This window comes from Nicotiana tabacum, chromosome 6 (assembly GCF_000715075.1).
Source record: "Nicotiana tabacum cultivar K326 chromosome 6, ASM71507v2, whole genome shotgun sequence".
Taxonomy (NCBI): Eukaryota; Viridiplantae; Streptophyta; class Magnoliopsida; order Solanales; family Solanaceae; genus Nicotiana; species Nicotiana tabacum.
The window spans coordinates 202,269,735-202,341,823 of record NC_134085.1 but is presented as its reverse complement, the minus strand read 5'-3'; the positions used below and the strand labels follow the sequence as shown (position 1 = coordinate 202,341,823).

The window sequence follows — 72,089 nt, the reverse complement described above, 5'->3', positions numbered from 1 at the left end:
GTTTTGTTAGTTGTGTCTGCAACTTCTGGTTGTGTTGCAAATTGTCAACTTCATTATTAGGATCAGGTGCTTGCTTCCTTTTATGTGATGATTTTTGATTTCCAACGGCCTTAACTTCAGATCCAATATGAGAAATTTATTGTAATTCCTCGACATTGTTGTGATATTTATAGTAATACTCCTGCTTTAGTAGTCTCTTTCAACAGAGTAATGTTAAAGTATCTGGAGTTAGAATTCTTGAAGTTACCACATTATTCGAATTTTTTTCATTCTAGGTAATTCAGAAGCAAAAAAGATTTGTAGGCCTACTTTACTAAAAGATATTTGGAAACTTTCACCGGGGAAGACAGTTGATGTGCCATTTAATAATCGTAACCAAGCTATTGGGAAAGAGGGTTGAAAGCTGGCTAGCTTTCTAGGAATTATTTCCAGAACTCCAAAGCTAACACCTCTACATGTAGATGATGGAGAAATTTTGACAACGAGGAAAAGAAGAAAATTAGTGGATTTTGTGAGGGTATGTAATTATTATTATTATTATTATTATTATTATTATTATTATTATTATTATTATTATTATTATTATTATTATTATTATTTTGTGAACATGTTATTGATACATGATGTTATCTTCTAAATGTTGGCTTTTATTTTTTCAGAAGAAGTTCTCTTTCCCAAAACGTGGAGAAGCGTGGGTCTTAAAGTTACTAGGAAAGAAATGGAAAGATTACAAGTGCGATTTTGAAGGGTGAGTATACGCCAAAATATAAGACTAAAGACGCATTACTAAAAAATAGAGCAAGTCGCATACTGAGGGATTAATGGAGTGGTCTTGTTTCTTATTGGCTTTCTGATAAATCTAAGGTATGAACCTTGAAAATTCTCCTAGTCTGCTCATTTTCATAGCATTTTTATTTTAGTTGTGCTCAATTTTTATTTATGATTTATAAGATATAGTTTTATTATTTCAATGACAGAGACGTACCCAAGCAAATAAAAACAATAGGGCCAAGAAAACGATGCTTCACACAGGAGGATCTAAAAGTATTGCTACTTTGATGAATAAGCAGGTAAACTTGTGAAAATTACAAACTATAATATTTTAAACCTTTTTTGTCACGCATATCTGATACCATTTTTATTGTATTAGGCTGTAAATGGGATTGAGCCTACACGAGCAGAAATTTTCTTATTAACTCATAAAAAACGTAAGGATGGTAAGCCACTCGATGATGATTCTGTCAAGACAATCGTAAGATTTATTCTTTATTTTATTTTGTTGGTTTGATGACTCCGTCAAACAATGTGCATTTTTCCTGCTCATAAATTCCAAAATTGATTTATTGTGTATTATATGGTGAGGAAATGATAAATGAAAGGATGAGCAATAGTGAGAGATCTACTAAACAACCTCCTCGTAGTGTTGCTTGGGAAGGCGATGTGTATTCTCAGGTGTTGGAAAATGAAAAAAGTGGGTATGTTTGTGGTTTAGGACTTGGTCCAAATCCTTCTGTTCTATAGGGTAGTAGGTCTTCCTTAGGAAATATCATTGCAGATGATTCTTCTAATGAGGTTATACAAAGGTTAGAACAGAAGATAATCGAGTTAAAGGAGAAACAAAATAAAGAAATGAATATGATGAAACAAAATCAGGAGATGATGCAATCAGAATTACTCAAAATGAGACAACTCATGCGCAAATATGCTCCTGATGCATCTATACCTCAAAGTAGCAATGGCACCTCAGATGAACAGGTAACTTCATTTCATAAGCTTTAGACATTTTTAATGAAATTCTAATCATATAAAAGTATTGTTATCTAATATGTTAATATTTATTAGATCTCTGATGCCAATAGTGGACATGAACGAGTACCACAAACATCAAGGATGCCTAGTGTTGCTGAAAATGCTCAACCTTCTCATGGTACAACTCATCTTTCTCCTTTCGTCTCTATTATTTGAATTTTCCTCCTTCGATTTTTATTAATTTGTTGTTGGATTTAGGCTTACCTTGGATGCTTCTTGCTTTTTATATTTCCCTCACTGTTGTTGATGTCGCAAAGGTTGTGAGAAACTACCATTTTCCCAACTATACCTTCTGGTCTACTTAATCGTTTTTCACGTATTTTTCTTGCCAACTTGACTTACTACTTAATTTCTTCCTACTTGAACTATAGAGTATTATTTTGCGAATTTGTTTTGGTTATGATTTGATTTACATGTTTGATTTCAATAAATTAGATAATATTTTCGTAGGACAACTCCCAAGACAATTATTTTGAAGCTCTTTACAATACTTTGATTTTTTCAATATGTGATGACGTGACAGTAAATCGGCTTATATAACATGTGTTCTGGTTCCGCTAGTTTGAACTAGATTGCCTTATGGAAATAATTACTACAATTATCAATTATAATATCTGGAATTAGAAAATCTTATTAGTACATTACTGGAATTAGGAATTTGCCCAACACCTTCAACACTTGATGTAATAACTACAACAACATCTAAATGAGCTGCTTGCACAGCTGATTCAAATACCTTGGTGTCAAATACCTAGTAGCAACCCCTTTATTCACTTTGCCAATAGGTTTAATTATGGAACCTTGAAATTGGGAATTTGAAATATTGTTCTTACCTGATAATTCCAGCACTTGTGCATTCATCTTTGATTCATCTAAGTATGCAATTTTATGCGGTGTTGGACTATCCAAAGCATCCAAAAGTTCCCTATCATGGTCTGAAATCATAGCCTTGCTTGAAGGCACAAAATCAGGCGCCAACGAGCTCAACTTCTTCTTAGGAGAAGTTGAAACATTGTTGTTGTTTAGATCCTTTGGTGAGATACTTGAAGGTAGGTTGTCTCCTTCATCCTCATGCTCTTCACTATCTTCTACATAATCGTCCTCATCTTTCTTTACTTGTCCAGTCCATGTTTTGGTTCTTAACAACACAACACGAACTAGATCATGGTCATGTTGTCCACGACCATCACTGTCCTCCATCATTGAAGCTTGACTTCTCATGACATAATTGTCATTCCCTATGGACAGTAGTAGCTGCCCAGATTCACCTCCATTATCACCAAATGACTCCACCGATTGAGACGGGATCTCATGCGTCGATGTGTTCAAGGTGACCAATGTGTGCTTGACCATATGATTGGCATTCAATATCATTTCAATCCGACATTTATTGATGATTTTCTCTACTTGTAGACTGGAAAATTGTTGCCTAGGAGTGTTGGAAATAGGTACATAATCACCCTTTAACACCTCTGCCAAGATGATTATTGATGCAACTTGTCGAACACCCAAATTTTTACTCGAAGCATCACTGTGTTGGGCATGCTCCTCAATGCTAGGATGAGGCAGAATAGCTACTGTATGTTATCATCTCCAAAGGTTGGTAAGTTAATTCCAACATCATCCTCATGTGTAAGCGCATAAAAACATTTTGAGTTATGATAGCTTTTGCGACATTCTGTCGCACAACTGGAAAAGTTAACTGTTGTTGCGTATTTTCCACAACTAGAGAGTTACCTTGACTACTTGAAGATTGCACCACTTCTTTCCAGTCATCCCTAGTTGTGTTCTTTTTTTCCGAGCATCAGCAGTAATAGCATCACCAACAACAATTGTTTCTGCACCAACTTCAACAGTAACAATAGTTATTTTTGCACCCTTGGTCGCCTGGTTCTTGTTATTAGAGAATTGCTCAGCAGTAGTAGTACCAACCTCTATCAACCTCACTGCACCATCAAGTGAGCAAATACTAGGAGACTTAGTCTGCTCAAGTACAATTTTTTGAGAGTTTTTAGCTTCTGTAAATGTTGCCTTAAAACCTGCAATCTGCTTCTCAGTCACACGATCAGCTCCATTAGAATTATATGAAACTTCAACAGCGTTAATTAGAACGGTAGCATGCGTAGAAACAGTTGTTGTATTTTGTGGCTTAATGACTTCCAAGCCTTTTCCAAAAGCACGATCTGCAACTGCTCGATCCATCACAGAAACATTTGCATCCTTCAGCTCTTGAGAAACCTGAATAAGAGTTGCTTATTGACCTATATTCTGATCTTGCTTCCTTAATTTGATGAGAGACTACATAGTGGATAAAATCTGATAAATGACCTTGCTGACAGTTGCTTTAAGTTTACTTTATTTTTCCTTTTTCCCTGTCTGTTCTAATCAATTTGATTAAAATGCTCGTATTTTAGTTTAGTTGTTTTTGCTTATAGATGTTAGGTGAGGGAGTTGGTGTAATGACCTGACCGGTCGTTTTGAGCTCTAGCACGTCGTTCAATAGTTTGAGGCCATGAGCAGCTTGACTTCAGGTATTATTACTTGTGCGCACAGTCGGAATTGAATTTTGGGAAGTTCGGAGTTGTTTGGAAAGAGAATTCTTATTTCGGAAGCTTTAAGTTGAAAGAATTGACTAAGTTAGGATTTTTGAGTAAACGAACTCGAATCAGGATTCGAATGTTCCAGCAGGTTCGTATGATGATTTCAGACTTGGGCATATGTCCGGATCGGGTTTTGGAAGACCCGGGAATATTTCGGCGCATATTGTGGAAGTTAGCATTTTGGAAAAAATTTCATAAGTTTAGGTTGAAGTGCATTTCAGTGCTATCGATGTTCGTTTGGGATTCCGAGTTTGGTAATAGCTCTATATGGTGATTCTGGTACTGGGAGTGCGATCGGAAGTAAATTCGGAGGTCCATAAGTTATTTTGGAGTCATTTGGCTAAAGATAGAAATTTGAAGGTTTTTGCGAAGTTTGACTGAGAGTTGACTTTTTGATATCAGGGTGAAATTTCGATTCTGAAAATTGGAGTAGGTCCGTAATGGCAAATATGACTTGTGTGCAAAATTTGAGGTCAATCGGACGTGATTTGATATGTTTAAACACCGAAAGTAGAAGTTTGAAGTTCTAAAGTTCGTAAAGCTTGGATTGGAGGTCGATTCGTGATTTTAGCATTGTTTGATATGATTTGAGGCCTCAAGCAAGTTTTTAATGTATTTTGGGACTAGTTGGTATGATTGGTTGGGGTCATGGGGGCCTTTGGTGGATTCTGGGTGGTTAACATATCGAAAATAGAATTTTAGAGAAGGCTGAAGTTGTTGGTTGTTGGTGTAACCGCACCTGCGAGGCTAGGGCTGTAGATGTGGAGTCGCAGGAGAGGTCATCGTGCTGCAGAAGCGGTTAGAAGTGAAGGGCTCAAAGGCCGCAGGTGCAAAGGAAATCCCGCACCTGCGAGATCGCAGATGCGGCCGGTACGGTGCGGAAAGGGCTAGAGGCAGTGAGTGTTTTAAAAATCGGGATTTGGCCATTTTCTCTCATATTTTCTTGGCTTGGGCGATTCTTGGAGGGTTTCAAGAGGGAATTTTCATCATCAACGATAAGGTAAGCTATCCCCACCTATCTTGAGTTAAATACATTGATTATGTATGGATTTGAGCATGAAATTGGTAGAAACTTGGGGTTTGAGGGAAAACATAGAAAATTGATATTCTTAGATTTTGGCAACAATTTTGGGTATGAAATTTAGAGAAAATCATATATTTGAGTTCGTGAGTTCATGGGTAAACTTTATCTTCGAAAAATTTCGGAATCCGGGCACGTGGGTCGAGGGCAATTTTGTCAACTTTTCGATTGGGGTTAGGAATTTTTATAAATTGGATTGTAATGAGTAATTGAAAATATATTAATGGATATGCATAATTATTGGTTAGTTTTGGAGCATTGTGCATCGATTTGAGTCCTCGGAAGAGCGTGGAATGCCGGTTATGGATCTTCGGAGCGAAGTGAATCTCCTTTCTAACCTTGTAAGAGGGAATTGTCCCCATAGGTGAAATAATTGGTTATGTGCTCCTATTTGTTGGGGATATGTACGCACGAGGTGACGAGAGTCCGTGCGTAGCTACTATTATGTGTAAGTCCGGGTAGTCTAAGACCCAAAAGCATGCTATACCTGGAATATTTGTAATCTTGTTGGTAGTTGAATTGCTTAAATCTTATCGAATTGGTAAATGAATTTCTAAAAGGGATTAAACTTCATTTCCTTAAATCGCTAAAGGAGAATTGGCTTTTATTTGGATGGACGTTCCCCGATAAATTCTTAATTTGCTGTTTGAGCATGTATTTCTATGTGTACCTGCGTCGCATGTATGATTCACGAGCAGGGTGTTTGTTTATTTATGTTGACCGCGTCGCATGTATGATTCACGAGCGGGGTAATAGATGCATCTATGGTTCACGTCGTTCGACCCTCGGCAGTGCACATTTTATATTTATGTTGGATCGGGCCGTACGACCTCGGCATGATATGCGCATGCTTGTATTGCTTGCTTGAGAATTTTAAATGTTGATAATTGCCCCTTCCTGGCCAGAGATAAATTGATAAAGATAATGAAAAGTAAATCTTTGAAAATCCTTTATTATTTGAGAAGTTGTTTACCTACTTTCCGGCGTTATGAATTAAATTTTGGCTTTATGAAATCCATGAATTTCTCACACTTTTACTATATCATCATTGGACCATCAGTAAGTGTCGAAGTCGACCTCTCGTCTCTACTTCTTCCAGATTAGACGAGATACTCATTGGGTACACATTGTCTTCGTACTCATACTACACTTGTTGTGCATTTTTGTTGCACAGGTTCATATGTGGCTAGTGACTTAGTGGCATAGCGGCATGATTGATATAGAGACTTAGGTGAGTCGCATTTATCGAGATGACCCGCAGCCATCAGAGTCCCCTTTAGAGTATTTTACTATGATTTTCATTTCTGTCCACTTTGTATTCCAGACAGTTACTGTATCTTATTTCATTCCCTAGTAAATGCTCATGCACTTGTGACATCGGGTTCTGGGATGATTATGGGGTATCTTGTATTTACTTCTTAAAATTCATATTTGATTCGAAACGATTATCTTTTCCTGGTAAAAATGAAGGAAAATCATAGTTTTCAAAATTATTAAAACGAGAATTTAATTGAGTATTTTGGTTGGATTGCCTGACAGTAGTGTCCGGCGTCATCACAGCCCTTAGTGGATTTTGGGTCGTGACAACATGGTATCAAGGCACTAGGTTCCCTTAGGTCTCACGAGTCATGAGCGAGTCTAGTAGAGTCTTGAGGATCGGTACGGAGACGTCTGTACTTATCTTCGAGAGGCTACAGGGCTGATAGGAGCACTTCCCTTCTTGATTCCTCATCGTGCAGTTTGATTCCTTGAGGCTTATGCCCTTGTTTCCTTCCTACTTAATCTTACGCGACGCAACGCTTGTTATAAATCTAGAAGTGAAGAATTGTATTGGCACTACAGATGTGGTGCGGAATGTTTCTTCTGGTATTGTTGATTGGGCTATTGTTGTTGTCTTACGGGAAGATATCTTGTCATTTCAGCTCAGTAATAGTATTCTTGAGAGTTTTGAGACTATGCACAGATCACTATGATTGCTCATGATTGGTTATCGCACAGTATTGACTTGATGGTAGGATACTAGCCTACGTGTTGGGACGATGAATAATTTGAAAGTAAGTCTACTCAGTGCACATTTCAGAGATATAATATTTCATTTCCGGTGGAGGAAAAGCAATTGGCCTATGAATGTCCAGATTTGGGGTGATGGAGTAACGAGACTTGATATTTTTTAGCGTGGTGGAATTTTCATCTACGATGTAGTGTCGTTGTCATCGATTGTATGTGTTAAGTTCAACGATGTTATAGTCTTCTGCAATTCGCCTTTGGGGTAAGATATTATGAAATAATATTGGAGAAACGACCGTTAGATATTGCGGGGTGCGGTGGTTCAGGATTGAATCGGTGTTTCTAATGTTGACGGATCGAGAAAAATGATCTTCGGAAAGGTTTAAGGTTAGTAGCGATTTGTGGGTTCAAGTTCTACGAAGACAGATTTTATTAAGGCAACAACTGAGCAGCAAAGGATGAGGAAGGACATGTGGGGATTGTCAGGCGGTGTTTAGAGTTTCTAGAAGGCCAGGTATAAGAAGAAAAGGTCGAGTAGTCGATAAAGGGGGAGTTCCGCCAAAGTGGGAGAGTGGCGGAGTTGCATATGGGCTTTGTGGTAGGATGACTACGCTCTTTTAGGAGAGTTTGGAATGATTTGAGAATTTTAGGGATTACTGGTTGGGGTCTACGGATTTAATTTGAAGTTGGGCTATTACGTGGCAGGAGATTTGATATTACGGAAAAGGAGCTGCTTGAAATGAAGAAGAATACAACCTAACTTTGAATTGGAAAGATGTTGTCGCACATTTAATTGATGTCCACGAGGGGTGAATGGACTTGTGCAGCTAGAGAGTGAGCTCGGACTCAGGATGGGTTGTTATATCGTAGTGATTGTACCTTGTGCAGCAGTGTTGGAAGATGTCGGTACGTAAATTCCATAGGTGGGTTATCTCCAGTGAGCAGATCGGCGGTTGTGTGGTTGGCGAGGCTTCTGCGAAGAATTCTATTGGTTGTACACCAAAGAGATCGGTCGTGCGAATGTGGTTGATGATTCAGAGTATAAAAGGGGTTTTACAGGAAGATTCCGAGAATTTTGGCGGTTGATTGCACAAGGTTATGTCAATAAGTGATAAAGAATACTAGTGAATTCTAGAGTTGAGTAATAGTGGCTTCGAGCTAAGTGGGAGAGTCCCACCGCCTATGATTGGGTTGCATGGTTAACTACTTGCGAGTTTTCTGGTTATTAGCATATTGATGGGTTATTTCAGCTACGGGAAAAGAACATAAGTGGTAATTTGAGCAAAATAATTGTTAAAGGTATGCTATGGTTAGCCTTATTGGCTCATGCTCAAACTTGGGGAAGGATTCAGGATTTATGCCTTGTATAGATGCGGGTTTCAAGGGAAGTGATTCTGCCCGGTCCTTCGCTGAGAGGGTATTAATGTGCTAGAAGATTCGTGGAGTCAATTATATTCGGGGCCAAGTCAGAGTGGGTGGCTCTCAAAAACAGTCCTAGTGGATTCAAAGGTAAAGTGTGGTATCTAATGATTTTGAGCCTATAGGTACGATTAAGAATCAAGCTTTTGCAGCGGCTTATTAGAAGAGGCTCAGAATGTTCTATGATGTTTTGACTTGCAGTGTAGCATTTGGGAGGTATGAAATGGTTCGTGGGATTTGAGACAGCATGGTTTCGTGATTCAAGGTCACTCGGGATGAGTGCGGATGGAGTGTGTTATTTGTTGAATGGAGTTATTATTATTTCTAATGCAATCAAGGATAAATTGGAAGAAGATAGGTTGGTTAGACATAGTTGAGTTGGCGTATTGGTGGTAGTGATCAGTTACTTCAGCGTGATCAAGTTATGCAAGTGATTGTGACGGAATGTGTGAGGCTTGTCGGCCGCCGTAATTGATGTTATTCAGAAGTATTCTACTATTACGGAATGTGTGAGGCTTGGCATGATGGTTACAATGAGTGATATGGAATTTGAATTTAGGATCAAGGTTGCAGTTCGATGTTGATAAGGATGTCACGAGCTCGGATGAGCAGGAAAGGAGTTTTGATGTTTAAAGTAAGTGGGTATTGCCTTCAGCGTCACCTGAGATCGGTGTTTTCTAAAAAAAAGGCTTTGCATCCTGGTCAAGGATTCTTGATCGCTTTTCAGCGTTAGTGCGGCCGGTGGTTTGGATGTTCAGACCTGTTATCTGTCACGGAAGGTTGTGGGAGTGAGCCCCACGAGAAGGTTGTATAAGTGTGGCATGTAGTCACTTGATTGATTAAAGAGTTAAACCAAGTATGAAGATTGTGGTGATGATGTTAAATTGAGAATTCATGCCTGGAGGGCACTCGGTCTATTGGGTTGTGGACTGTGGAGGATTACTCCGGTTATGATGGTTGTTCTTGTGTGTTATGAGAAAAGGGGAGTTATTATGGACCTTTGAAAGGTTATTAGACTAGTTCAGTGTGATCAGAATCAGCTTGAGGTATGTGGATGGATCTAAATGTGAATATGGGCTCTATATCAAGCTAGATGTGTTCATTTCAAATGTGCTCCTTATGGAAGAGTAGTCGGGGTACTATTTCGTCGGTAGCTATTTCATGTAATGATATATTGCGCCATATGAGTTGCGAGACGGCTTGGTGAATTTCTTATGTGTTGAGGCTCCGCGCAGAGATGATATTATACGAGCAAGATGGCTCTCGAGATTCAGATCGTATATCGCACCTCAGTTGTGCTTGAGTTTTGTAGCCTATGGCGCTATATGTCTTCCCGGGGATGGTATTATGCACTTAGTGTGCTTGTGACTGATATTTGGTATTTTGTTGTAATGAGCAATCTGGCTCGGTGTGTAACTCCTTTGTGAATTTTATGTATGGATCAGATGGCACGCCACCATGGGTATGTTGTTTGGATCGGGTTGCGCGTCGCAACAGTGTGATGTTGAGTACAGATTCCTATATCTGTTTTTATGTGTTTTGTTTCCTATCTTTATGAGGAAAACTCATATTAGCTATGTGCCCGTGTCGCATGTATGATTCGCGAGTGGGGTATTTGTTTAATTATGTTGACTGCGTCGCATGTGTGATTCGCGAGCGGGGCAACTGGATTTCCTTTTCAGAGTTCGTTTTCCTTTGTATCACATTCAAATTGGTAGCCTATTGGCACATTGTGGCATCATATGAGACTTTTGATCATGTCCGGGGTGGCTCATTTCCTGAGCAGTTCGTACTAGGTGAGACGAGATCACTGGATTTAGGATCAGTGCAATCTGATTATACGAAGTATATTAAGGAGCTAAGACCATTATTTGGTTCAGAATGAGGTGATGGTTCTTGTCAGGAGTATAGACCCAATGAATTATTGATTCAGCAGTTGGTTATGAATTTCTACACATCTCTTCCATCGTGGAGGTATTGTAAGAGTTAGAGCAAGACCTTTGTATGTCATGAGGTGCAATGGGAGCATCAGATTCATGGAATTTAGACTAAATTGATCAGAGAATGTTATTGTGGTCCTATGAGTAAAGTGGTGCAAGGTGTGAATTCAGCTAAGGTGTGCAGTCATGTTTTGGTGTCACGTGTAGTTATCGATTCGGTGAGCGTATGTTGGAACAGGCCTGGCAGAAAATTCCGGATGTTGGAATTGGCCTCTAAGGTTTATTTGCCTAAGTGAAAAATGGTATCTTCAGATTGATCGAGCTAGGGTGCACAGCTTAGTTGTGGTAGCACGGGTAGGTGCTTGAGGTGTTAAACAGTGATTTCGGACAACTCCAGCGGAGTTCTTAGCACGTTCGAGGACGAACATATGTTTAAGTGGGAGAGAATGTAACGATCCGACCGGTAGTTTTGAGCTCTAGCACATCGTTCAGCAGTTTGAGGCCATGAGCAGCTTCACTTTAGGTATTATGACTTGTGCGCACGATCGGAATTGAATTCCGGGAAGTTCGGAGTTGATTTGGAAAGAGAATTCTCATTTCGGAAGCTTTAAGTTGAAAGAATTGACTAAGGTTGGATTTTTTAGTAAACGACCTCGAAATCGAGATTTGAAGGTTCCAACAGGTTTGTATGATGATTTCGGACTTGGGCGTATGGCCGGATCAGGTTTTGGAAAACTCGTGAATGTTTCGGCGCCTATTGTGGAAGTTAGCATTTTGGAAGAAATTTCATAAGTTTTGGTTGAAGTGCATTTAAGTGCTATCGATGTCTATTTGGGATTTCGAGTCAGGGAATAGCTCTGTATGGTGATTCTGGTACTAGGAGCGCGATCGGAAGTAAATTCGGAGGTCCGTAAGTCATTTTGGAGTCATTTAGCTAAAGATAGAAATTTGAAGGTTTTTGGAAAGTGTTGATACCCAATTTTTCCCTATATATTTTTTAATATGCAAAATAACTTCAAAATGGCATATATATATATATATGCATATGTGAGCATATCCAAGTGTTTTATTATTTTTTCATAATTTTTAAAGGTTTTTAAAATCAATTTATTTCCCTCTATTATTCATAAAAACCTAATAATTATTTTCAAAATTATTATTTTGGTAATTCATTTATTAGACTTTCATATTTATGTTAGAATATAGTTAAGGTAATTTTTGCATATTTTTACAAATTTATTTAGTATTTTTAAGCTAAATTGCACGTAATTGCAATATTAGCCTCTTTTAAGATTTAATTGTGTTTATATTCATAAAATCAAGTCCTATATTTTAAAATTGTTAATTATATGTTATAAATCATTTTATTTCTTTTAATTTGTTTTTAGAAATTAATTTACTATTTTTTTAAAAATAAATAGTGAAAATGGCTATTTAAAATCTAGCTAGATTGGCTTTCAATTTCAGCCTAAAATTGAGCCAGACCCAATTTTCCAGCCCAATTGCAACTCAAACCCGACCCCTAACCCATTTAAACGACCCAACCTAGATTCCGCACCTAACCCCTTTAATCCTAGTCGTTGATCATTTAGATCAACGGCCACCGTCATCCCTTTCCTTTTTTAACCCTGAACGACCCCTAAACCTAAATCATTTCTCTACACTCGCTGCCTTTGAATCCCCTTTCTCTATCAAATCTCTCTGAAACCTTTCAAGAACCCTAGCCGACGCCATCTAACGCCACCCTAATCTACCATAACTCCTGCCTAATCCATGGGCTCTCATGGTCATTTGAGATATGTATCAACCTCTTACGGCTCCTGGGTGCTTGTTTCTATGGTTTCATGGCCAAACCTCGAGGGAATCTAGTCCAACCCTTGCTCGACTTCTATTCATGGCTTTTCTCCTGCCAGCTATGACCTTTCTCCGGCCATTCATGGCCTTTCAAGGTAGATCCTTGACTTTCCTGGTTAGATCGGAAACTTTCAAGGTGTTTCTCACCTTTTCAGGGTTTTCCGAAACCGTAATCTTTAAGATCTTTTGATTTTTCTTTCAGATCTACTTTACATCTGTACTTGCTATGAATGTTTTAAGTGTTTTCTCGAAAGTTCTTCAACTTTTCTTTCAAAACGACCCTTCATTTTCTCCGATTAGGGTTTCTCTTAACCTCTCTTTTAAAAGATCTCTTCTCTGATTCTTGATGTTGTTTTATGGTTTTACTATGTTCAAACTGCTTGTTATGATTTCCTTCTACTTGAGTCAGCATGTTAAAACCCTAGTTCCTTTTTGTCTCATCAGAGTTCTGAAACTGCATGTTTGAATGTGTACTTGCTCGATTAAGTTCTTTGTTCTTGTTTGACTTATTTGATTCTGAGTTTTACCATCTTTTAAACTCGATTATTGTGGAAAACCCCAGGCCTTTTGGTCTGAGACTGCTTGTTTGAAAGTATACTACTCGATTAAAGGTGCCTTGTTTCAGACTCTCTTTTCTTTTATGTGACCTATCTGATTCTGAGTTTCACTATATTTTTAACTCGACTATTGTTGAAATCCTAATTTCTTAAAAGGTTTTCCTCACTTGTTACTGTGAGATCTTTACTTGTTTTGACTCTCGTCTTCACTTTGTCTATACGTGTGAGCCATGACTATCTAACTTTGTTCACTACTGAATCCTATGCTTATTTCTGCTACTATTGTATGTTGTTTCTTTTGCCAATGTGATTGACCTCGCATGTCTGATGCTTCTGTTCACTCTGTTTATATACTGAAGTGCAGAATCATGTTTCTTCCTTGATTGATCTTGGTCTTGTGACTGATTGCAAAAGCTTTTCTTTTACAAGCCCTAATTTCTACTCATCTGTTTAAAGTTAATTGATCCCTTTCCTTTACTATGATATTTTACCATACTTAATCTTTTTCAAAATAAGCATGTTTTTGTACTTAGACTTGATTATTTACTTCATGCTTTTACTACGCCTTTTATTGCAATAATCAATCTGTTTCCAAACTGATTTTCCTTCCTTAATTAGACCTTTTACTACCTGTTAAACATGGATTCCTTAATTAAAGGGAATCACTTGGGTTAATTGATTCTGACTTGTGATTGTTTCCATGGTTGTGTTAAGACTTTAGTTATTACCTTATTCTTCACCTGTTTTCAAAACTATAAATACCCACCCTCTTTTCTTTCAAAGGGACGAACCATCTGAGTTCAGAACACACACTTCACTCAAAACTCTCTTTTTACTCTACGATTACTTGTGCTACTGCTTTGTCTAGCCGGCTGAAACCCAAGGCTAGGCTGTGGAAATTTTCTTACTTTTTCTTTCTGCACTTTGTTTCTTACTGGTATGTCCTAGTTAATCTTCAAGCATCAACAACAACATGTTTCTTTAGCTATTTTAGTTTCCTTCACTCTTGCCTGCTTCTGCTTATGTTTATGCAATCAAGTTACATTACTAAGCATGCTGCAATCTGCTCCCTCCCCTTCTAAATTAATGATTTCCCTTATGTATGTACTCTATCAGTCACTTGTTATGTGATTTGCTGACTCATGAATCCCAAACCCCCATATCCCCATATGTATTTGTGTTCTCTGGCTGGTTTGTGGGCATGTCAGCATCATCTATTATTGTGCATGTCCAAACCTGACCCTTCTTGGGGTCATATGCTTCATGCTATGTATTCCTAAAACCCCTGACCCCTTTGTGCAATTATTGATTCTGTGTAGTTCAAGTTTTACTACTACTGTTTTCAAATCACCCTTCCCTTACTATTCTCATCCAGTTTAAAATAATTCTCTGTTTCTGCACTTCCACTATACTCTTAGAACCTAGGTTTTGCCCCTCTTGTGTGAGCCTTGCCTTGGGACCCTTGAGCTCCCTCTGAACTTGGACACATAAGGGCTGGTCCTTCCACAATGCACTCATCTCTATCTGGTTATGCAAACTTGGGTGTAAGCACTGTCCAGGGTCCCTTGAGACCCTTAGGGAATTTTGACACACCTATGTCTGAGAAAGGTTTTGAAACAAGTGGCATTTGAGGTGGTTTATTCCATAACTCAGAGAGGAAGTCAGAATCAGGCTTCTTGTGGTTGTAACTTCTTATTTTTCACTTTTCTATTGTAATTCAGTACTTGGTCTGTAATAATTTAACAAATATTGGGGTTGGCTAGTGAAAGGGATGGGGTAACTATGCTTGTTTAGCTATTAGAAGGGTAGACACCATGCCTATAGGATCTGTTCTGTTTTAATTCAAGTTCTGCATGCTCCACTTTCACGCAGATAGAGAACATGCCTATAGGACTTGTTTAATGAACTCTGCATGTTATATTACCACGCTTAGACACCATGCCTATAGGATCTAAATGGCTATAATCAGACGTCATGTCTATAAGATTAAAATCAGTATTTTTCATAGAAATCATGCCTATAGGAATTTCAAGTAAGTCATGCCTGCTTCATTTCACGTTCAACTAGATATCATGTCTATTGGAATTAAAAATCAGCAATAATAGAGATCATGCTTATAGGATCTGAAACCAGTCTAGTTTAAAAATCAATTTGACTCGTACTATTCTGAATCAGTTTTAAACAACCTACTCCTTTTATTAATACGGTTTAGATAGCATGCCTATACGATCCAAATCACTCGTTTAAAACTGTCACTGCTTTGCTGCATTCTTAATCAGTAATAGATATCATGCTTATAGGATATCACCAATACACACTTAGGCAAGCCTTAGGTAATAACAACAATACTGAATTCGCCTTTGTTTAATTAGCAACTACTACAACCAGCAGGCAGGCCTAATTCAGACTTCTTATCTGAGTTATGTAATAAATTGGTCTGCTTCAACAATTAAAACTCCCCTGCCTTAGTACTTTAAACTATGACCCTAAATGTGTTTAAGTCATGCTATTTATATGTTTTACTTAAGGAGGTATATATGAGTCTCTTAGTTGTTTATATGTTTCCCCTAATGTGCAGTCCTATGTGTTTTGAATGTCGCCTCAGTCTTTTACCTTTAAAAACTCAAGAGTCAGCCTAAAATCCTCCCTCTTATAGGAATAGTAGTCTTAAGTTCCTTCGGGACTGATAGGAATAGGACGGATAATAGCATGCAATAGAGGTCGAGACCAATTCGCGCTTTAATACCTTAATGGGGTGGGAATAGTAGATATGGATATGATGACCAGTGCGCTAATACCACGTGTATCCCCTCTTCTGAGGAGTGTCATACCGGATATCGCATTGATGTGATCCATATTATAAATAAACCTAGGACCCTCCCCCCCTTTTCTTTTATATTCTCAAGTATTTGTAGAACTGTGACTTCTTTTCAAAATTCGCCTTTTAATAATTGTTCTTTCAAACTCTTATGTGTTTAAACCTAAATCCCCTACTATTTGAGCCTACACTTGTCTATCTGCTAATTGTACAAAATTCACAAAACTATCTGGCCGAAAACCACACTAGTAGATCCTGAGGGGTGCCTAACACCTTCCCCTTAGGATAATTTCAAGCCCTTACCCTATCTCTAGGTATCAAACAAACTTAGAAATGAACCCTATAAGTGTCCTAATGCACCTTAAATCATTAGGTGGCAACTCTTCAAATGCAAAACTCAATTCCCAAAAGGAATGAGTTGTCCTATACCCAAAATGTTATAAACCCGATTTTTCAATGCGAAGAGGAAAAAAGGGGGCCCGGGGCCCGACAGGAAGTTTGACCGAGAGTTGACTTTTTGATATTGGGGTAAGATTTCGATTTCGGAAATTGGAGTAGGTCCGTAATGGCAAATATGACTTGTGTGCAAAATTTGAGGTCAATCAGACGTGATTTGATAGGTTTAAACACCGAAAGTAGAACTTTGAAGTTCTAAAGTTTATAAAGCTTGGATTGGAGGTCAATTCGTGATTTTAGCATTGTTTGATATGATTTGAGGCCTCGAGCAAGTCCGTAATGTGTTTTGAGATTGGTTGGTATGATTGGTTGGGATCCCGGGGGCCTCGGGTGAATTCCGGGTGGTTAACGGATCGAAAATAGAATTTTGGAGAAGGCTGAAGTTGCTGGTTGCTGGTGTAACCACACCTGCAAGGCTAGGGCTGCAGGTGTAGAGCCGTAGGAGTGGTCGTCGTGCCGTAGAAGCGGTTAGAACTGAAGGGCTCATAGGCCGCATGTGCGAAGGAAATCTCGCACCTGCGAGATCGCAGATATGGCTGGTACAGTGCGGAAAGGGCTGGAGGCAGTGAGTGTTTTACAAATCGGGATTTGGCCATTTTCTCTCATATTTTCTTGGTTTGGGCGATTCTTGAAGGGTTTCAAGAGAAGATTTTCATCATCAATGATAAGGTACGCTATCCCCACCTATCTTAAGTTAAATACATTGATTATGTACGGATTTGAGCATGAAATTGGTAGAAACTTGGGGTTTGAGGGAAAGCCTAGAAAATTGATATTCTTGGATTTTGGTAACGATTTTGGGTATGAAATTAAGATAAAATCATATATTTGAATTTGTGAGTTCATGGGTAAACTTTATCTTCGAAAAATTTCGGAATCCAGGCATGAATTTTGTCAACTATTCGATCGGGGTTAGAAATTTTTATAAATTGGATTGTAATGAGTAATTGAACATATATTAGTGGATTTGCATAATTATTAGCTAGTTTTGGAGCATTGTGCATCGATTCGAGTCCTCGGAAGAGCGTGGAATGCTGGTTATGGATCTTCGGAGCGAGATGAGTCTCCTTTCTAACCTTGTAAAAGGGAATTGTCCCCATAGGTGAAATAATTGGTTATGTGCTCCTATTTTTGGGGGCTACGTATGTACGAGGTGACAAGAGTCTGTGCGTAGCTCTATTATGTGTAAGTTAGGGTAGTCTAGGACCCAAAAGCATGCTATACCTGGAATATCTGTAATCTTGTTGGTAGTTGAATTGCTTAAATCTTATCGAATTGGTAAATGAATTTCTAAAAGTTATTAAACTTCATTTTCTTAAATCGCTAAAGGAGAATTGGCTTTTATTTGGATGGACGTTCCCCGATAAATTCTTAATTTGCTGTTTGAGCATGTATTTCTATGTGTACTTGCGTCGCATGTATGATTCGCGAGCAGGGTGTTTGTTTATTTATGTTGACCGCGTCGCATGTTTGATTCACGAGCGGGGTAATAGATGCATCTATGGTTCACGTCGTTCGACCCTCGGCAGTGCACATTTTATATTTATGTTGGATCGGGCCGTACGACCTCGGCATGATATGTGCATGCTTGTATTGCTTGCTTGAGAATTTTAAATGTTGATAATTGCCCCTTCCTAGCCAGAGATAAATTGATAAATATAATGAAAAGTAAATCTTTGAAAATCCTTTATTATTTGAGAAGTTGTTTACCTGCTTTCCGGCGTTATGAATTAAATTTTGGCTTTATGAAATCCATGAATTTCTCACACTTTTACTATATCATCATTGGACCATCAGTAAGTGTCGAAGTCGACCTCTCGTCTCTACTTCTTCCAGATTAGACGAGATACTCATTGGGTACACATTGTCTTCGTACTCATACTACACTTGTTGTGCATTTTTGTTTCACAGGTTCATATGTGGCTAGTGGCTTAGTGGCATAGCGGCATGATTGATACAGAGACTTAGGTGAGCCGCATTTATCGAGATGACCCGCAGCCATCAGAGTCCCCTTCAGAGTATTTTACTGTGATTTTCATTTCTGTCCACTTTGTATTCCAGACAGTTACTGTATCTTATTTCATTCCCTAGTAAATGCTCATGCACTTGTGACATCGGGTTCTGGGATGATTATGGGGTATCTTGTATTTACTTCTTAACATTCATATTTGATTCGAAACGATTATCTTTTACTGGTAAAAATGAAGGAAAATCATAGTTTTCAAAATTATTAAAACGAGAATTTAATTGAGTATTTTGGTTGGCTTGCCTGACAGTAGTGTGCGGCGTCATCACAACCCTTAGTGGATTTTGGGTCGTGACAGTTGGCTACTTTCCTTTTTTTCTTCTTTTGTTGTACATCACTATATGGACTAAACATATCATTTATTGATAGTGTAAAGTTGATTTACATTTGATTCACCTTCTCGGGGCTCCTGTCTCAGTCTCTTTACTCTTGTTGCATGTTTCTGTTCATCTCTTCCTTCATATTCTCTTGTATCTAATCCTGCATCTAGTTCTCAGTTTACATATTATGTGCTTACAGCTCTTTCTCGATTAAATGTTTTTGTTTAGTACTAAAGCAAGCTTCGTTAAGCTGTCAACTTTTGCAAACAAGAATTTTTGCTTTTCTAATGAGGCTTTACCTAAATTCCTAAAGTTGCCTTTTTCTATCAATTTTAGATGAATGGTTGGTTTTGTTGCATATTTCTATATTTCACATTCTCCTTTTGGACATATGTTCCTGTTTAATATAATAAACAAATGGACTTCTCTGTCATTCTACTCTCTCTAATTGTGCCATTCTACAATGGAAAGGGGACTACTGTTACATGACCAATTTCGACAGTGATGAATCTTCAAGTTGTTTTTACATATTATATTTTATCTTTTGACACAATTATTTTATAATTTCAGGTCATACCATCTGATGTTGGATAATTTAGCGGGTGAAAGATTTCAAAAAGATGAAAAGTTGCGGAAATCCTTTAAAGACAGTCATTTGGATTAGTTATATAATGACATTAGCTATTTAGTCTAAACAATATATTTTTATATTTTAAGTTATTGTGATATTAATGTTTTTGATTAGTACTTATTTTTGTTTGTTAAGATTAATGAGATATATTATATTTTTTAATTATGTAACGACCAGATTGGTCGTTTTACTTTTTAGAACCATGTTCCCCTAAATAAGACTTTTCGCGCTTGCTTTAACTACTTTACGACCTGTGGGGATGGTTGGTTTGGGATTTGGAAGAGTTTGGGTTGAAATAGGCACACTTGATTTCCTAAAATTTTCTTAAAAGGCTAAATTTGACTTTGGTCAACATTTTTAGTAAATGGACCCTGACTTGTGTTTTGAAGGTCCCGTAGGAAAATATGGGACCTGGGCGTATGCCCAGAATCGAATTCCAAGGTCACCAGCCCGAGTAATGAATTTTTTATTAGAAATTGTTAAACTGAAATTTTAAGGATTTAATGAAATTGAATAATGCTTGATCATGTTGGTATCAGACCCGTATATTGGTTCTGGAGCCCGGTACATGTCCAATATAACGTTAAGACTGGCACGCAAAATTCGGTGTCAATCCGAGTAGTATAAGTACATTTCGGCGCGTTAGAAGTGAATTTAAGAACTTGAAGTTAATAAGTTTGATTCAATTGGTTTTAGGGGGTGATCCTTAGATTTAGCATTGTTTCGGGCATTCCGAGGGTTCGAGCGAGTTCGTTTTATGATTTCAAACTTGTCGGTATATTCGGACGGGGCCCGGGGGCCCCAAGTGTCAATCGGACGAGGCTCGAGTGAAGTTGGAAAAATTGGCAAGGAGCTGAAGCTCCAGCTATCTGTCATAACCGCACCTGCGATTGGTCAGCCACAGGTGCGAGACCGCAAATGTGGTTGACTCATCGCAGAAGTGGCCGATGGGAGGAGCCCAGGAACCTTAGATGTGGCTCCTTCTCTGTAGAAGCAGCTTCACAAGAGCGGCTCCAATGCCGCAGAAGCGGTCTCAGCCCCCTGGACCAATTTCGTAGAGGCGGACCCCTTCTCGCAGAAGCAGGACCGCAGATACGGTCCCCTAACCACAGGTGCGGAAGCCGCTGAAGGGAGTGCCTTCATTTAATACGGGAATGTGTCATTTTTGACACATTTCCACCATTATTTGGGAGCTTCAAAAAGATATTCCACCTAGCATCTTGAGGTAAGTTCATCCCACTTATTTCTAATTTTATACTTGAGTCTTTAGTAGATTAACATACAAAGATTAAGGAAAAATTATGGAGTTAGAGCAAAACCTAGGGTTTTGATAAAAGTTAGATTTAACTATGAAATTTGTTATGAAATGAAGTAGAAATCATATATTATTGATCCTTAGGTTATAAAGAACAACTTTCTTCGGAAAATGTCAAAATCCGGGCGCGTGGGCCCGGGGTCGAATTTTAGAAAACTTGTGATTGGGGTTGGAAAATTACTTTAATAGTTAGAATGCGAACTTGTGAGCTTGTATTGACTAGTTCCTACCTTGTTTAATTAGTTTTGAATCGTTCGGCTCCAAATTGAGGGTTTAAGCATGTTCTTGGTATTAGAAGTATGCTTTGGAGCGAGGTAGATCTCCTTTCTAACCTTGTAAGAGGGAATTGTCCCCAGAAGTATAATAATTGAATAAATTGCCACTAAATGCGGGGGCTACGTACGCACTAGGTGACGAGAGTTCGTACGTAGCTGCTACTATGTTAATTGTTTGGGTAGTTTAGGACCCGTATCATGCCATATTTGTGAATATTTATATCCTTTCATGTTAATGAGATCACTTAAGATATGCTAGAGACTTGAAAATGAACATATGTGAACGTATGCACTTGCTTGAACCCTTGTATGAATTCATTTGAATATAAATGCACCTTTGTATACTTTCTTGATGATAATTGATATTTGTGGATCGGGTCGATCGCCTCGATAGAAATAGATGCATCTATGGTTTGCGCTATTCGATCCTCTGGCAGTGCACCGTTTTTTTTCTGTTGGACCGGGCCGCACGACCTCGGAATAACGTGCGCATTATATTTATGTGAAATCTTATTCATGACTTTCTGTTAGAAGTGCATAATAAGTCTAAATGAAGACAAATGGTTGACTATTGTACGTGGGCATGCCAAAGATCAAAATAATAATAGTCATCATTATTGTAGACATGTAATTTTTGACCCTCCCCGAGTTTTTACTCATTTTAGCTTTTAAATATTTAGTTTAGGCCTTATATCGTTATTTTAACTATTTTTGACTCTTTTACTTTATTTTTATCATAAAATTGAAAAATACAAAAATAGTTTTATTTTTCTCTATTTAATTAAGGTATTAGGTATTTTTAGAAAAATATTATTTTAACCCATTTTTATTTTTAGTATAATCCTTGGAAATATCAAAAATAGTTTCATGTCATAATATAGTTGTTTTAGTTAATTAGGATTAATTTTATATTTTTATGGCATTATTTTAGAAAATAAATTAATATTTTTAGCCAAATTGCAAGAATTATGGAATTAAAAGCCAAATTTATAACCCAATTCACCAAGCCCAATCTTCTTCGGCCAATTAACCCTTACACCCTAACATTTCTTCTTCATATACACACAAGACCAAAAACCCTAGAGAACACCCCTCACACCCCCAGTCGTCACCCCTCACCCTTGGCATAACCGAAGGAACCCCTTTACTCTTCTTCAACCTGAGTAACACCCACTAGATCTCCCAACGACCCTTCTTCTCCAACACACAAAGAAGAAGTCGCAGCACACAAAGGAGAAGAGAGGAGCAACCTTCGTTTTTCTTCTTGAACAACAACAACAATAGAAGAACTCCACTCTTCACCGAGCAGCTTCAACCATCTCCAACCAGCCAGCCAGCCCTCTAATTTTGAGCACCCAACAGCCACCGACCTTCAACAAATCTTGCCGGAATCCACCTTCGACAAAGCTCGCCGGAATCCAAATACCACCCTGCAACTCCACCCATCACCATCTCCCTACTGCCTTCGCCCGTCGACCTTAGCAAAGAAAGCCGGAAAAATGTTTTCCCCTTTCTTTTCCACTAAGACTTACAGTGCTAAATTACAGAAAAAAGGAGGCAACAAGAAAAGATAATTTTAGCTTCTTTCGTTCATTCTCACCTAGGGAAATCGAGTTCAGATTCCAGCAAAATCAAAAATACAAAAGAAAATATATTTTGGTCTTCATTAAGAATTTTAGATTTTGGTTTTAAAATGGATTTCGCTTAAGGTTGTTGAGGTTGGTTTCGAGTACTTCTGTTGTCGCTCGAGGTTTGCGGGTCTGTCGCAATATTATTTTGGAACTCTGTTCTTTTTCTTCAAGGTCCGTCTCTCGTTTCCTCTCTCGGATCTTTATTTTCCTATCTTTGTGTGGTTATCTGATTTGTTTAAACATGTAGATGATTTCACTTAATTTCTATTTGTTTGAGCTTTGATTGAAGAATACTTGAAAGTGTGTTTTGCCCTCTTTGTACTCAATTTTGTATGTTGTCTGTTGGTGTTCAATTTATATGAGCAGATGGTAAAAATAGAAAATCAAGAATAGAAAAGAAATAAGGTTTAAAATTTGGAGGAGATCTTTAAAATAATTGAACTGGGGAATCGGAATTTAAAAGCATCAACACCTTTAGGCTTCTTGAGATACTTTCTTTTGTTTTGTTTTTATTATTAATTAATTTGATCGCTAGTAAAATGCTTAGGCCGTCATCACTTGGGTAGGCAAGCCTTAGAATTTTTGTTAGTTTTAAGGCGAGAGGTAGTTCCCTTAGTTAAATTTATCCGGGGAATGCCCTGAAGGATTTGTATATATTTTATTCCAGGGAATGCCCCATAGTATTATGTAAATAGAGGTTGTGGCACCATCAATGGAGGCGTAGTATAGGCTAGGAGGATTTACTTTATTTTGTTTTATTTTTCTTTATTAGGAAGGGATGACCTCGAACCTTTTGGATGTTTATTTTCCTTTGTGTGTTTTTACCTCAATTCGAACATTCCAAAAGCCGACTATATCAAGTATGCAACCGTACTAGTTACAGGACTTGGGGAGTGCCTAACACCTTCTCCCCGAGTCAAATGAACCTCCTCACCCGAATCTCTGGTGTAGACTTAGTTTGGAGTCCAAAGTGTTTTGAAAGGAAAATCATTTTTTTTTAAAACGGTGACCTGGCACACCGAAACCAATGTCAGGTGGCGACTCTGAGTTATTTCCTTTTGAAGACAACTTTGTCACTTTTTTAATTAAAACCCCTTTTGAGCTTCATAAATCTTTCATTTATTTTAAGAGGGTTAAGTGAGGTTAGTTGGTAAAATGGGTGAGACAATTATGATAATTGTAAAAAGGAGAACAATAAGGGTTCTCAAAATATTACTTCAAAATGTAAAGGAGATGTTTGTCATCAATGTTGTATGAAAATAATAAAGCGTGTCCATATGATTATAGTCCATTTGAAGAGAATGTTACTTGTGATAATGCATATTACTGTGTGGTTACATGAATATGTTATTGGTCGTGTACACGTGGTACGCCAAAAATATTTTGTTATGCTTTATAAAAAGTTATTAAAGGCAAAAGTAAAGCAAGAACTGATTTTGCTTATGATGATTTTGATCATGACAATTATTATGATATAATTTCCTCCGTGAAGGAGATATTCACCATATGGATGGTGTGATAAAAGATCGTGTAGTACAAAATTAATTAAGAGCTCCGGAAAAGCTAATTTGTTATTACTTAGATAAATGAAATTGTCCGTGACATTGATATTGTAGTAAGTCTTAAAAGAAATTTTTGAGTTTCAAATATATTAGCCAAATTGACTGGCATATTGAGACTATAAATGAAAGGAAGATTGAATATCTTCATATTACTATAATCATACCGGGTAAATATGAAAGGTTACCCGACTTTTCTTCTATTTATACTACAGATGTATAAGCATGATGATGGAATCACATGCCATAGAACCCGGTCGTGATGACGCCTCTCGTGAAGACAAGGCCAGCCAGTTCAACCCAACTCAACTTTTAAAGTAGTTAATCAACATAAAAATAGTCTAAACATGATTTAAACAATACTAAATAGCGGAAATATCGTTAACAATATGGAAAGTCCAACCCAACACAGCCCTAACCGGGGTGTCACAAGTCACGAGCATCTACTAGGGTATAAATACAACTGAAAGTCTGAGTGTACAAATACAGACTAATGAATGACGAGAGAGAGAGAGAGAGAAGCAGTGCTGCGAACGCCGACAGCTACATTGCTAAACTCTAATGACTCTGCCTCCGATCAGCCAAAACCCGCTACCGGGTGTATAAATACCTGAATTTGCACACAAGGTGCAGGGAGTAAACTGAGTACCCCAACTCAGTGAGTGATAATCATAACTAAAGTCTGAATGGTAAGAAATCACATAAAACATACCAAGATGTTGTATAGAAGCAGTTCAAAAACCAGTAAGAAAGCAGTGAAGCTGTAAAATCTCTTTAAGCATTTTAGCTCAGTTTAAGCTTCTTTGAAAATGGCTTTTTCAACAGTATGCAAATGAATGCAAAACAGTTAGTGCAAATAAGCACAGAAATCCGCCCCTCGGGCACAAATAAAATAGTTTAACAAGTAAATGACAAGTAAATATGAAAGATAAACACATAAAGGTTCGCCCCTCGGGCTCAATGTCAACATCTCTGCCCCTCGGGCAATATCTCAGAACAATACCAGCCACTCGGGCAATCACATAGAACGGTACCAGCCCCTCGGGCAATCACATAGAATAATACCAGCCCCTCGGGCTATCACATAGAACAATATCAGCCCCTCGGGTTGTATATCACATCACAATGGGTACCCGCGCTCACTGGGGTGTACAGACTCCGGTAGAGGCCCCATACGTCCCAAGCGCAATATCAAGTCATCTCGTGGCATCAAATCTAGACCCTCAGCCTCATATCAGTCAAGCCAACTCGTGGCGTATATATCTCAGGCCCTCGGCCTCATAAACAATATCAACAAGCCACCTTGTAGCGTACATATCTCAGGCCCTCAGCCTCAAATCAGTATTAGTGTTTCCTCACAACTAGGCCCCCATCCTTACTCAGTCAAAAATACTCACAAGCCCCTCGAGCATTAGTAAAACAGTATTTCTCAGCTCAAAACATCATTTAAAATATTATTTAAGTCTCAAAACGGAGTAAAAATAACTGAGTAGTAAAACAATAGAAAATAACATGACTGAGTTCAATTAATAAGTCAAAACATTGAGGAAATAGTAATAAAAATCCCCGAAGGGTTCAAATAGTTGGTACAAAGCCAAAATATGGCAATCATCCCAAATCATGATGATAACATATAAGTTTCAGTCAAATACGCGGTAAAATCATCAGTCAGGACGGACCAAGTCACAATTTCCAATAACACACAATCCCACGCTCGTCATCAAGCGTGTGCCTCACCTCAATATAGCACTATGATGTGCAATCCGGGGTTTCAAACCCTCAAAGCATCATTTACAATAATTACTTACCTCGAACTAGCTAAATCTCTAGCTCGCGATGCCTTTGCCCCTTAAATTGGCCTCCACGTGCGTCGAATCAATCCAAAATCTGAACGAATACGTCATAACATGCTAAGTGAACAAAGCACAACCGAAAACAATCAACAAAGGGAGCGATTCCCGAAATTACCAAAACCCGAGCCCCGAGCCCACGTCTCGGAATTTGACAAAATTCACAAAACTAGAATCCTTATACTCTCACGAGTCTAACCATACGCAAAATTATCCAATTCCGATACCATTTGGTCCTTCAAATCATCATTTTACATTTTTGAAAGATTTCATAATTTTCTTCCCAAATTCCATCCCAAATCACGAATTAAATTATGTATTCAATGATAGATTCATGTACTCTAGCCAAATCTGAGTTAAAATCACTTACCCCGATGGATTTCTTGAAAAACCTTCGAAAAATCGCCAAAATCCGAGATCTCTAGGTCAAAATATCAAATAAAATCCAAAACCTCATATTTATAGAGTACCCTACAGATTTCCACCTCCACATACCGTACAAAATTGACTGCGGTTCGCACAAAACCAGTGCGGTCCGCACAAAAATGACCGCGGTCGCACAACTTTCCTGCAGTGACAGGCTTTAATTTTTTGCCATAACTTTTGCTGCAGATGTCCAAATTTCAATATCTTTACCTTTCTGGAAACTAGACATGAAGGGCTACAACTTTCGTTTTTGAATCATCTCAGAATTCCTTGTAGATCAAAAGACATGAGCTTCCAAATTAGGACCAGTGAAAAGTTCCCCACCGCAGCCACACAGCATTTTGTGCGGTCCGCACCGCACCTACCGCGGCTGCACTTCATTTTGTGCGGTCCGCACAGCATATACCGCGGCCGCACTTCTTTTTATGCGGACCGCGCGGGTGGGTTTCAAGGCCTGCAACCCTTCTGGACCTGCTACAGCTATGATTTTTGGCCTAAAACATCCTGGAACCTACCCGGAACACCCGGAACTTCAAACCAATTGTACCAACACATCCCATGACATCGTTCAAACTTGTTCAAAACATCAGAACGCTAACAACAACATCAAATCACCAATTTAATATAGGATTCAAGCCTAAGAACTCCAAGAACTCTTAAATTATGCTTTCGATCAAAAAGTCTATCAAATCTCGTTCGAATAATTTGAAATTTTGCACACACATCCCAAATGACACAACGAAGCTACTGTCACTCTCGGAATTCCATTCCGACCTCTATATCAAAATCTCGCCTATCAACTGGAAAACTTTGAAATCTTAATTTCGCCAATTCAAGCCTAAACCTTCCACGGACTTCCAAAATGCATTCCGATCATGCTCTTAAGTCCCAAATCACCCAACAGAGCTAACCAAATCATAAAATTTCCGATTCAAGATCATATACAACAAGTCAAATCTTGGTCAAACTTTTCAAAATTTCAAGCTACAAACTGAGAATTGTTCTTCTAGATTCATTCCGATTTCCCTGAAAACTCAAACCAATGATTTGTATAAGTCATATTACACCACACGGGGCAAGTCATACCCGAGAACTGGCGATCGAAGTGCAAAAGCTCAAAACGACCGGTCGGATCGTTACAGATGGAATCACATGCCATAGTAAACTAAATATTTACTAAAATAAATATTAGTTGGCATGACCGGTTGGCCATCCCGGTTCAATTATGATGCGAAAATTAATTAAGAATTCACATTGGCATATATTGAAGAAATAGAAGATTCTTCAAGAATTCTCTTGTGTTGTTTTTTTCTCATGATATACCAGTTAAGGTTGGGATTGAATCCCTTGATATCTGGAATGAATAAAAGGTAATATATATGTATGAGCCCAATCACCTGCCATGTGGACCGTTTATTATTATATGATTTTGATGGATGCATCATTGTATGGTCACATGTGCGTTTGTTATCAACTTGCAATTTGGTTTTTACAAGATTACTTGCTCAAATTGTTAGAGCACAGTTCCAGAATATATATTATGATAATTTATCTTGATAATGCTGGTTTAAATCCAAGTTGGTTTAGCAGAAATTGTATGCCTCCAATTAAGCTAATCTATTGATTATGAGAATAAAACTCCCAAATAAAAATTTGGTATGAGGTATATTATTTAATATCCAACAGTACTTGTACGCATCTAGCCAACAAGTTATGATAAATTCTCCCTATCTTAATTGGTTTAGGATCAGGAACCAAATAATTTCCATCTAGAAATATGGGTATGCTATATGATTTAATTATCCCATCACATTGCATAAAGATGGGTTCCCAAAGAAAGTTGGGAAATATGTTGGTGATCCCAGCATTAGGGGGAGAAAATGGGCAGCTGAAAAAGTAAAACATGGAATGAATTATTATGAATGCACCTAGATCCTCTTACAAGAAAATGTGAACTTGAAGTTCATGTCATAATTCATTTGCAAAATATTGTCCGACGCATTTGCTGACCCAAAGCTAATATTATATTCTAGCTGCTAATGCTCCAAATAGAATAAAGTCCATGATGGACATAGTCTATGGAACGCATGAAGCATAATAGACTAATCGGTTCCAAAGATAAAACTCCTTAAAGAATGAGAGCAGCAAATGATAAAGATGGTCATACTAAGAAGGCAAGTGCTCTATAAAAGCACCACGACATAACACTTTATAGGTACTCATGGGAGAGGCTCAGGTACCTGAAAATAATGAAATAAAGAGATCTCAATAAGTTATGTCTTTAATGGGTAACGACGTAACCGATATAAAATGATTATCAACGATATTGTTGATATAATGTAGCACTCAATATTATTAATATTGACGAGGATCTTGAGCTCAAATATGTCATAGAATTTGGACAGATAAATGATTGGCCAAATGAAAAATATACAATGAAAATTGACTTCACCTGAAAATGTTAAGTTGGACGGATAGTCCTAACACCGAAAGTGAAATGAAAAACCAAGTCGATAGACATAAAGACGACTTGTGGCACATAATTTTTCGTAAATATCCTGGCATTATTTATATAGAGACAGGTTCTCTTGTGGTGGATGAAATTGTTTTCAGGTTTTAATATGGCAATACATGAAAAACTTGATATGCGTATAATGAAAAATCCTTGAAGGATTTAAACTGTTCTGAAGCATATAGAGGTTCCCAAAAATTTTGTTAAATAAAGCTTCAGCAATCCATGTATGACATATATGATTTATTTTTGTGTCTTAGTGCACTGGGTGCACTTATGTTTCTTGCTAGAACCTTGAGTATAACGTTATACTAGCAAGATTTAACTTTAATTCGATATGGAGACACTGGAATGCAATTAGTAATATATTACAAGAGAATCATTGATAGATTTATTTATTCTAATAAATATTGCCAAGATTTTGTTGGTTATGCAAATGCAGGCATTTTCATGAAGTTCGTTCTTCAAACAATTTATTTGCATGTGAGAGTACTGCCATATTATCATTTTACAAGACAGTTAATTGTTTATAGATAAGCAATTGATAAAGCAAGGGACTTAACACACAATAGACGTGTGACTTTTCTTTGAAGAGAAGATTCCAATAATACTGAAGATAATGTTGTTTGCTTATCTCAATTGGAAGAAGGATATATTGAAGGAAACAGAATAAAGCACATTTCGCCAAAGTTCTTTTCAGACATGATCTTCGATATATTAGTGATATAGACGTTCAACAAATTTATTTGATTGATAATTTGGTGGATCTATTCAATGAATTATTACCAACCCCAACATGTGAGAAGTTGGTATACAGGATTGGAATACGTCATTTCCGAAAAGTAAAGTAATGTTTTCATCAGGGGGAGGCACATAAGTGTTGCACTCTTTTTTCTTTAGCTGAGGTTTTATTCCACTGGATTTTCCTAACAAGGTTTTTAATGAGGCAACAAACAATGCGTATTATAAGATATGTGTACTCTTTTTCCTTCACTAAGATTTTTTTCCCACATGATTTTTTCTAATTAAGGTATTAACGAGGCACATTATCAATGGACATCCAAGGGGGGGGTATTATAAAATATAATTATGGTGGATGTCCATAACCACCAAATGAGTAATACCCACTACTCTTCTCCATCATCTCCATAACTTCCACTACTCTAATGATTATGGAGTTATAGTTGTAACTCTCATACCTCCCTCATGATCTTCCACCATGATCTCAAATGCTTAATGACATATTTATGTAATTTTTTTGGTATACCTCTATGTATGTAGTACTATAAATAGAGGATGAGAAGTCATTTTGTAATAGACTTGAACACTTGAATATATGGAAGAAATAAGAATCTCTCCTCTCTTGCTCTTTATATTCTTGTCTATTTTCTTGTTTTATCTTATTACGTTGAGCTAAGTTTCTTAATAGGTAGAAAAAATAACGTACGGTTTTAGTCCATTAGTTTTTGACTTATGTTGGTTTTAGATTTTCTATTATTTGCATGAGTATCTTAACTAAATAAAGTGTGCGATTTTGATCCCTTAAACTAATAAATGCTAGTTTTTGACCTTTTTCTTTCATCCATTCTTTTTGTTTTTTGGCTTGCAAAATGAAATTGCACAGCCATATTAAATTGTAACTATGAAACTGTACGAAATATTGATCAAGTATATCGATCCAGTTTACTCGTCACAACTCAACAACAACAATAATCCAGTGAAATTCCACAAATGGAGTATGGGGAGGGTAGTGAGTACGCAGGCCTTACCCCTATCCCGAAGGAATAGAGAGGCTGTTTCCGAAAGACTCCCGGCTCAAGAAGACGAAAAGAGAAAAATACATCAGTACTATCAACAGAAAATATAGAAATAATAACAGCGACATAAGATTCAGACAATAGATGAAAATCAATAACAATAACAAGTACTAGTAAATAAGGCCTTATGTTATGAAAAATGAAAAAATAGTGTGAACATTAACCACTAGCAATCTAGACGGAACCCTATCAGACTTGCTCACACCCCGTACGGAATAGATCCAGTTTACTAGTCACAACAACATGTAAAATTTCTATTTCTAGTTTCATTAACTTGTCCCCGTTTCAACCAAAAAAAAAAAAAAAAAAATTATCCCCGTTAACAACAATAACCTATTCAGTTGTAACACAAACAAAGAATAGAAATCAACATGACATTGTCAGTCCCAAGGAAGGAACGAGAAATGATTAACAAAATTTAAAAAAAAAAACGTAAAAGAACTAAGTAATATACAAGATTACAAATATCAAATCAACCAAATTTCATGATTTTAGGAGCAAACCTCAAAAGCCTATCTAAAGTACTAGGTAAAAACTTCCTAGCAAACAAGTAACACATGTTAGTGGGGTCCCCATTATACTCACACTGGGTCCCATTCCTCATCCGATTCAGCAAATCTGCTGTCACATCTGTCCTAATAAACCTTGTCGGATGGGGCCCACCTTTGGTCCAGTCAACCCAAGTCAACGTCCTATTCCCATTTTTCCACCAATATCTCATAGTCACAAAAGTTGGCAAATAATGCTCGTCGGAATAACATGCCGGCTTGCAATATCTCTTGAATAATTGGAAATATTTCTGATCGGTAATTATGTCAATCGCGATTTCGCGATCGACTTCAAACCATTGGGACCCTTTTCGCCATTGGTCGAGGGTGATCCAGGGTTGCATTTTCTTGTTGTAACGACCTCGGCCCACGGGACTCGGCAGATCATAAGACTCCATGAAAGTTTTCGTCGAGTTCATGATGTAGTTGTAGATGGTGGTGAAGTTGTATAAAGGAATGCACGACTCTGAAAGAAGTACAAAACGTTCGTTTGATAAGTCTAGCAATGCATTGGCTAGTAATCGACGTTCTGCTTCCACCATGTTGAATTTTCCCCACTCTACTCTCTGCATATATAGTGGAACAAACCATGTCAAAATGTTAAATTTGTCATCTATTATACAATACAATACGAGATATAATTAAAAAGTTTTAAAAAAAAATCAAGCCACAAGTTTGCAAATTGAATTTTATTGTATCTTCAAATGTGATAACTGAATGAGAGAGGCCCATTTTGGATAGGGCCCAAAAAACCTTGGATTAATGGTTTAAACGGACAAAGTTAGATTCAAATGGACTCAACCTTTCCTAACCGTAAAAATAGTACGGTATAGCCAGTTTTCGGACTGGTCATTCAAAAATAGCCAGCGTTTACCAAGACAATGAAAATTAGCCACTATTTTGCTGCAACAGAGGCCGGTCCAGCATACCGGAGTTCGGTGCACCTGTGTATGAACTCCAGCATATTATGCTGGACCGGTATACTTTGCTGGCTCCAGTATAATATACTGGAGACTGGAGCACCGGTGCTCCAAACTCCAGTATATTATGCTGGACCGGTATACTTGCTGGAACTCCGGTATATTATGCTGGAGTTCTACTGTACTTATGCTGGAACTCCATCATATTATGCTGGAGTTCCAGCATACTTATCCTAGAACTCCAGTATAATATGTTGGAGTTCAAGTATACTTATGCTGGAACTCCAGCATAATATACTGGCGTATTTTTCGGGTTTTGAACAGTGTTTTCGCTCAGATTTATCTTTACATGAAAAGTGACTAAATTTCGATTACTTTTAAAACTGAGCTATTTTTGAACGACCAGTTATAAATCTGGCTATTTTTTAATTTCTCCCTTCCTAACCTAAAGGACCAGACCGTTATCCTTACAAATGGTTGACTGGTTGGGCCGATGCTAATATATGGGCTCTGCTTCAACCACAGACAAAAATTTGAGAAAAGTATAATTTTTCGTCGGTCCCAGAAATAATAATCGACAAAATATATACAAAAAATATATAATATTTTTATATATTTTTCAGCTAATGAATAGTAGTAATTTCACCTGACGGACCAATTTTGTATTTTGGCCAAGAAATTTTTCTGGAGCTCAACATGGTCTTTTAGTCTTTGCGTGACTATGAGAGAGAGAATATAAGGCACAGAAGAAAGGAATTTGGTAGTGTGAGTGTGTGACAACAGAGTAGAAGGAAAAAGAGATTTTTCTCTAGTTGGCAAAAAGAGTAGAATAAAAGAAATATACAACAAAAAGTACATTAGCAAAACCTTGATTAGAAAGGCATCATGTATGCTTTAGTTCCTCCAACAAAAAAGGGGGAAATAACACGTTCTTTTTGTATCTCTTTTAGACTTGATCCAAATTAAAGAGCAATATTGCAATTACACTTTAAACAAAACAAAAAAAGAACAGGGTGAATATAGTGATAATTAATTGTAATTAAAGCAAAACTTTAATTAATAGAATCCAAACTAGAATTTTTCTGTTTCCCTGAAAATTTAATCATAACTAGTTCCTTGGCCCTTAAAAGCTATGTTTTAAAACGCGGGGCATGAGACGAGACGTTTTACCTCTGACGAGGTGAGGCGTAAACCCTGAGACATGGAGCGTAAGACCCACTGATCTTTAAATTTTACTAATTTCAAGAATTTTAAGATAGTATAAAATAAAAAAATAATTATAAAAATTACATTAAAATCGCAAAATTATAACAAATAATCTATTTAAAATATTTATAAATTATAATTCAATTTTGAATAATACAAAAGGTATGACATATATCATAATATGCAAATTAGTTGCAATACAACTCAAACATCAAAAGTAATGTATTCGATGCGAAATCTTATATGTATCTCTTAAGGAGTAATGAATCTTGAAAGAATTTCGATATTATAATTTAATTTTTTTTAAAATACTCCTTTTATTTAATATACTTTCTATTTGAAAGAGATTTTATATAAAAACATAATTCACAATTTAAATATGATTCTCTAGAGATATTTATTTTAAGTTTCAACAAGTTAATAAAGTGACACATAATTCACCAAACTATACCATAATAATTAATTATTCGTAAATAGTTACTAGCTAATACTGAGCTATTAAATTAATAAGTATTGCATCTCGTAAACGCAAAAAAAAAACAATATTTAGGGAAATAATTACAAAAATAATTATAGACTATTACATAATAAAGACATAACAAAAGTTAATAAATAAATAATTTTAAATGAAAGATTTATTTAAATTTATTATTATAGCAGTCTTAGTGGATAATGTGCAATAATTTTTATTTTAATTATGACATAAAATACGTTCAACTTAATGATTTATGATTAAGAAAAAAGTAATTCTAAATAGTCAACAATTTATTAAGAAAACTTGAGAATTTACAATGTTAGTTACACACAATTGCATAAAGTTCTAATAGGTGAGCCTAGTACGCTGGGTGTTGGGTGTCTCTTAGGCGTAAGCCCCGACGGCCGAGACATAAGTCTCACGAAACTAAGCCCCACACATAAGTCCAGTAGTATTTTACGAGTGCTCCGCTCTAGGGCGAGTCCCAATTCTGCCTTTTAAAACAGAGATTAAGGGTGTGTTTGGTATGAAGGAAAATATTTTCCAATTTTTTCATGTTTGGTTGGCTAAAATATTTTGAAAAACATTTTCCTTATGAACTCATTTTCCTCCAAATGGAGGAAAATATTTTCCTTATCAAGAGAATGGAAAAACATTTTCCAAAACTCCTTCTCAACCTTTCTCACCCTTACCAACTCACCCCACTCCCTCTCTTCAAAAAAGAAAATATTTTCTTAAATTATTTTTAAGAATTTACCTAAATTCTTAAAAACTGCCCCTCCACCTCACCCCAAACCCCTCCACGCAAAAAAATTATTTTTTTACCTAAATTTTTTTTTTGCAATTTCAAATTTTCGTTTTTTTGTTTTTCTGTACCACCCACCACTCTATTTTTTTCATACCCCCACCCCACCCCGCCCCTGCCCTTCCCCACAAAAAATATTTTTTAAATATATTTTTCAATTTTAATTTTTTATTTATCGGTTTAAAAGTCCAAAATTTTATAAGTTCCAAAATTATGAGTTCGGAGGTTTATGTGTTTAGAAGTTTACGAGTTCAAAATTCTACGGTTTTGAAAGTTTAGCGGTTCGAAAGTTTATAAAATTTATGGATTCGGAAGGTTGTTGGTTTGAAAGTTTATGGCTTCATGTTTATTATATCTAAATTATTTATGAATACTCTTGAAAAGTCATTTTCCTTAATTTGCATACCAAACACCGGAAAATGATAAAATTACTACTTGTTTTCGTGGAAAACATTTTCTGTTATACCACACACACCCTAAAAGGTTTTCCATTTTCCTAATGCAATTGTCCGATCTTAGATTCTAGCTAGCCAACAGGATTCAATAGAATAAAGAAAGTCAATTGTGGCAATATTCATCAAAATTGTGCCATTACTTTAGTCTATATATAATGCATCAACAATAAAATTCTATAGTTAGAGCCTTTAATAATGAATCTGGTCTACATTTGGAAACCGCTTCAGCTCAATCTTAGACCACGTCTCTCTGCTTCCGTGCTGTCTAGTAAAACCCGGACCATATAATACGGTACGCTACGTCGCTACAAGTTAATATTTTATATTTTTGTCTTTTTCGCCCTAAACAGTCATTGTATTTATTTTACACTATACTAGGTTTGTGCGTAAATAATTAAAAAATAAACATCTTGACATTTATAATCCTTTTATGCCTTCTTTGTAGATCTCTATGTAATGAAAACAAAAAACTCTTTTTAGAAAAGAAAAAGATATGGATCATTGCATGAGTCTTTAGCAATCTGTGTCTAGAACCTACTGAACCCGACTAATTAGGATTAGTACATAGAAAATCTCACGATGGATTTTTTAGCTGCATACTGAAAGGACTTTATTCTTAATGGTTGAGACTTCTGGTTAAGAGAAAAGGATCGTTGCATGAGTCTTTAGTATTCCGTATCAAGAACCTACGTACTGATCCCGACTAATTCAGATTAGTGCATAAGAAATTCACACCTAGGCTTTTAGCTCCATATTGAAAAGGAATTTATTCTTGATGGTCGAGACTTCTGGTAAACGAAGAAGGAACATTTACCATTTCCATATACCATGAAAAGAATTTAACTTACTATAATGATTTTTCATACCAATATTAGTGCACTTTAACTCTTTATTTTTTAAATTAACAATAATCTTACTATAGAACGTTATATATCGTTGCAAGTTGCTTTAACCTGACACGTTACATTATCAGCATATAAAAATTAAACTACATTTAAAATGGAAGAATTACGAGTTGCAAATAATTATAGTAAACTTTACCTTACTTGGTATTCTTCGGCCATGAAAGATGGGTCCTTCTTCGGGAGCATTTCCATTAAAGGAAGGTTGAGAATGAATGTAAATGGAATAAAGCCCTTCATATCCTCTGAAAAATCTTTCCCAAAGTGGAGCCAATGGCAAACTTCCTCTTGTAAGAAACATAAAAGCAATCTTTGGCGTTCTTTTAAACGGCAAAACTCGAACACGTGGCACCATTGAAGCCCTCCAAATCAACTCTTCATCTTTCATATCATGTTTACATGATTTTGGTGGCTTAAGATAATCTCTTAACCCTATTCTTCCTAAACTTTTGGTTTCACTATTTATCGAATTATCATTTAAAACCAAAGGTATTTGTGGTGATGATGTAATAATTGGTGTGTAGGTTGGTTGTTGTGGGGGTGATTGAGGATAGAATAATTTGTTTTGTAAAGTGTTAGGAAGATCTTTGAGATAGAAACTTAGTGATATACCAATAATTAAACCAGACCCGAATAAGATAAAATAGGCAACGAGATTATGGAGGTACCTTTGAGAACAAAATAATTTTGTAGTGGAAAATAGTTGGTTATTTTGTTCATTCTTCATTTTCTTGAAAATCCAAGGAAAAAAAATTAAAATACTATCAGAAGGAAGAGAGAAGAAGAAGAGGAATTAGTTATTCCCCTTTGAGGTAAGGAAGTGAGAAGAGGTTGAGATCGAAGCAAAGAACTACATGCTTTCTTTGTCTATATATGTGCGTGATAGATTCTAATATTTTAACCTACAAGAAGTTTGGGCCTCTTAAATTGGTATTAATTAATACATCAACACTTAATAATTTCTGATCTAGGACTTGATGTAAGGATTGTGCGTATTGTTATATAAAATACAGTATAATACTCCTATTTATTTTAATTAACCTCTCTTATGTTCCTTCATTCAGCTACAACAATAACGTAGTGTTAATATTATCAGATACAACACAGATTTATTTTCTACAAGTTATGTTCTAATAAGAAAGAAAAAAGAAAACCTGATTTTTACAGGAATAATGTACAAGAAGATACAGGAAATCTGATGATCTAATTAATCATTGTTGGAAAAATGTAAAAGAGGAAGAAGGAATTGAGTAATTGTGAAAATTACCGGAAAAAGAATATTCTTGGAGTTGATGTAGAGACATGTTGAGGGCTTGAGTTATTTACAGAGTGGAAGGAATATTTATTCATTTTGGATATAAGAAAATTGGATTAGTTTTTGCAGCTAATTTGGAAGTTTGAGAAGAAAGGTGGAGGAAGACGAAGAATTGGAACAGAGAGAAGCAACAAGAGTTATGCCAAGTGGATCCTAATTAGTCCAAAAATATTTCAATTATTACCTTCTTTGTAGGAAACAGCCTAGGCATTGGCCAGTATTCCACGTACCTGCCTCATTTTCTTCCTAGTATACGCACTGTCTCTTTCTTTTTTTTAGAGTAAAAAACTCCAAATTATAAGGATACCGGTTTTTCAATAACAATTAGAGGACATCCTTGTGTAATTAAAGCTCTTATTATGCATAAAGTTTTTCGGAAGAGTTTCAATAAAATACTAAATTATGAACCCATAATTTAATAGTGTAATGGATTCGTCGCCAATAATCTAAAAGTTGAACCCATCAAATTAAAATCATAGATCGGCATCTGCTAAGACCCCCTTCAGGTCTTGCAGTCAACCATTAGAGAAAGTCAAATGCTAATTCTTTTTCAGATTTTTTTAAGAAATACATTAACCTCTGCATACTATAAAGAACTTATAAAAAATTGGAGACTTCAAAAGAATTAGTGGATGAAGAAAACAGATTGGAGAACAGCACATCGTCTCCTCTTTAGATGATCTGAATAAACGTTGAACAATGTGGAAGGTAATTCCTTAGTGGTGAGGTAGATATAAGAAATATTAGAATGCATGTAGCGAAGTTAAAATTTATACCATTTCATGCCATACGAACTTCAAAAAAAATCCTGAAGTTTGAACTGTTTCGGAAAACTTCCTAAAGTTCAAAGAACTTACATACCCAGAAGATATGTTGTAGGGGGCCGGGTGTTGGCCAATTAAGAACTCACATACTCATAAGATGAGAGTAGCAGAAATTATGTCGAGGTGGATGTGCGAGCACACTAAAATGGATAAGATTAGGGATGAAGATATTGGGGAGAAGTTGGGCGTGGCCCCTCCTATGGATGACAAGATGCTGGAAGCAAGACTCAGATGGTTCGGACACATTCAGAGGAGGATCTTGGATGCCCCTGTAAGGAGGTGCAAGCGGTTGGCGTTGGTGGGTATGAGGAGAGGTAGAAGGCGGCCTAAGAAGTATTGGGGTGAGGTGATCAGGCGGGATATTGCGAGGCTTCAGATCTCCGAGGACATGGCACTCGATAGGCAGCTGTGGAGGTCGAGCATTAAGGTTGTAGGTTAGGAGGTAATTAAGTTCATTTAGTCTACCAGTGTGAGGCTAGGCTGATAGGATTTAGTCTTAGACTGCTAGTGGTCAATGTTGTGATTACACTACTCTTCCGCTTTCATAGTGTGGGGCCTTATTTAATGGTTATTATTTCTACTTTCCATTTATTCACTGGTTCTTGTGATATTATTTTCATGGTTTTTATTAATGGTACTGATATCGTGTCTCTTTTCGTCTTTTCGTCTTCTTGAGCCGAGGGTCTATCGGAAACAACCTAATCGGGGTAGAGGTAAGGTCTGCGTACACACTACCTTCCCCAGACAATACCTGTGAGACTATACTGGGTCGTTGTTGTTGTTCCTAGAGTTCAAAGAAAGTGCCTAAACTTCAGGAAATTTGCCTGAACTCAATGAAACCTGCCTGAATAAATTGGAAACAAAAGGTGAGGATTCTAGTAAAGAACAATGTTTCACGTCTCGTTGTTTCCTCGAACATATACTAGGGGGCCAACAATGATGATTTTGGGGGTTTGGGGGGGGGGGAGGGGGGAGGGGTTCTCTACCTTCACAAGTTCTACTGTGTGCCAACTGCCACCCACCAAGATATTTCCTTTTAGCTTTAAGATATCTACTGCATCTTTCTGCAGTAACATAGATTCACACTCATGGCTAGAAAACAACAGAAGAAGTTCTTCATACCAGCAAAATACAAGTAAATAGCAATGAATTGAGTCGGTATAACCTCCCTCAATGTGGGTAAAAACTTACCCGCACCGGGTGTTTAACCATAGTGAGTTGATATAGTTTGGTGTAAACATCCGGTGTGGGTAAGTATTTACCCTCGACTCAATGTGCTCAACCAGTTCGCTGGAGTTCACAGCTGTTACACAACAGAAACTCCTAAACTAAGGTGGAAATCTAATATAGACAGCAAATCAACGCATATAATTTCCATAATTTATTAGTTATGGCAGTACTAAATCCATATGTGGTAGTTTTTTAGAAGGTTACAATGCAAGAGACTAACCAGCTACGTCGCTCCAGAAAGTAATACAAAAATAAGACGACAAATAATGGTTTCAGTTATTTAGAGGGGACTGCTTGTGTATTGGTTTCTTTCTCTTTTTTTTAGGTGCCCCCGCTCCCCATCTTCCACAAGGATCACAGTGTTCCCACTTACCCTCCACATGAGCAGAATCTACTTGTTGGTGGTGGAGATACTCTATATCCAAAGCAAGTGTTGCTCGTGATGGTTTTTTCTTAATTAAAGGGCATAACTCATTTGCTGAAGGAACTTCTTTTTAATTGGTGCAGTTGCTCAAGGAACTGGTTTTGTCAGTTTTAGTACCAATTTACAGCACTCCCTACAAGCAGCTAGTTCTTAGGTTCCACAATGTCAAAAGAATATTTCACCCAAATCCTTCAACTTGTGCATAAATTTTCCCATTGTCATGAACTCTCACCAAGCGTGTATTGGCATCATGATGAAAATTTCACAAGCATCATATCTTATCCACCAACTATAGGAGATTCCCTATGTGTTTATTGAACAAATCCTTTAGCTTTTTCTATAGTGTATTAGCCCTTTTATATTCTCATCAGTCCTCATATCATTTTTGGGGGCAGTTTATTGCCTGTCTTTTTACCTTCATCAAATTAGCAAAAAAAGTGCCTCCCCATGCATGTGTACATAGATGAGATCGAATACAAAAACAAATAGAACCAGAGGATCATAACCAGTCAAGGCCTTATAAGGGTTTTCTTGTACAAGTGTTAAGAACAAAAGAATATAGCCTTTCCAAATGAAATTTCACACGGTAAAAATCAGAACAGATGGAGAAAAACCACTTCACCAATTGCAAGTGTAATGAGTAACTAAAACAGCGAAAAAATGAAGTGTAATGTACAGAAGAACTCACCTAAGCTGTATTGATCAAATATATCATATTCATAATCAAGATCCCAGCTTCCATTGCTACAAAAGAAAATCAGGAATAACAGGTGATTGTGCTGCTAATGTTAGAGCCCCTTCTGCCCTTTGTCGGGATTTATGCTTGCCATGATGATGGCTAACCTTCTGCTTATCTCCCTCTTCATGTTCATCTCTATCTTTTGCATTACTTCTATGTTTCTTCTCTTTACCACGAGAATGGCGTTTGCTTCTTCTCAAATTTGCATTTTCTAGTTCAGAATTCTCCATGAATTTAGAATCCTCTTTTGGTCCGGAAGACTTGTCTATGTCTAACTTGTCCTTCTGTCTTCTCTTACTAGATGACTTATCAGACTTCTTAGTTCGTGATGATGATGCTGTGGCTTCATCACCGAAAAGAACATCTCTCACAGCACCAGAGATTAAGTCATCTTTGGAATCTACCTTCTTTATGGGGATAAAAGGTCCATCTCCATCATCCAGTTTCACTACTACAGGCCTAGGCTTTGCCTGGTTTGTCTTTTTCTTAGGGAAGAGAGATTGTTCTGTCAGCTTAATAAGATCATCAGCCTTGTCATCAGCATTCTCTCCAGTCTTGAGGTCATTAGCAGGTGGGTATTCATCATTTATCGATTCCTTTTTCTGTGACTGTAAATAGTATAGCCCATGGCGTTTGCGATGCTCTGCAAGAAGAGATGTTGATTCAGTTGGTTCAAATTCTTCCTTACCTTGCCGATCAGACATGGTAACATCATCCTTTTCGGAGGAAATTGATCTTCCAAGGGAGAAAGAAGTAGGTATATGCAACTCGAAGTCACCACATATGGCATCCAGATCATTCAGACTTTGATTAAGCACCATTCCTTCAGGTATTGGTACCCTTTCCTGAGAACTTGCTGAAACTGGACCGAGCTCTTCCGAAAAGGCTTCAGCAATTAATTTGATCATTTCATGAGTCTTCCTTTGTCCCTTGTCATTATCTTCTTCCCTTTTCACCAAGTAACCAGGTAATTCTTCTCTTACCAATTCAACCAAACCAAGGACATTTCTTGACCTCTCCAGTATCTCCACCTCATGGCTTCCTGCTAGTGGTCCCAGCGTGGTTTCAACAAGATTTAATATGTTAACAATAGATTCTTCAGTGATTGGCTCCCCCTTGAAGGAAGTTGAGGACAACCAGTCATGAGCAACAGCCATATCCTCAAAACTCTCTACTGAAACATCCCTAACAGGTCGATGTAACATCCTGTGATTCAAACCCCCGTCATCTGAGTCATTTTCAGCAACCAATCCAGCTCTTACAAACTGAGAATTCTCTTGTACTGCTCCATGCATTATATCTGCCACTCCTTGGGAAGCTGAAGAAATAACTTCCTCGGTAGATATAGCATAATGCAGATAAAAGGTAAGTACTTTAAATGCAGACTGGATATATACGGCTTTAATTGATGGCGGCAATAAACTGGTTCTTGGTTGCAACAGTGCTTCCATAATTTCCAATGGGTTTTTGGAAAATCGAACATACTCCCCTGACACCCAAGCAGCTGCTGATAAAATCGGGTGTATGAAAGGATTGCCAAGCAACGCAGGATCAATTAGCAAATCACGGCCAACTCGAACAAGTTCTGGTCTTGCATCTTTGACTCTCATGCCTATATCCACAAGCTGGTTCTCTATCTCCTCCCCCTTCTGACAGTGCAGAATTCTCGACATTTCCCCAAGAAGTGATACATACCAATCAAAATCCACAATTATCTCATACACATTCCTGGAACAAGTCAACAAGATGCACTCCAGAATTTCATTACAAAACTCTGGGTCTGACTTAAGAGCATAATTGATCAAAACCCTGCAAATTTCCGCCATATTATCCTCGGAAACCATGGCCATGACAAGCTGCAAGGCCTCAAGTTTAATATTTGCATCCGCATCACTTAACGATTTAATCACAAAATCCTTATTCTCCATAACTGCCCACAAATGCTTGGGCGCAACAATAGTAAGTGCTTGCAAACCGAGATACTTGAGATTCGGATCATCATCATTCAAAAACTCCCTAATCTTCTCAACAGAAAGCTTCACGGCAGAGTCATACTCGCTGAAACTACTAAGAATAGTCCTCACACATTCAAAAGACAATGACTTTGCACCCGTTCTCCTCAAATGATCGCAGATTGGCTCCACCAGCTTTTTCCCCAACCTCGGCTCCAATGGAGCCAACTTCACAAAAATCTTCAGAACTTTAATCAACAGCCAATTATTCCGCGAATCTACCAATATCTTATAAAATTCGGGCGCTAACGGGAGATAAGATTTTGGTTCTCTGCTAGCAAGTTCACAAAAAACACCAACAACAGCGGATACAATAGCCGGATCAGAATTCTCCAAATTTTCAACTAATCTCTTAAAACAAACCCTAACCGCATCTGGATACAACTCGAATAGTCTCAAAATAATAGCAATAGCTTTTTTCCTAGTAGAACCTTTGTTACTATTCAGTAAAGTGAATACCTCAGGAGTTAAATCACGAGCTAAATCAGGAGTCGAAATGAAATAAAGAGTGTGAAGAGCGAGGCTTACTTCGTGTGGATTAGGAGAGGATAGGTCCTTGCGAAGCTGATGAGTCAGCAGGAGGATGACGTCAGTAGTGGAAGGATCGAAGGAAAGAGAAGCGGCGAGATAAGCAATGCGTTTGAAATTGAAAGACTGAGAGGAAGAGAGTTCTATAGCGTGAAAAGCAGCCCACGACATGTCGACGCCATGAATTGAGTGCAAGTAAGTGAGTTTCTGAAGGGCGGTTGCTTTTGTCTGCTGATCGGTGGACTTGATTTCGCGGCGGATCTCGTCGACGGCTTTGGAGATGAAAGTTGATTCGTCGCCGACGTAGAGACGGAGACCTTTAATTAAGTCTTCTAAAGATCGCTGGAAGAGAGAATCGAGAAGAGACGGACCACCGGCCATTACATCAAACGGAAAATGATGTATTTTGCAGCTCTCTTGTTGAGGTTCTTTAGAATGACACCATGGCTGCAGAAGAGGATTTGGATGCGAAATTGGGCAGAATTTAGAAACCGGTGATTGGGTTTATGCTACTATCAAATTGGTGCATCGCTGGACGGAAATCGGCCCTAGGCGTGTGAATTGCAGTGTACTACTTCGTCACTAAAATGGAGATTTATTCCCACGTATTAAAAATAAGGTAAAACTCCCTTGATATCTTCACTAACATCAAACTTCGATATGTATATGATACTTTTTTGTAATGAAATTCACTCTTCAAAGATTTATAGCCAAGGAGCTAATGGTTAATAAAGTTTGAATGATGCAAATATTGTTGTTCGAACGATTTGTTTGTATTTTAAATTATTAATTATTGTAAAATATAATATTTTTTATATAGTTTTCAAATAAGTAAATTTTATTTAAAAAAATTTCTATATCCGGAATTATGATAAATTAAGAATTTTGAGCGAATTACGATACAAAACTTCGGGCAAAGGGAGTAATTAGAATTTCCACCTACATTTGTTTCTCTAAAAAATGCGCTATTTTCTGTAAAATTGATATGGTTTATGATCACAATTGGACCAGAAATGCACCACAGGTAGGAAATACTAATATGCATGTGGTGAATTATTTTTTCCCACGTTAAAATGTCAATCTAGTTAATGCAAATATATACATTTGAATATATCCGTGTATATACTTCTATTATAAACGTAGTTTTGCATCCCACTTTGCCTTGGAAGTTATTCAATTTCGCCCCTAGTTTCTCACGCCTTCCCCCTCTTCTAATGGCAATTAATTTATTATTGTGTTTAGAAACTTAGAACGTTCAATTATGTTATGTGTACCCTGTAGATAACTTCTAAATTAGAAAATCACCAACTTGCCTTAAATTATTTAGTAATGGAATGAAATGTATCCTAGGCAGAGCCGCAAGTCGAAAAAACACAGAGGATTAGAGGAATTATATATCGAATTCAGTTAGTATTAGGTTGACGCCTGGTTATTTTCATTGCTATGATACAGAATAATTTTTCAACCTTAAAATTGGATAAATGGGTTTTCTTTCACTAAGATAAGAAAAATAACAACAAAATTTAATACTTCATCACTTCACCATTACCAAAAAAACAGTACAGCTAAATAGGCAACTTGCATCATTGCAAAAGAATGGAAAAAAAGATATTTCATACACCAAGGCTCCGTTACTCCAGTTCATCGATTTTTATCTCCACTTGCTCACCTGTTGAAAGAGTCTTAACATTAACCATACCTTTTTGCCATTCAGCATTTCCAACCAAAATCAATCTGCGTGCATTTATCCGTGCTGCTCGCTTGAACACCCTTCACAACAAGAAATGGAAAATTTGGAAGTATGAGCTTCAAAGTGAAACAGCAAAGACATACTGAAGCTGCAAGCAGCGACATCAACAAAGAAATAGAGAATCTATAGATCGTAAAGAATAGAGTATCTGTACCACTTAAGTGGCTTGTTCTCCAAAACCAAATCAACGCTTTGCCCCTTTTCCCTGAGAATAGTGGCAACTGCTGATGCTGCACCTTGAAGTTCCTGATCCAGGGAGCAGACAATGTTCTCTACTTGGAGGTTAAGTTGTGGTAGAAGTCCCCTCTCCTTGAGCAGCTGAGTATTCCCCAACAGAGAAAGCACAAACAAATACCTGTTAGACCTACATCTTCTAACATGAAACATACAGATGAGACAAACAAGCTAAAACAGGTCTTTCCTGTAACCTGTGGTGGTTCTCAAGTTGAAACTATGCAATATAGTATAAAATATTAGTGCAGCACTTTCATTTCATTGAATCCAAAATGAAAGGAGGAAACTTGTTCAGAAAATTCTAAAGTACACAAAACACTGACTAGTGGCAGCTATCAACAAGCCACACAACCCCCACCCCCTTTACTCCTGGAAGTAAAACGGATCAAAACAAAATCTTATAAATGACAATCTCAAAGATATAGTAGGCTTAACTAGCAGGTTGAATACAGCATATCAGAAAAGAGTTACCGTGAAGCAACAGGTTATGAGAATAGCTGTATGTGGTAAACAGACAATGTTAGAGGGAAAACCTTTTCCTAAGTAGTGAATAAGACAGATGCAATTATGTTTGAACCTGAAAAAGTTAGAAGTTTGTAGTTGGAAAAAATTTTCTTCTCTATTTCCTTCTCCCAAGAAGTGAAAAATGTTATTGCTAGCCCCTCTATCCTTTTCCAGACTACTTTCTGTTCTTTCCGGCCAAAGTGAAAGTAAACTAGGTGTTCTCCTTATCTTTAAAGGAGAGCCTTGGAGCAAAGGTAAAGTTGTCTCCGTATGACCTATAGTTCACGGGTTCGAGCCGTGGAAACATCCACTAATGCTTGCATTAGGGTAGCTGTCTACATCATACCCCTTGAGGTGCGGCCCTTCCCCGGACCATACGTGAACGCGGATGCCTTATGCACCGGGCTGCCTTTTTTTTTCTCTTATATCTTTACTCTAGTGATGACCCATAGTCAAACAGTGTTATCAAAGGCGAAAAGTGTTAAAAAGCAGTCCAAGTCTATCAGGGCTTTAAGCGCAAAGCACAATTAAAGTGAGGGCTCTAGTTAAAAAATGTGCAACGAAGAAAAAAATAAAAATATATATGTAATGCAAGAAAAAAATGATAATTTCATTTATAATGATTTCCTCAACTATTAATATATCTTTTTGCAAATCATATTTATTGTTTTGTACCGCTTTATTCAAGATAGAACTTATAGCCAATGAGGCGCACGCCTTAGTATACTGAAACGCAGCCTAAGTGAGGCGAAGAGCATAACCTGAGATTTTTTTAGCTTCAGGGAAAGCGCGCCTCAAATGAGCCTTCGACAACACTGTTGTCAAAATCTATCATGAACGTATGGTGATATTTTTTAAACCTTACATAAAGGGAACTTGTTCCCTTTGCTGATACTTTCAGTAACAGACTTGTTTTTCCTCCGCTCACATACACATACTCCATCTTTATCAGCAAGACTTACACCAGGTTAAACCAATCTTACTGAAAGTCAACTATTCCGTAGACCAAAAGGTTATAGACCTCAGGAAAACAAGCAAAATGTAGAAAGCAGGCTATAATTGACGTATGACTGGCAAAGGTACGGAAAGTTGAGAAGACTGTCTGGGTTGTAGCCCTTAGTGCAATCACAGAATGTCAGATAAGGTGGTGTTGATTGTCATTTGCTGCATGTTTGTGTGCCTATTGGGATTTATTTCATGGCCAATGCCTACAAGTGTTGCTATATGCAGGTTAGATACAGTCATGGAGAAAACAGTGTCTGATGTTCAGAGATTAACCAATTTTACAAAAACCAAAAACTTGAATTGGATGGAAAACTGAGAATAGTATTGTTTGAAAGCAAAACAGGCAAAATAGTCCATCTTGACAACGTCCATAAAGCAAATGTGAACTTCCATCTAAGTTCAGAGTAGAAGCAGTTCATGCTCCACTGATTAAAACATCAATTGAAAAACAGATTAACTTTTTATCTCTAGCATCCAGCAAAAGAAAAAAGGATGAAGTTCTACTCACTTCTACTATTACAGCATCACCAAATCCAAATCCACAAGCTGGAAGATCATCGCCTCCAAAGGTAGACAATAGCCGATCATATCGTCCACCACCACAGATAGCCCGGAGCTTTCCTTCACGATCAAATCCCTGCAGAAAACTGTAATTACTCAATGAAGTGGAAGAGATAACCTATTTGCGAGCAAAATGTTTACCAGTAAGACAACTCCAACAAGTAGTTAACCAATTCCAAGTCTTCTTGAAGTACACTTTCATGCACAAAGTTCAGAATATTAACAGAAAATATCTTGAGTCTAACCTCAAAGACAATCCCAGTGTAATATGCCAAACCACGGACAATTGATGCATCAAACTGAAGCCACTCTGAATAGCCATACTTTTCAGCAAGCGAGAATAGTTCCTTCAAATCAGATAGTGCTTCTCCTGAGGCCCCAAGTTTTTCTGCACAAACAAAAATGTATAAAAACCAAGATCATAAACCTCCGAGCTATAATATTTGCAAATACATCAGTAGGGGATTACAACTATTCCGTCTCTAAAACAGGTAGAAATACAATCTTCATCTGGCAAAATCACATAACTTCAAGAATAGGACATCTTTGTAGAAGTTCTATCACTTTGTATTCTCGTAAACAGTCTACAGCCAGACAAGACAAACTCTGCTGCAAACTTTCATGGATCTACGTCCTGTGTGTTTAACAGGTTCTAGTTCTACTAAACAAGAAACTCACATGAAATAAAACTTTTTTTACATGATATAGAACTTCAGAACTGAATAAATTATGGTACATACTAAGGGGTATTTACTATTTAGGTAACCTTAGTCAACTAAATGCTGTAACGGCCGACCTTCTAACTTTGCCAAAGACTTCAGTGACAGGACTTGCAATAGCTCTTCAATAGCTACCTCTGACATATCAGCCGACTGCAGATCTTTCCTGATATCATCCATTGGAATCTTTCCAATCTATTTCAGCCAAAAAAGTAACAGAAGTTGATCAGAAGAAGCAGACTGGAAAGTACAGTAGGAGATACGTAAATCAACTGTATTATAAACAATTGGCTGTTCGTTAATTGCCGCTCACCACGGTCACCAAAAAATAAAATAAAAAGATTGAGCTCGCAACAGAAAAAATAATTCTAAGATCTTTTAGAAGATAAGTGCACTAGGCGTCTCTAAGATGTAATGCTATAAGGAGCAGCTTTCATAGAGTGGGATAGCCTAGGGGAAATGACTCCACCTCCAACCTTAAGGCTGGTATTATGTGTCACCAAGAGAGAAAAGGGGGGAAACAGGGCACTTCCGACTCCAGGTCGAGGGATTTGTGCTTGGCTTTACCATGTGAGAAAAATGCAATAAGGACTACTTTTAATGGACCTTTGGAGTTTCTTTTTCTATCTCCTTTACCGTAAGCTTTTCTTTTTAATTGATAATTATTTTTCTCGTGGGGGGGGGGGATATAAGAACCAAGAAAAGCAGTTCAGAACCAGTAGCAACCGAGAAACATAGCTGTTATATCACCGGAGGTGATCAATTTCAACTGTTAGTGTAATTTTTTGGGGGCAAAGTAGGAGCTAAACTCACAGACACTAAAGCATGGGTTGAGAGCCTAAATTCTCAACAAAGCTTCAGCTAGACCATTGAATCTATAGAAACAACATTGGCAAACTAATAATGAATCATCTAAGCACAACTAAATTATCTTAATTGAAGATCCTGCCAAGAAAACTCCTGAAAAATTCTTTCAATTATTTACAGCATTTTTTCTAAGCAAGTTCTTTAGAATGATCATAAATCCAGCAATGTTATATGGGACTGAATGTTAAGCTTTCATAATATGGAAGTTGTAAAAATGCAGATATTAAGATGGATATGTTGTAATACAAAATTACACAAGATTAGAAATGATCATCCGAAGGTGCAAGTAGTACACATAGCTGATAAGAAGATAAGAGAATGTTGTTTAAGATGGTTTTGCGATATCCTACATACACCTCCATATATGCATCGGTCCATACTGCACTGTGGTAATTAAAGGATACAGAATAGGATGAGATGGACATAAAATCACATGACCAGAAGTCTCAAAAGACATGCAATTGCTCGCAATCAATGCGAACTTAACTTATAATAAATACCGTAAAAGCAAACAATACGCATAGGAAACGCTAACCAGTTGATATTAAAGCTTAGCGGGAAGTCTTCTTATTCTAGTTCAAGACTTGCATGTCCATGTAGGAACAAGTATGAAAGAACTTAGCTAAAACCATACTCCCTCTTTCCCAAGTATTTGCTTTTTAGTCTGTACCAAACGAAATGAATTTAACTTTAAACTTTTCATTTACTCTTAATAAGATGATTTATAGCAACACAAATATCTAAAGCTTGTTTTAGACCAGAATTATCGTAAGTCTTTCTTTCTTACTTAAACTTTGTGCCCAATCAAACACCATCACATAATTTGGGACGAAAGCAGTAATACAACAAAATCAAAGTATCCACATAGTGACACCAACCAGTTGGAATTAAAGTTAAGCTTCCACATAAGAGGTACCAACTAGCTGGGATCAAAGCTTATTTGTCATCACACTTACATCATATCCGTATATGCTAAGGTTTTTTTTTTTGTTAGAGACTTGTATGTCGGATAGAGATAAATGTCACTGCCCATTGATTTATTTAGCCCACACCTGCGTTCGAACTCCTTCTTAAACAACATCGAATTAAACTGATAGAACCCTTGATTTGCCTTTTTTTTTAAATTACTATTGGAATGAAATGGGTCTGAATAAAGTGGAAGATAGAGGATTAGTATAATCGGCCTCAACTAAATTGGGATTAAGGTACAGTTAATTGGTAAAATACGGCTATATCTTTATCATATCACAATAAAACAGAAGTAGACAAGGAGAATAGAATTTCAAGCTAGATCTTGACATCAAGTTGCTAAACATATTCCCCTGCCTCAGAAGTACAAAATTATTAATTCTAATATCCTCAAAATATGCATAGTTATCTACCTATAAGAAAGTAGCCTTTTTTATAAGGAAGTAGCTTTTTATACAAGTAAGAGTAAGGCATAATATGATTAGAAAATGCCCACTTAATGCAAAAGAAACAGTCTTCCAATGGAAAATAAACAGATGCAATCACAGTCACCATATATTCTACTTTTAGGAATACTATAGATCAAACAAGAGGAACTGAGTTACATTATCAAACTGACCTTGTCTATAATGATGCAAACTCTACCAAACATGTTTTCTGGGACGGAATAGCACCTCAACACTTCTTGCAAGACCTATCATATAGCACATGATATTTTAAATTTAAATAAACAGATCAAAATCCCATCAAGTTGTTTAAGTTCAAATAGCACCATAAATGGCATCCTGAAGAAGAAGAAATTGTATCACAGACATTATTCTCAAAATTATTTCCAAATAGATTTGCTTAACTTCTGTCATACAAGCAAATTCGTTAACTCACTGAATTCTCTAATGATAGTCCAAGGACTGACCTCATCATATTGGTAATTAGGGCTCATGTGATGCTTTTCAAAAGGGAAAAGAAGGAGCCACCTGAATTCCTTAGACATTTACAAGCCTCAGCCACCCACCTACTTTGTAACTCCCATTTGTCAGGCTGATGATCAGCCAAACAAGACCAAGTTATTTGTAAACAGGAACTTATTATCTAACTTGATAATAATCCATTAAGAATTAGGCTTCTTTTCAAATTTTTAATAGATTTCTCAAAATTTACACAAGATAATAGCTACTATCTCATTTCAATTTATGGGTGTTGAAGACACAGTTAAGTAAATAAAAATGTGCTCTCTTTAACAGCTTAAACTTTTGGATGAGATGACCACACACTTCAACATTATATCAATCTGACTCACTTCAATTCTTGGTTTACCGAATGTTGGGCCCCATGTTACATTGTCCAGAGTCCAAATAACCAGTCCTTGGTGTGGGGGATATGAAGTGTCCCATATTGGTTGAGCGGTGGGTTATTTGTCTCCATAAATGATTTTGGGTAATCCTTTGGAGCTGAATTGAGTTAAGGCCAAAGATCCATTTCTTCACAATGGGCATTACAAGTAGCCATTTTTCTTAACAAGCTACCAACTCTATGTCTCTATTCTTGAGTTTTGATTTGAAATGTATATTATGGAGGTAGCAAGGATGTGACTGAAGTAATGGTTTACAAGATGGTCGATCGAGTAAACATGTCCTATTTGAACTTAAGTTTCCAAACGATTTAACCTTATAATAAAATTGTGGCAGCAGTATAATATATTGCAACAACAATAACAACAACAACCCAGTATAATCCCACTTAGTGGGGTCTGGGGAGGGTAGTGTGTACGCAGACCTTACCCCTACCCTAGGGTAGAGATACTGTTTTCAAATAGACCCCCGGCATCCTTCCCTCCAAGAACTTCCCACCTTGCTATTGGGGAGACTCGAACTCACAACCTCTCAGTATAATATATTGCATTAGTGGAAAAAATTTCAGGATGTCACCACGTAGAAAGTGGGTCACCCAAATTGAGAAGAAATGACAATAACATATGATAGATATTGACACGAAACGGTATTTAAATATTGTGTTCTTTCGCCACATATCATTTCTTGGGAACTGAAATGCAATCAATAGCAGGAACGCGAATAGAGATTGTTCTAGCAATAGGAAAAAAATGTATTTTCAAGCACACACCTTTCTACTGGAGATCTTAAACCCAACATCTGATGCTGTGAGGCCTATGCGCTTGAAGAAGGTAATAATTGAAGATATCAGCTCTGCTTCAGCCTAAATAAGAGAGGAAATAGAAATAAATTTGGTGAGTGAAAATGTGAAATTAGCATCTAAGCAATTGCATTATATATTTAAAGCTTCACCAGCAAGAAAATATCTTTCTCTAGAAAAGCTCGGAACTTACATGCAAAACATGGAAGAGGGAAAAGAATACCTCAAATAGGTGAACTGAATTTGATGTTGATTGAAAGATTCATTCCTTGAAGTTATCTAGTTATCTCTCTCCAAGTCTATTTCTGTCTTAGGTCATTATGTTGCTAGGAAAATTTATATTATTTGATGTTTTAGGGTTTTATCCTGTCAACTTTGGGTTTCTGTATGCTGTTCCACAACGATCAGACTTGGTCAACCAGTGTTCAGGCAATCTTGGCCATGTAAGTAAACCACTTCATTATCTGTTTTATCTACATTCAACTTGGTTTGAGTCGTACTTCTACTAATTTATTTTTTTGAACTGAAAAAAAAAAATTAGTACTTCTACTAATTTATTTGTTTACCAGAAAAGGTGAAGTGCGGCAAATCAAGAAAAGACACCATCACTGAGTAAAATGACCTATTCAGAAATCAAGCCCTGTCCACATCTAATAACTCAAAACTCCAATTTCATCCAACAGAAGATTTTGATTCAAGAAAAATACACTAGTCAGTCCTTTTGCCAAGAAACATCATCATGTCTAACGCAAAATTCTCCCAAGCATTTTTCACTTAGAACATCTAATCCTACCATATCTGAGATTGAGGCGTAGTTGACTAATTACTGATTGATATCAACATTAGGTAGACTAAGTGGGCGTTTGGACATAAGAATTGTAAAATTCCAAAAAAAAAAAAAGAGTGAAAATGGTATTTGAAAATTAGAGTTGTGTTTGGACATGAATATAATTTTGGGTTGTTTTTGAATTTTTGTGAGTGATCTGAGTGAAAATTTTGAAAAACAGGTTTTTGGAGTTTTTCAAATTTTCGAAAAATTCCAAAATCCATCATCAAGTGAAAATTGAAAATTTTATGGCCAAATACTAATTTCGAAAAAAAGTGAAAAAATTCTTATGTCCAAACGGGCTCTAATTCTCAAAGATCAGCAGCATTCAACTAGGTCGAAAAGGAGGATTTATAAAGCAGTTGCCTACATGTAAACAGATAGTATAAAGTTGCAGCAGTTGGCAATAATTAAATTTTTTAATGCTTTATTTTTTTATAATTGTGGTGTCTGGGGTAGCTTGTACGCACCTCACCTAATTTCGCAGAGTACATGGTACCTCCCACCAATAGAGGTAAAAGTAACTCTGTCCAGCAAGACTTGGACCGATCGAAAAATCACAAAGTGGTTTAGCCTCTGCTGGAATTCGAACCTTAAAACCTCAGGGTTCTCAACCCACTTCATTGACCACTAGGCCATACGCTTGGGTGCTTTTTAATGCTTTATTACAGTAGCAAAATCAACTAAGCAGATAGAGGTTAACCTACCATTACATCTGGTACACCAATTATATCCATATTCCATTGGTAATGTTCACGGCGTCTTCCCCTGGTCATTCTCTCGTAACGCCAGCACTGTCCAATAGCAAACCATTTTAATGGAAGAGATACAGATTTTCTGGACAGAAAAAAACACGCAGATCAAAATCTGGCATCCCCACCTGGATACAAAATTGTAGTAACATAAATGAATGGTGAACATTGAAAAGTTGCAATAATTCTTGCTTCAGAAGTCAATGAAGAATCATGACTTTCTATGCACAAGTAAAACTAATTAGGCATTTACCCTTTCTGTATCACAAGTCTTGCCAATGAAGGAGTCAGCTCAGGCCTCAATGCAACTCGACGGTTTCCACGGTCCTCAAAACAGTAAAGCTGCAAGATAGAAAGAGAAACAAATGATATCATGGTTCATCACATTTCAGTTTCTTTCTTTGCCATGCATGAGATAACATAATAAGTCCAGCCTACTTAGCTCATGATAGCAGAGTAGCCAAAAGAGAAAAAGGCCAAAGTCTGCTACGACTTTAAGCGTGAAGCAGCATCAAGGGGAGGCTTTAACAAAGTATAGCGCTAATAAAACAACAACAACAACAACAAACCCAGTAGTTTCCCACAAGTGGGGTATGGGGAAGGTAAGATGTATGCAACCTTACCCCTTTACCCCTACCCCTGAAAGGGCAGAGAGGCTATTTCCTATAGACCCTCGGCTAGAGAACGACTAAAAAAGAAAAGGTAACTGCAACAAGAAAAGGTATAGCGCTAATAAAAGAAAAATAAAAATATATGAGTTTAACTTATATATAATGACAATGTAAAAAAAAATTACATCATACTACCCAAAAGATATCTACAGGTAACCCTTCATAAAAAGTGAAATCTGTAAAGTTGGAAATGAGGAGGTTACCTGCTAAAACGGTGAAGGTGACCTGATAGTGGGAAAAACTCTTCACATTGTCCGTGTGTACACGTTAAACTCAATATATGAACACACACACACACACACACACACACACACATATATATATATATATATATATATATATAATGCAAGGAAAAATAATTACAAAAACAAAAAATACTATGATTCAGCAGAACATGTGAAGTAAATATCATGTCAATCAAGTTTCAATAACCATCTTAAATTCTTTATCTAAATGAAAAGATGTAGCTAGGTCTTCTAAAGCTAGTTTTCTTATACTACTAAGCATCTGCAGTAAAATCATGTCAATCACGTTTTATAAACCATTTAAATATTTCGATTTAGATGAAAAGATGTAATTTAATGTTTTCTGAAGCTAGGTTTCTTATACTAGATTTTAATTTCTTGTCGCAAATCATAAGAAATTCATTCATGTCATTTTTCAACATTCTTTTTATCAGTTTACCAACCATGTTTTGTGTCTAATATTGCTTTTTAAAGACAGAGTCCATGGGTGACGAGAAACATGCCTTAGCACCAACTAAGTGACGCAAAGTGCACAACTTGGCGTTAACTAAGCTTCAGGGCTTAAGCGCCTCAGACGAGCCTTTAGCAACACTACAGGTACCTATACTTTTATAGTGGCAGAGAATTCCACTATTCCACGAGGTACCTATACTAAATTTGACAAATTATTTTTTCTTCCTTTTCTTTAATGTCCGATGCAATTTCTCATTTGCCATTTTTCCATTATAGCACGTTCACCGAGAAGTTCCAGACATAGTTTAAACCACTTCCATTAACATAGAGAAAAAACTCCATACTATTATAAGATTAATGATGTTGAAATGTTAATGTGAGAAGGCACGGGAGAAAATATGATATATATTGATATTGTAGTATGTGATGCAATACAAGAGGTGCTATTTATAGCTACTCTATACAAAGGGGATACTACTCTTATTCCAATGTGGGACAATTACATAGCTATCTCTAAACACTCCCCCTCAAGCCGGAGCATATAAATCATATGTACCGAGCTTGTTACATATATAATCAATGCGAGGACTAGTGAGGGACTTGGTGAAAATATCTGCAAGTTGATCATTCGATCTCACAAGCTTCGTAGTAATATCTCCTGAGAGTATCTTTTCTCTGACGAAGTGACAATCAATCTCAATGTGTTTAGTTCTCTCATGAAACACCGGATTTGATGCAATATGAAGTGCAGCTTGATTATCGCACACAAGTTCCATCCGACTGATTTCACCAAATTTCAACTCCTTGAGCAATTGTTTGGTCCAGACTAGTTCACATGTTGCCATAGCCATTGCTCGGTATTCTGCTTCTGCACTAGACCGAGCAACTAAATTTTGTTTCTTACTTTTCCAGGACACCAAATTTCCTCCTACTAAAACACAATATCCAGACGTAGAACGTCTATCAGAAGGTGATCCTGCCCAATCAGCATCCGAGTACCCAACGATCTGCTCATGACCTCGATCCTCAAACAGTAATCCTTTACCTGGAGCCGATTTTATATACCGGATAATGCGGACAACTGCATCCCAATGACTATCACAGGGAGAATTCATAAACTGACTTACAACACTCACAGGATAAGAAATGTCGGGCCTAGTCACTGTGAGATAATTTAATTTACCAACCAGCCGCCTATAGCTTGCAGGATCGCTAAGCGGCTCCCCTGTCCAGGCAGAAGTTTAGAATTCGGATCCATCGGCGTGTCAACAGGTCTGCAACCTGTCATCCCTGTTTCCTCAAGAATGTCTAACACATATTTCCTTTGAGAAATAACAATACCTGAGCTAGATTGAGCAACCTCAATACCTAGAAAGTACTTCAATCTGCCTAGATCCTTAGTTTGAAAGTGCTGGAAGAGATGCTGCTTCAGATTAGTAATACCATCCTGATCATTGCCCGTAATAACAATATCATCAACATAGACTACCAGATAAATACATAGACTTGAAGCAGAGTGGCAATAAAACACAGAGTGATCAGCTTCACTACGAGTCATGCCAAACTCCTGGATAACCGTGCTGAACTTACCAAACCAGGCTCGAGGAGACTGCTTTAGACCATAAAGTGACCGACGCAAGCGACATACAAGGCCACGAGACTCCCCTTGAGCAATAAAACCAGGTGGTTGCTCCATATAAACCTCATCCTCAAGATCACCATGAAGAAAGGCATTCTTAATGTCCAACTGATAGAGGGGCCAATGACGAACTGCAGCCATGGATAGAAAAAGGCAAATTGATGCCACTTTAGCCACTGGAGAGAAGGTATCACTGTAATCTAGCCCAAATATTTGAATGTATCCTTTGGCAACAAGACGTGCCTTAAGTCGATCAATCTGGCCATCGGGACCAACTTTGATTGCATAAACCCAACGACAATCAACGGTAGATTTACCTGAAGGAAGAGGAACAAGCTCCCATGTACCACTTGTATGTAAAGCAGACATCTCGTCACTCATAGCCTGTCGCCATCCTGGATGAGACAATGCTTCACCTGTAGACTTAGGGATGGAAACCGAGGACAATGAAGATATAAAAGCATAATGGGGAGATGACAGACGATGATAACTCAAACCAACATAATGAGGATTAGGGTTTAGTGTGGTCCGTATACCTTTTCGAAGTGCAATCGGTGTACTAGGAGCAGGATCCGCAGTAGGAGCCGTGTCAGGTGCAGGACGAGAACCAGATGGGCCTGATGTAGGGCGCGAACGACGATGATAAGTCAAGAGTGGTGTTCCTGTGGCTGGGGAACTAGGAGGGATAACACTGGACTCCTCAAAAGTTGGTATGGGTGAAACCTCTGTGGTTGAAGGTGGAGGAGGATTACTAAACTCCTCAAAAGTCGGTATAGGTAAGACCTCAGATATGTCATGGTGGTCAGCAGAAGTGACATCAGTTGTGAAGAAAGGTTTAGACTCGAAAAATGTGACGTCAGCTGACATAAGGTACCTATGAAGATCAGGTGAATAACAACGATATCCCTTCTGAACACGAGAATAACCAAGGAAGACACACTTGAGAGCACGAGGAGCTAACTTATCTTTCCCCGGGGCTAAGTTATGAACAAAACATGTGCTCCCAAAAACCTGAGGTGGAAGAGGGTATAAGGCTGACTGGGGAAACAATATTGAATGTGGAATCTAACCCTTGATGGGAGATGAAGGCATCCTATTAATCAAATAACAAGCTGTGAGAACTGCATCGCCCCAAAAACGCAGCGGAACACGAGACTCAATTAGAAGTGTGCGAGCAGTCTCAATAAGGTGCCTATTCTTTCTTTCTGCAACCCCATTTTGCTGAGGGGTATAAGGACAAGATGTCTGATGAATAATTCCATGAGAAGACATAAACTGCTGAAACTGAGAAGATACATATTCCAAGGCATTATCACTGCGAAAAATGCGGATAGAGACACCAAATTGGTTTTTGATTTCAGCACAAAAACTCTGGAATATAGAGAATAACTCAGAACGATCTTTCATTAAGAAAAGCCAAGTACATCTTGAGTAACCATCAATAAAGCTAACAAAATAACGAAATCCCAAGGTTGAACTGACTCTACTAGGACCCCATATATCAGAATGAACCAAGGAGAAAACAGAGTCTGCATGACTCTCAACACTACGCGTAAAGGAAGCTCGGGTATGTTTCCCAAGCTGACACGACTCACAATCTAATCTAGACAAACTGGATAAACTAGGTACCATCTTTTGAAGTTTGGATAAACTCGGATGTCCTAAACGTCTGTGGATTAGATCTGGAGGATCTGTAACTAGACATGTTGTGGAAGGACTGAGCGAGTTAAGGTAGTAAAGGCCTTCTGATTCACGACCTGTACCAATTGTCCGTCCCGTACTGCGGTCCTGCATAATAAAAGAATCATCAATAAAATATATACCACAATTGAGGGCACGAGTCAAACGACTAACAGATGCAAGACTAAAAGGACAACCAGGAACATAAAGAACGGAATCTAGGGTGATAGAAGACAATGGGTTGGCTTGTCCAACTCCTTGTGCCTTAGTTTGATATTCATTGGCTAAAGTAACAGTAGGAAGAGACTGTGAATATACAATATTCGACAAAAGTGATTTATTACCAGAGATATGATCAGAAGCGTCTGAGTCCATGACCCATGGTCCAAGAGTACTAGACTGGGAAACACAAGCAAAAGAATTACCAGCAATAGGAGTGTCAGTCTGTGCAACTGAGGCTACTTGTGGAGATGTTTGCTTACTTGCTCGATACTGAAGGAGCTCATTATATTCTTCTTTAGATACAGAAAAGCTCTGGTTACCTGTAGTCTCGCTCTGAGCAACGTAGGCATTTTTGGGTGGACGGCCATTTAAGGAATAACACATTTCGCGAGTGTGTCCAAGTTTGTGACAATAAGAACACTTGGGTCTAGATCCCCCAAAACGACCGCCTCCGCGTCTATTCTCCATAGCTTGAGATGCCCGAACATCCACTGTCTGGGATGCAAGAACAGAGGAATCAAGTATCTGTGATGAAATCACTGGGTGACTTGGTGCTGCAGCAAGGCGTAGTAATCGAGAGAATAATTCATCAACTGTAGGGACAGTCGGACTCGCCAAAATCTGGTCTCGTACTGAATCAAGATCATGAGGAAGTCCAGCGAGTGTAAGAACTAGAAACATTTTCTGTCGCTGCTCTTGTTGTTTTGACACACTAGCAGAAACTGGCATCAATGTCTCAAATTCCTCCATGGCTGCCTGTACCTGACCCAAGTAAGTAGACATATCTAATTCTTGCTTCTTTAAGTTTGTCATCCGTGATATCACATCATAGAAGCGAGATATATCATTAGTGTATAACGTACGAGCCTTTGCCCAAACCAAATAACATGTCTGGAATGGCCGAAACAAAGGCATCAACTTAGAATCAATAGAACGTCACAAGATGCTACATAATTGAGCATCAATTTTTGCCAAAAGCGCTATCGCCTTTTCATCTCCTTCGCTAGACTGTTTAATCAGATGATCTTGCACACCTTGACCTTTACACCACAACTCGACAGATGAAGCCCAAGCTAAGTAGTTTGAACCTCCCATTAAAGGTTCCGAGGTAATCATAACATTAGAGTTTCCAGAACTCATGCTTTTAGACCCAAAAACATCAATTCCCAAAGACATCTTGTAAATTATTACCAAATAAGAGAAATAATCAACTGTAATCCACTGAAAATAGAGTAAGGAACACTGAACCAGAATAGGAAACTACTGTAGCAGTTGGAAAGTTAATGTTGCAGCCGGAAAATATTCAAAGTGGACGGAATGAAATAAAAACAGTAGGGGTAGGATCGGAATTACCAGAAGACCCAACTGTTCTGAAGGAACTTTTTCAAAAAATGGCCGGAAGTCCACTTTTTTTTTGAAATCACTATTCACGCCGGAAAAATAAAAAAGTGGTCGGAATTTGGTGTAACCTGGATGGGTAGGCTCGGAATTGCAAGGGAAACAATCTGTCCTGAAGAGTCGTCGCCAAAAAATGGCCGGAAGGTGGCCCACGCAACGTTGGAACTTCGCCGGAAAATTTTCTTTGGACAGCTACAGTACCGCCGGAGATTTTCACTGGGATTTGGTCGCCGGACAGTGACTACTCTTGTGGTAGTGTTGGATTTTGTGCACAACACTAACCGAGACAAAGCAAACGCAAAACAACTTTGAAAGTCGCCGGAAAAAAAGGGTTCCGGTGACTGATTTTACTTCCCGGAATCGCTGGAATTTATGCACAGCGATAAATCTCTCACGATAGCTCTGATACCATGTGAGAAGGCACGGGAGAAAATATGATATATATTGATATTGTAGTATGTGATGCAATACAAGAGGTGTTATTTATAGCTACTCTATACAAAGGGGATACTACTCCTATTCCAATGTGGGACAATTACATAGCTATCTCTAAACAGTTAACATAGAACATCATACAAGTACAGACTGCATCCAAAAGCATTCTTTTTTAACTTATCAAATAACAAAATCTGACGCAATATGTACCTATGCTTGATATTCACACTTCAGCATCATTAATAACAGTTATAGTATGGAGTTGTTTTCTTCTCATGTAGTGAATGTGATTTGCGAATAAAAGTAAAAACTGCACCCAAAATTTACTCATAGGAAAGGAAAATACAAATAGAGAATGATGTCTATAAGCAATTCCACAACAAATTATGAGATTTTCTGTCTCCATAATATCTACTAGGAATGAACACGGCAAATATTTGGCATACCCTCTTACAATAGGCAATCAATGTTGGCATTTTAAGAGTGAGAATGGGGCTACCATTTCGATAATATTCCCTCTATTCCAGATTATGGGGTCCACTCTGACTAAGAAGAAATAGGGAAAAAGAGTACAACCCATCCTGCAATATAATCCAAACTTTCACAATCGAAGAGTGATTATTGGGGTTAGCACAGAAAATACTTCTTCAATACACCTAGATGATCATCCTTGACCAGAGACTGATCATTCAAATGATTTGTCGTTGATAAGTTAAGTCATGATCACAGAAGTAGTTGAAATGTGTAAAGTAGTAATATCTGCAATACTTCAAATATTTGTAGACGGGAAACTTATCCATCTATAAATGGGATTGTTAGAGTGGATAAAAGGGAAAGAGAATCAAGTAAACTCAACTAGGAGGTGTAATCGGGTGTTAAGATTTCAATTACTCTCTCACTCACTCACTCTTTTAGGTATTCACACCCATACCCTCGAGGAATGGTTGATAAAAGAAAACTGGAACGTACATCTTCTACACTGATGCCCATTACTTCCAGCACTTCAGAGAAGAAATACCAGCCGGGACCCAAATCACATAATGTATTTATTTTTATTTTTGAGAAGGTAACAATTTTGTATATCAATCACATAATGTATTTTCTCCTAAGCTTCTTTATCAAACATGACTTAATCAATATCAAAGATCCAGACATAAAATCTACTTAGCAAGTGATTTGGGGTAACTCGAGAGGAAGTTTGTAGAAGATTGTTGTAGCTTAGTATTTAAAAAATTGAGTTTAAATTGATAGTTTTCTCCTTATTTGGATAGAATGAAGTAACGAAGGTAAAAGAGGATGCAAGTCTCAGGTTCCCAACTACAAAGGTTGCTTACAAGATTACCAAATTAGAACTAAAATCAATTTGTAGATATTATCATGCCAAACCATAATGCGATAAACCAACTGACATTTTTCCTGATAAACAAAAGAAAAATAAAGTAGAGCAAAATAAATATGTAACCTAAGAGTGAGCTTAAAAAACCTCTAATATACAGTTAAACGTTAGCTATTATGATCCAGCATAGTCAAATGTCCCTCATCATAATTGAGCTCTCAATCCGAGGTCTCCAAGTATTTAAGCATACATGTACCAAACATATGCATGTAGCGTGTCAAAATTCACAAGAAAACAAAAGAATCAGCCATAAACCTGGTCTCTAATCTCCTCCCCGGCCTTCCTAATATAAAGAGCCTCTGACTCTAGCACAGGAAAATCAACCTCTTCAAACCCGAATTGCTTCGATACCTGAAATATATAAAAACAACTTAGCAAATATACAAGGTCAGCAGCAGCAACAACAACAAAAACAGACAATATAATCAATTTATATATATACACCTCTCTGAAGTTATGGAAGAGCCAATTGCGGAGGCGCATGTCTTCAGGGGGGAAATCTCGGGTACCTTTAGGAGGATTGACGTCGATTTTCTCAGCATTATCGTGTTCAACTGGAGGCGAACTAACTGATCCGGACCGTCCGGTGCGAACATTCTGGTTCGCCGATGATTCTATGGACAATGAGGAGGAAGAAGTAGAGTAAGCTCTAAAACTAGTGCGTGAAGGTGAAAAGAGAGAGAAGTTAAGGTGGTGGCGGAGTGAAAGAACCGCCGTCGACAACCGTGGGTGGTGGTGGTGGTGGTGGAGGATAAGGAGGGAAGGGTTTAAAATTGCCGGCATGGTTCACTTATTCGCCGGGACAGGGGAAAATGTTTATCTGTGTTAATTTTTGGTAGCGAAAAAAAAATAAAAAATCACGTGCTTTACAGATGACCCAAATTCGCATTTTTACTTATTTAAATTCTTTTGTCAATATAACTTATCAATTAAAGTCAAACATGCATACAACTGTTATAAAATAAAGACCGTAAAGTAAAGATAAGTATGGAGAGAAATTGATATATTATTCGAATTCAAACTGATGTACATAATGAACTGAAATCTCTTTCTATTTATAGAAGAAAGTAAGTTGTTGTGTAAGTTGCTACTGCAAGCTGCTGTGTAAGCTGCTACTGTACCAGGTATAGATAATCTTCTACTGAGAGTAATATTTATTCATAACGGAGTACTGAAAGGATAAGCTCATTGTACCAGGTATAGATAATCTTCTACTGGGGGTAATGTTTATCCATAACGGAGTACTGAAAGAATAAGCTCATTGTACCCGGTATGGATAATCTTCTACCGCTGTAATATTTATCCATAATGGAGTATCGAAAGAATAAGCTTATTATACTCGGTATGGATAATCTTTTATCGGGAGTAATGTTTATCCATAACGGAGTATCGAAAGGATAAGCTTATTATACCCGATATGGATAATCTTCTACCTGAGGTTATGTTTATCCATAACCAGGTACCGAAGTGATAAGCTTCTTCAGGAGGCTTATTTCCAATAGAGTACTAAATAAATAAACATATTTACGGCGGAGTCCCATATGGATAAGCTTCTTCAGGAAGCTTATTTACAACAGGGGTACTAAATGAACCGATCCATAATATATATATATATATATATATATATATATATATATATATATATATATATATATATATATATATATATATATATATATATATATGTGTGTGTGTGTGTGTGTGTGTGTGTGTGTGTGTGTGTGTGTGTGTGCTCTCTTGGATGTTCATTAAAAGATAATGTGCCTCATTAAACCTTACTAGGAAAAATCATGTGGGAAAAAAATCCTAGTGAAGGAAAAAGAGTACACATATTTAGTAATACGCATTGCTAGGTGCCTCATTAAAATCCTTGTAAGGAAAACTCTATGGGAAAAACCTTAGTAAGGAAAAAAGAGTGCATCGCGTATTTTACTCCCCCTAATGAAAACCTTGTTTCAAATATTTGAGTCTCTACATTCTAATTTTGTATCTGCATAACCAATACGATCTACACCACATTTGTTAGCATTAGCAAGATACAATGCATAACAATTGCACTAAGATAGAGTATTTCAGGACCAAGGAGTTCATCATCCTCTTCTGGAGGTCGGAACGAATCGTTATTCACTTCAAGTGATCGAACACGTATTGGTGTACTTAATGGGTGCGCTTTGTCCATGTAAAACCGTTTAATGGCCCTTTCTGCATAGGCAAGTTGATGGATAAAGATCTCGACTGCTAAATATTCAATCTGTAGACCAAAGACAATTTTTTATTTTTCCAAGATCTTTCATCTCAAATTCTTTCTTAAGATATTCAATTGCCTTTTTGGAGCTCTTTTGGAGTTCCAACAAGATTTATGTCATCAACATAAACATCAAGTATAACAAATTATGATGATATTTTTCTTTATAAAAACACATGGACAAATAACATCATTTATGTAATCTTCTTTCAGCAAATATTTACTGAGGCGATTATATCACACGTGCCCAAGTTGCGTTAAACCGTACAAAGATCTTTATAATTTGATCGAGTACATTTTTTCAAGACTTTGAATTATGTGCTTTAGGCATTTTAAATCCACCAAGGATCTTCATATAGATTTAATCAAATAAGTCATATAGGTTATGACTTGTATCTAAATGGTATGAGATCTTCAAGTGTCTAGACTGTTGGTCTGATCTTCACAATATTTTGCAATATTGTGCACTATATCGTATCAAATATATCGTCGACGATCATTTTGTATCAGTTTTTAAGCGACATAACTTGTTGAGATCTCATCACTTTCTTTATTTTCAGGTACCTGAACTTCTTCTGGAGTTTCATGAAATATTATGTCGTGGGCTCTTCTAGAGCTCATTTCCTCCTCATTATGATCATTTTGATCATTAGCTCCTATCATTTTTCAAGGATTGTAACATTTGGAACCAATTGATTTACCACGCTTCATGCGTACAGTACACTCTATCCTTCAGGGATTTTAATTTTAATAGGAGCATATGCAGCTGAAATATGATATTTAATTTTGGATCAGCAAATGCTTATGGCATTGACTTGAATTATCTTCTGAGTGAGGATCATACTAATGATAATTTGATTCATATAACATATTTTTCAACTGTTTATTCCATCCCCTAAATGTTAGAAAAACTAACATATATCCCCAATGTTCTTTGAGAAACATATCCTTGTGTATTGTGGTAGAGAAATTAATCATATACCACACATCAAAAGATAGTAAAAATATTTGATTTCTGATCCTAAACTAATTGTTAGGGGAGGACTTTATCATATATTGTTGGTCTGATGCATACAAGTGTTGTTGTATGCAATTTAGAATATCTTAGACCAACACATGAAGTTGTGTTCTCATAAGCAATAGTTTAGCCATTAGTAGGAGGTATTCAGTGCTAAACCAGCTTGGATATAAACCGGCATTATCGAGATGAACTGTCTTGATTTTTTATAATCTGAAAGTTATGCTCTTAATTGAGAAAAACAATCTCAAATGCCAAACTGAAGGTTGACAATAAACATACATGTAATCATCTTATATATGCATTTATAAGTGGTTCACATGATAGGTGAATGGGCTCATATTCACCTTTTATATATTCCAGATTTTAGGGGTATTAGTCTCAACTTTAGCCGGTATAATATTATGAGAACAAGCAGCACAAGAGAATTCTTGAAGAATCTTCTGGTTCTTCAGTATATGCTTATCAGAATTCTCAAATAGCTCATTTAAAAATGGCAAATGAAAACTTCAATTTTATCATGGCATGTGCTATCTCTTAGTAAACTTCTAGTTTACTATGGCATAAACTTTTGCATTAGTAAACTTCTGATTTACTAACACGATGTAATACATATTGAAGAATAAAGCGGTAACTTCTCACATACATATTATTTTACCCCCTATGATTGTGAAAACATAAAAAAATTCAATCTTACAATCATTTGTAGTATCAATATGATAGCCACTTGTATTAGTAAACTTCAGGTTTACTACAACATATGTTTTGACCATAATCATATAATATGAATAACATATTTTTATATAAACTCTTCAAGAGCCTTCATTTATTATCCACAATCTAATATTTATCGGACACTACTGGTGTCATGTGTCTTCTAGGCAAACAATTAGCTCTTCAGGAGTTGTTGATACATTTTGTACTATCAAATATTTCTCATACACTTCTGATATCATGAGAGAAAATAACAATCAAATAAACAATGTAAAACAATTGTTTAAGCACGAGAAAACTCTTCTTCATAATATTTTTCTACTCCAGAAGGTAATTTCAATTGTATTACTTCTTCAAGAGCAAATTTAAAATACAAAATATTGAGTATATATTCTCTCAATTATATTACCTCTTCTAGAGGTGAATTGTAATATATTTACATCAAGAGCGCGTTCATATTTACCAAATTTATTAATATTGTCATATTCACTTCAGGGAATTGATTAATATTATCAAAAATTCTCATCCTTCAGGAAATCGAACATAATTATCTGAATGCGCATTAATCACATCAAATTGTGATGCCTCAATTTCTTTTAAAATATTTACTATTTCAGGAGCAAATCGAGCCGTGCATTTAATATAGAGAATATTTATGTAGCTTATCTTCAATTGTAACCATAGAAAGCCTAAATTATCACTTCTTGTGATCATAGACATATACCACTTATGGTGGTTAATAAAATATAATTACAATGAGACATACAAAATATAACCACTTCTGGTGGTTGTATATTTCTTGCAAACTCTACTAGAGTTTAAGTTGATCTAATAATGTTATCCATATTCTACAAAATGACATAAATAAAATATATTATAGTAAACATCATTATCAAATCATAATTTTTCTTTATGTACAACAATTACATTATCATACTATCTATTACAAACAACAAAAATTAAAATATTTACATTTTTACATATTCACCACCGATTACATGACTTATTTCTCCTTTTAGGAGTGCAAGGTAATCAACTACATCCAAATGCATGAAGTCTAAATTATCTTCAGAAATAAAATTTGCTTCAGCATTTTTCTCTGTCTTCTTTAGGGAGGCTTGATAAAGTTCAACCATGTGTTTTGGCGTACGGCAAGTACGTGACCAATGTCATTTTCCTCCACATCTATAGCATGCATTTTCTGCATTTGGTGCTTGCATCGCTTCATGCTTTTGTTCCTTCCTTTTCCACCGCTAGTGGTGAGGAGGGTTCTTTGGTGCATTATTATTACCATGATTAAAATTTCTTCCCCGACCACGGCCATGACCACACTGGGGCCACGACCTCTTCCACGTCTAGCTTGGTGGAAGTTCGTCTTATTCATTTTAGGGAATGGACAAGAACCAGTAGGTCAGCTTCCATGGTTTTTCATTAATAGCCCATTATGTTGCTCGGCTATAAGAAGATATGAGATAAATTCAGAATACTTTTTAAATCTCATCTCTCGATATTGCTGCTGTAGGAGCATATTCGAGGCATGAAAAGTGGTGAAAGTTTTCTCCAATATATCATGATCAATAATATTATCACCACATAATTTCAATTGGGAAATAATTCTGAACATAACATAATTATATTCACTTCTAGATTTAAAATCTTGTAGCCTTAGATGAGTCCAATCACAACGTGCCTGTGGAAGAACGACCATATTCAGGTGGTTATATCTATCTTTCAAATTATTCCATAGTATGACTAGATCTTTAATAGTAAGATATTATATTTTCAGACCCTCATCAAGGTAATGACGTAGGAATATCATTGTTTTGGCACGGTCTTGGTTTGATGCCTGATTTTATCCTTAATGGTGTCTACCAGACCCATCACATCAAGATGAATTTCAGCATCAAGCACCCAAGACATGTAGTTTTTGCCCGATATATTCAGGGCTACAAATTCAAGTTTAGAAAGATTTGACATTATATAGAAAAAGAAAGTTCGTACCTCAGATACTTTCAAAGTATTTGCTCGTGATGACAGAGTCTCGTGCTGATAACGTGTTATAAATAAAGACTGTAAAGTAAAGACAAGTATAGAGAGAAACTGATATATTATTCGAATTCAAACTGATGTACATAATGAACTGAAATCTTTTCTATTTATAAAAGAAAGGAAGTTGTTGTGTAAGTTGCTACTGCAAGCTGCTGTGTAAGCTGCTACTATACCATATATGGATAATCTTCTACTGAGAATAATGTTTATCCATAATGGAGTACTGAAAGGATAAGCTCATTGTACCAGGTATAGATAATCTTCTACTGGGGGTAATATTTATTTGTAACGGGGTACTGAAAGAATAAGCTTATTGTACCTGGTATGGATAATCTTCTACAGGGGGTAATATTTATCCATAACGGAGTATCGAAAGGATAAGCTTATTATACCCGGTATGGATAATCTTCTATCGGGAGTAATGTTTATCCATAACGGAGTATCGAAAGGATAAGCTTATTATATCCGATATGAATAATCTTCTATTGGGGATAATGTTTATCCATAATCGGGTACCGAAGTGATAAGCTTCTTCAGGAGGCTTATTTCCAATAGAGTACTAAATAGATAAACATACTTACGATGGAGTCCCATATGGATTAGCTTTTTCAGGAAGCTTATTTACAACAGAGTACTAAATGAACATCTATAATATAATATATTCATAACAAAACTCGTTTTTTTTCATAGTTGTGCTTCAATCTTTCTTTAGTTTAATCAAGGGCATCTGGACTTCCACACTTTTGATCTAAGCTTACTTTTCAGACAATGTTTTTCTTCAGTAAATTGTTTTTCAGTATTTATATATATATATATATATATATATATATATATATATATATATGAATTCTTATTCGTCTTTGTCCATGAAAATTTGTTTACTTGTTCGAAATTTTTTTACTTTTTTTCAAAATCAATGTTTGGCCATAAAATTTACAATTTTCACTTGAAGATGAATTTTGGAATTTTTCAAAAATTTAAAAAATTCCAAAAAATTATTTTTCAAAATTTTTACTCAAGTCACTCACAAAAATAAAAAACAATCCAAAATTATATTTATGTCAAAACACAACTCTATTTTAAAAATACCATTTTTACTAGAAAAAAAATTACTTTTTTCGTAATTTTACAATTCTTATGTCCAAACGCCCACGAAGAATGTCGTCCAATCTCTTATAGAAGGGCACAAACTTCTGATATTGTTATAAAGTTGTATTAGAATTTTCAATGAAATAGTAGCTCAAAGCTCAATTGAGCTTCGATGATGAACAGATCTGAACCTTATTTTTCAATTCACTCAAAATCAAAAGTGAGTGGAGTGTCCACTATAAACAAAAGAAAATCAAAAGCAAAATGAGGAAAACGAAATTACCTACCTAACTAACTTCTACAGTTGTCGCTTAGCTGTACTAATTTCTCCATTAACTAATAACTAACACTAACACTCCAATAACTAACTAAGTTGAGCTAAGATAAATAATTAATCTTAACACCATCCCCACCCCCCTCAAGTTGGATGTGTGGTGAACACAACCAACTTGCCTAATGTAGCACTGCGCTTGATCCCAGTGAGGACTTTAGTCAAAACATCCGCAAGCTGATTGTTTGTTCTAATGTGGCGGAGAGAGATTAAGCCTGCTTGTAGTTGATCACGCACAAAATGACAATCCACTTCTATATGCTTGATTCTTTTGTTTGAAACACTGGATTCTTTGCAATGTGCAGTGCAGACTGGCGGTAATAGAAAACTGAGATGGGCAAGGAAAAAGGGATTGTTAGTTCCTCAAGTAATCTGGTCAACCATACTAGTTCCTCCACTACTTTTCTCAAAGCTCTATATTCTGCTTCTGCAGAGGATAGAGATATGGTCTCATGCTTCTTAGATTTCCAGCTGATAGGACTATTGCCCTGCAGTACTAAATAACCTGTAATGGATCTCGTAGAATTCGGGCATGCTGCCCAATCAGAGTCACAATAAGCTTTAATTATGTGATCTTCATCCTATGACATGAAAAATCCTAAAGTAAGATCATTCCTCAAATATTTGAGTATGTGAAATGCTGCTTTCATATGGGGTTCTCTGGGCTCCTTTATAAATTGACTCAAGTGTTGAACACTATATGCAATGTCCAATCTGGTGTTAGTTAGAAAGTTCAGTTTCTCTACTAGCTTTTTGTAATAGGTAGGGTCTTGCAGAATTGTGCCTTCTCTGGCCTTTAGCTTTGTAGTGAGATTCAAAGGTGAAGAACAAGGCTTATATTCGAAACAATTGTACTCCTTTAGCAAGTCTAGTACAAACTTCCTTTGAGATATAATTACTCCATCATATTTATACATAATCTCCAAGCCCAGGAAGTAGTGTAGTTGCCCTAGGTCCTTGATCTTAAATTGTTCATGTAGGAATCCTTTGAGTTGTGCAATTTCCTATTGGTCAATTCCAGTGAGTAGTACATCATTCACATACACTACAACATATATTGAGGATTCTCCATTTATTTTGTAGAAGAAAGAGTAATCATACATGGAATGTATATAACTTTTTGAGCACAATGCTTCAGTCAATTTTGCATACCATTGTCGACTAACTTGTTTCAAGCCATAAAGAGATTTGTTCAGTTTACAAACCAATCCTGGCTTATCTACAACTAGTCCATGTGGTACTAGCATGTACACTTCCTTATTGAGGTCTCCATGTAGGAAGCATTGTTCACATCCAACAAAAATATGGACCAACCTTTCTTAATTGTCGCAACTATCAAGATCCTCACTGTTGTCATCTTCACCATTGGTGAGAAAGATTCTGTATAATCAATTCCTGCATGTTGAGTGTAACTTTTAACAACCAGTCTGGCTTTGAACATTTTAATGTTGCCATCTGCTTTGTGCTTCACTTTGTAAACCCATTTGCAACCTATTACATGTTTTCCAAGTGGCAAGATTACTAGGTCCCAAGTATGAATGGAATATATTGCTTCAAATTTCCGTGTCATTGCTGTTTGCCATGCAGGATCAATGGTTGCCTCCTTATATGATGATGGCTCCCTGTCATGACAAACATTTCTCATAGGAGTCTGACTATTGGTAGTTAGTAGATCAAAGGCAATATGATGATTCATGGATAATAAGGCATTTAGGGAGACATAATTTGTTTTGAGGTGAGGAAGGGAATGTACATAATCTTGTAGATAGGTTTGTGGTTTATGAGTCCTTTGTGATTGTCTTACTGATTGGATAGGTTCTCCATGAGTCTTTTCAGAGTAGTATTGTTGTTGTGAATCAGGTAGTGAAGAAGTGGGCACTGTAGAAGGTGACGGGGAAGCTACATGTACATGTGACATAGGATTGGATGTGTTATCTGAACTCATTTGATCACTCAAGTTCTCAGACATCTGTGTGACATTTGTATCATCAAAAGGTTGCTCACAGAGGGAATCAATGGAAGGAATTGGACGGGAGGCAGATGACTGAGGATATTTGTTCATATTGACTGCAAAAGGAAAGATGGACTCATTAAAGACCACATCTCTGGAGATGTGAATTTTCCTAGTGGCTAGACTCAGAACTTTGTACCCCTTTGTATTGAAAGGATAACCAACAAACATTTGTGGTATTGTTCTGGGTTCAAACTTGTCCCTGTGTGGTATTGGTACAGTAGGCTAACATAAGCAATCAAAGCTCTTTAGGTGAGAATATTTTGGCTTTCTTTTGTACAATAGTTCATATGGAGTTTGATTGTTAATAGACGTAAAAACTAGTATATTTATGATGTAGGTGGCACAAAAAACACATTTACCCCGGTATCTTAAAGGTAGCTTGGATTGGAAGAGAAGTACCCTGGTTGTTTCAAGAAGATATTTGTACTTTTTTCCACCACACCATTATGCCATGATGTGTAGGGACAGGTTGTTTGATGGATGATGCCCTTAGATTAAAACAAGATACTTGCTTCTGTGTTGGTGAACTCTAATCCATTGTCTGACCAAACCGGTTTTCTACTAGATTCATGAATTCTTTGAGTATTTGAAGGCCATTACTTTTTCTGTATAAAAGGTGAGTCCAAGTAAATCTACTAAAATCATTCACCATAGTTATGAAGTATTTATGTCTATCATGTGTAGGAACATGATATGGACCCCACAAATCAACATGTAAAAGTTCAAAAATTTTATTGGTTGTACTGGTTTTCTGAGGGAATGGTAGTCTTTCTTGTCTAACCATTGGACAGATGGTGCCGTTGAAGGATTATTTAGGTGAGAACTTGACAAGGATAGAAATGATATTTTTCATTTTGACAAAGGGGACA

General features: G+C 36.9%; 3 protein-coding genes across 4 annotated transcripts; all 3 read right to left on the bottom strand.

Moving 5' to 3' along the window:
- Nucleotides 1-31,097: 31,097 nt before the first annotated feature.
- Nucleotides 31,098-37,771, bottom strand: LOC107804889 (glycosyltransferase BC10-like). The gene is made up of 2 exons (XM_016628832.2): nt 36,354-37,771; nt 31,098-32,017 (listed from the first exon to the last, which is right to left on the bottom strand). The coding sequence occupies exons 1-2, from the start codon at nt 36,939-36,941 to the stop codon at nt 31,376-31,378; spliced, it is 1,230 nt and encodes a 409-aa protein (XP_016484318.1). The 5' UTR covers nt 36,942-37,771; the 3' UTR covers nt 31,098-31,375.
- A 2,735-nt stretch (nt 37,772-40,506) lies between these two features.
- On the bottom strand, nt 40,507-43,957 carry LOC107804890 (AP-3 complex subunit delta-like). Its single transcript, XM_016628834.2, has one exon. It carries the CDS (start codon nt 43,665-43,667, stop codon nt 40,752-40,754), a length of 2,916 nt encoding a protein of 971 aa, XP_016484320.1. The 5' UTR covers nt 43,668-43,957; the 3' UTR covers nt 40,507-40,751.
- A 742-nt stretch (nt 43,958-44,699) lies between these two features.
- LOC107804891 (histidine--tRNA ligase, chloroplastic/mitochondrial-like) lies at nt 44,700-62,625 on the bottom strand. Of its 2 annotated transcripts, none has more exons than XM_075256474.1 (11): nt 62,205-62,625; nt 62,016-62,111; nt 53,875-53,963; nt 53,577-53,706; nt 52,014-52,106; nt 50,515-50,589; nt 48,137-48,254; nt 47,586-47,728; nt 47,288-47,416; nt 45,191-45,354; nt 44,700-45,056 (listed from the first exon to the last, which is right to left on the bottom strand). In XM_075256474.1, the coding sequence occupies exons 1-11, from the start codon at nt 62,541-62,543 to the stop codon at nt 44,918-44,920; spliced, it is 1,515 nt and encodes a 504-aa protein (XP_075112575.1). In that variant the 5' UTR covers nt 62,544-62,625; the 3' UTR covers nt 44,700-44,917. The 2 variants fall into 2 exon arrangements, with proteins under 2 accessions (XP_075112575.1, XP_075112576.1); XM_075256475.1 differs by having other exon boundaries at nt 62,016-62,130; nt 62,205-62,550.
- Between the last annotated feature and the right edge of the window lie 9,464 nt (nt 62,626-72,089).

Excerpts from the sequence above, each read along its gene's own strand:
- LOC107804889 (XM_016628832.2), bottom strand. The coding sequence starts at position 36,941 with ATGAAGAATGAACAAAATAACCAACTATTTTCCACTACAAAATTATTT. Across the intron at positions 32,018-36,353 it reads GCCGAAGAATACCAAGTAAG|AGAGTAGAGTGGGGAAAATT; the intron begins GTAAAGTTTACT and ends CTATATATGCAG.
- LOC107804891 (XM_075256474.1), bottom strand. The coding sequence starts at position 62,543 with ATGCCGGCAATTTTAAACCCTTCCCTCCTTATCCTCCACCACCACCAC. Across the intron at positions 62,112-62,204 it reads TCTTCCATAACTTCAGAGAG|GTATCGAAGCAATTCGGGTT; the intron begins GTGTATATATAT and ends TATATATTTCAG. Across the intron at positions 50,590-52,013 it reads TTAAGATCTCCAGTAGAAAG|GTCTTGCAAGAAGTGTTGAG; the intron begins GTGTGTGCTTGA and ends GCTATATGATAG.
- LOC107804890 (XM_016628834.2), bottom strand. The coding sequence starts at position 43,667 with ATGGCCGGTGGTCCGTCTCTTCTCGATTCTCTCTTCCAGCGATCTTTA.